Here is a 72,089-nt window from a genome sequence, read left to right as displayed (position 1 = left end):
CTGCTAGATAATGTTGGAGTTCTGGCTTGTGCCTTCTGCCCACTCACTGTGACAAAGTTGTGATGCCATGAGTCTGTGAAGAGCTCAAAAAACACTGAAGATATTTCTCTTTGAAAATTCACTGAACAATTGTAAGAAACCTACAAAATATCCACATCTTTTTAAAGAATTAATCATTGCGGACATTTCATGCTTTTTAAATTCCTTTGTATGGGTTTGTTCAAAATCAATGACAATCTTTAAGTGCTAATGGTTTGTTAGCTTCACAGTAATATTTTCCATGATCAATTAGAGAAGCTGTGTCAGTTACTGGTATGATATGATATAATTCCACAGTAATAGTGTCCCACTATATAGAATTATAACAGAAAATTTCAACAAAAGAAGTTTTAATTATAAAAAGAAATGGTCATTGAAGTCATTTTTATAGTTTCTTTCAGTAGTGAAGTATGTTTTATAATCCCTCTGATGTTTTGATACATGTATAATAAATACTTAGAGCTTCTGGTTACAAGGGTGTAGCACTCTTAAGTCAAAACACTGGGAGCAAACTGTGAACCCATAGTCTCATTTTAAAAAGTTGGCATCAGACTTTTGAAAGTTTTCAGAATGATTTTGCTAGAAGCAATGTGTAAGCTGGGAGTTTCAGTCAAAGAACACTGCTTTAAACACTTAGTGAAAATCCATGTTTTGGGGACTATATTTTTGAGATAGTTACTCAGCTTTGAAACACCATTGCAATGAGAATATCCTTTTGAGTCCATATACTAGACATGCATTCCACTGAGAACCAAATTAAAAAAAAAGTACCACAATATACTCTATGATATCTGGGAGCAATATATAAGCAAGCATAGTATTTAGGGTGTTTTAGCTCAGAAAATTATAATGAGGATAAAGAGAAGATCAAAAATGTCAAGACAGTTTCAAAACTCCACTCATTTAGTAGGTATAAGTAGCCTTAGTTCCACATATAAGAACTCTATGAATATCAGAAAAGCAGAAAACTCTGATCTGGCTCTGTCAACCTTTTTGGCTCAAGTTATTAATTCCCCCTATACCAATGGACAAATTTTTGTTATTATTTATTTATTTATTTATTTATTTTTACCAAAGCTGAACAACTCTGTTTCTCTCCTTTGGTTACTTAACATACATCTCCTCCTATCTTATGACCAGTTTCACTGTGATGGAAACAGATACCTAGAAGGATTGAAAGTCTGAGAAATGTCTCAGTCAGGGAGCACTAAGTCCTTTCAGATATCTTTGCAGTTAAATCTATTCCGTGTCTATTAGAGGCCTGGCCCCCACCTATGTGGGGATCCAATGATTCCTTGACTAGAGCCCCAGATGATGGTATGGCCTGGTAGTGACCAAAAAGGCCATCATTTAAGTGAGCCAGTCTCTTGCCCTTACCCAGATTTTTCTAATCCTTTCTTTATCTTATGAGCTTAGACTTCCTCCCAGTATTTAAGTGTCATTTGTTGTATCCAAACCGGTGTTAAATTGATGGGATCTGGACTCAGGTAAGGGAGGGAATAGACCAAAGATTTAAGTGTGATCTAAGTTAACCTTAAGTTTTATGGCATTTTACTTGTTTGGTGGTTATAATAGAGGTTGTCATAGGGGACAATAATCATACTGTAGTTAATATACATACTTTTGTCAGTAAATCCCTTGGCCAATTGTATATAGTGTTACTTCTAAAGATTATCAAGGGGTGAGGTTAATGCTGTTGCTGTCAGAAGAGATTAGGGGCTATCTCTTTCTTTTGAGTAGTTAACTGAGTAGATGAAGTGACTGACAGAAGTGAGGTAGGAGGTAGAAGAGGAAGGTGTCTATGCCTAAGTAGTGAATTTTGATTAGACAGTTTATGGTGTCTTTTTAAAGTCTTCTACTTGCTAGCTGAGCTTACTAAGTCTAAGTCAAATCACAGTAGAGTACTTATTGAGCACTTTTACTTTGAGGTATATAATTATCCCTAACTTATATACACATGTGTACATGTACCTTGTCCCTTTGGGCCCTGGTTTATATATAATGCTTTTAACTTTGCTAGGAAGCATCCCTTCTTGTGGGACTCTCCAGGACCTTGCCCTCACTGCAGAGCAGCAATGGTAGGGACTGCCCCACTCTCTGAAGGGAAGCTATGTTAGCCTATTCTGCCACTCAAAGAAGACTGGTCCTGAAATGTGTACGTCCTAGAATATTCCTAAGTGTGACTATGGACTGAGAGCTCGGACGGACAGGGATGCAGAAGCTACACAGGATCCTGTGCTAAATATCAATAGACATGGGCCCTAGGTCAGATCAGTAGGATAAATAGTTAATGGTATTTATATACTTTTCATATGTTTAGGAGTTACTCTCTACACTAATCTGGCTTTCTAGCCCTATTATCAATTCTAACATTATCTTCCCAGACAGTATTTTTAGCATGTTAGCTATCAGGCTCAAACAAAAATTACTAAGGTCATGGTCCCCATTAAATATACCTGAAATAGAATCCCTAGCTTATTTTCTACCTGAAGAGCCCTACGTTTTTAATATTTAATTTTTAATATTTTAAATATTTTCATTATCTATATTTATTGGATAGAGACAGCCAGAAATCAAGAGGGAAGGGTGATAGAGAGGGAGAGAGACAGAGAAACACCTGCAGGACTACTTCACCACTTGTAAAAATTTCCTCCTGCAGATGGGGGCCAGGGGCTTGAACCAGGTTCCTTGCGCATTGTAATACGTGTGCTCCACTAGGTGCGCCACCACCCAGCTCCAGATCCCTACTTTTATCTTTTCTATTCCTACCTTTTTTATTTTTCAAATTCATTTTATTTATTTATTTATTTATTTATTTATTTAAGAAAGGCAACATTAACAAAACCGTAGGATAGAAGGGGTAAAACTCCACACAATTCCTACCACCCTATCTCCATATCCCATCCCCTCCCCTGATAGCTTTCCCATTCTCTATCCCTCTGGGAGCATGGATCCAGGGTTGTGGGTTGCAGAAGGTGGAAGGTCTGGCTTCTATAATTGCTTCCCCGATGAACATGGACGTTGACTGGTCGGTCCATACTCCCAGTCTGCCTCTCTCTTTCCCTAGTAGGGTGGGTCTCTGGGGAAGCAGAGCTCCAGGACACATTGGTGGGGTCGTCAGTCCAGGGAAGTCTGGTCAGCATCATGCTGGCATCTGGAACCTGGTGGCTGAAAAGAGAGTTAACATACAGAGCCAAACAAATTATTGAAGAGTCATGGACCTAAAGGCTGGAGCAGTACCGATGAAGTGTTGGGGGGGTACTCTCTACAGACTCTTGTGTACTTCTGCTTTCAGGTATACATTTTTCCCTGGTTTATGGACATATGTGAACATATGCTCTATCTCAGGGGACCTGGTCTATATCTGGAGATGTTATTGGAGAGTGGACCACCTGGAATGGAATTAGAGAATACTATGAAAGGAAAGGTCTCACCCTAGTGATGAAGCTGAAGGGTTGTCATTCCACACCTGAAGTCTCTGGACACAGTCTGAAGTGAAGCACGCTGGGGTGGCACTCATTACCTTGATTAGGTTGCGATCGGTGGATGCAATATTCTTTGATATGAATTGAGGGAAGCATGCAGAAAAGGGGGCCCCAACCTAAGGTTCCAGGACTGGGGGAAATATAGGCTCTATAGTGGAAATGTGAGGTTCCTGCTGTCTTGGGGTTCAAGAAGACAATGGATACTTAATGTTATCATCACATTATATGGCTCTGGGAAGAATATTCATTTTGATGATATTTATTCTTCCAATCCATGAGCATGGGATATCTTTCCATTTCTTGGTATCAGTTTCTATATCCTTGAATAATGACTCATAGTTTTCAGCATAGAAGTCTTTCATCTCCTTGATTAGCTTTACTCCTAGGTATTTTATTGATTTTGCTGCAACAGTGAATGGGAGTCATTTCTGGATATCTTCTTCAGATTTAGTGTTTGCATAGAGAAATGCCACTGATTTTTATACATTGATTTTGTAGCCTGACACCTTGCTATATTGCCTAATAACTTCGAGTAGTTTTCTGCTGGATTCTTTAGGTTTTCCTATGTATACTATCATATCATCTGATAATAGCGAGAGCTTGACTTCTTCCCTTTCAATCTGTATTCCTTTGATTTCTTTCTCTTGCCTGATTGCTATGGCAAGAACTTCCAGTAATATGTTGAAGAGTAATGATGATAGTGGACAGCCCTTTCTAGTCCCTGATCTGAGGGGGAATGCTTTCAGCTTCTGTCCATTGAGTATGATGTTGGCTGTTGGTTTGCTATATATGGATTCCACTATCTTGAGGAATTTCTCATCTATTCCTTTTTTTTGTAGAGTTTTGATCATGAATGTGTGTTGGATTTTGTCAAAGGCTTTCTCTGTATCTATTGAGATAATCATGTGGTTTTTGGCTTTGCTTTTATTGATGTGGTGAATGACATTGATTGACTTACATATGTTGAACCAGCCTTGCATTCCTGGGATAAATCCCACTTGGTCATGATGAACAATATTTTTGATATACTGCTGTATCAGGTTAGCCAAGATCTTGTTTAATATTTTGGCATCTATGTTCATCAAGATATTGGTCTGTAGTTTTTCTTTTTTGTTGTGTCTCTATCTGGTTTTGGTATCAGGTGATGTTGGCTTCATAGAAGGTGGTAGAGAGTGTTCCTGTTTCTTCAATCTTACGGAAAAGCTTTAGAAGTATGGGTATTAACTGTTTCCTGAAGGTTCTGTAGAATTCGTTTGTGAAGCCATCTGGTCCAGGACTTTTGTTGTTGGGGAGATTCTTAATAACAGTTTCTATTTCTTCTTCTGTGATTGGTGCATTTAGGTTTTGGAGTTCTTCTTGGTTCAGTTTTGGAAGGGCATATGTTTCTAGGAATTGTTCCATTTCTTCCAGATTTTCTGGTTTGTTGGTGTATAGTTCTTCCTAGAAGTTTCGCATGTTATTCTGGATTTCTGTGGTGTCAGTTGTGATATCTCCTCTACCATTTACAATTATATTCATTTGTGTCTTCTCTCTTTATTGTTTAGTGAGTCTGCCTAGGGGTTTGTCAATCTTGTTTAATTTTTCAAAGAACCAACATTTGGCTTCATTGACCTTTTGTATGGTTCTCTTATTTTCAATGTTGTTTATTTCTGTTCTAATTTTAGTGATTTCTGTCCTTCTGGTTGCTTCGGGGTTACTTTGTTCCTTTTCCTCTAAGTCCTTAAGGTGTGCAGCAAGGTCATTCATTTGAGCTTCTTCTTGGTGTTTAATATGTGACTGTATGGCTCTGAGTTTCCCTCTCAATACTGCTTTAGCTGTGTCCCAAATATTTTGATAGCTTGTGTCTTCATATTCATTTGTGTCCAGGAACATTTGAATGTCCTGCTTGAGTGTCTCTCTAACCCAGTGGTTGTTAAGGAGTACGTTGTTTAGTTTCCAAATTCTGTGTCTTTTAGTAATTTTTTTGTTGTTAAATGTTAGCTTTAGTTCACTGTGGTTTGAGAAGATACTTGGGATGATTTCAGTGCTCTTGAATTTGTTGATGCTGTCTTTGTGGCCTAACATGTGGTCTGTCCTTGAGTATGTGTTGTGTGGATTTGAAAAGAATGTGTATTCCAATTTTGGGGGGTGAAGAACTCTGAATATGTCCAAGAAGTCTATTCTGTCCATCTCTTCATTTAATTCTCTTGTTTCTTTGTTGATTCTGTACTTTGTTGATCTGTCTAAATGTGAGAGTGGGGTGTTAAAGTCTCCCACTATTATTGTATTACTATTGAGGTATTTTGAAGTTCTTTGAGTAGGTGCTTGATGTATTTAGATGGTCCCTCACTGGGTGCATAGATATTAATAATTGTTAAGTCTTCTTGGCTGATTGTGAGTTATTTCAGGGAATAAATCTGACTCAGAGAGGAATCTCTTTGTGTGTCTCTGCTATACTTACCTTTCTCCTCTTGCTACCCCTAGAATTTACAGTGGACAGTAGATTTGCATAATTGTCTATTCCTGCTATAGCTTTTTTCCTTTCTCTTTCTTTGTCATCTGTATTTGGTTGCTATTTTTTCTTGAACTGGTGACATTGTTGGGCTAACTGGTATTGGCTAATCTGCTTCAATCCTTGCTTCAGTTACTATTGTAATTCAGAAAGCAGGGGAAGGAGGAAGGAAGAAAGGAAGACAGAGGGAAAAAGAGAGAAAAGAAAAAATAAAAGAAAAAACAGTAAAAAAAAAGCAGTGAAAGGAGAGTTTTTCATTTCTATTATTAATAAGTTTATTATTGCTTATATACTTCCCTTATCTATGGTTGCTTCTGGCTGATTTGTAGTTTCTTCTGGGCTCTTGTCTTCATTCATTGCAGTAGCAGTTTTATTTGCTCTTGATCTAACCATTTTTTATTAAAATGTTTTTTATTTTTATGTTTTGTTGTTCCTCAGTTGTTGTGTTTTGAGTACAAGCCACACTATACTAAATACCTTTATGACAATTGAATTATGACAAATGCAATCACCACCCTCAGAAGTTACAATAGGGTATAAAGAATTTTGGTCCATATTCCCAGAGGAATAAAACAGAGGGAACCTTTCAATGGGGGAGACAGAATACAGAGCTCTGGTGGTGGAAATGTAAGGAATCGTATTCCTCTTAACTTATGATCTTGTAAATCACTAATAAAAAAAGAGTTTTCCTACTTGCTGTAGTATTTCATAATGTTTTCTAACAAGCATTATGCAAAATAAGCTCTTTCATTTGGTAATTTGTTGATAGTATCTGTTAGGAATTATGTCCTGGCTTTGTCAATCACATTCTAACTGCAAGAATTCTCTTATCATCGTATCCCACCATTTGCTTAGCTGCAAAATCTATAATCTCTGGAGATTTTGAATTTGGTCAAGTGTGCTAGTTAATTTTGAATCAGTCTCCTCCTCACTTTCTGATACCTGGCTGGCCCTTGAATCGTGAATGCATGGTGTCTTCACTCAGGGATAAAGATTGATTCTGTGAGTTACCTAACTTACAAACCAGCTAGCAAGTGCTAAAACCCTTTTGCATATGGATACATATTCAGATCAACTGAAATATGCCTTGATAGACATTTAGGAGATCCATCCTTAAGTCTGTCTTATTAAAATGTAATTGATTTATTTGAGAAATTCAGTTGGGGAGAAAATGAGTACACTGGGGCCAGGTGATGGCATTCCTACTAAAGGGTACACATTACAGTGTGCAAGGACATGGCTCAGGTTCATGGTCCTGGTCCCCATCTGCAAGGGAAAGCTTTGTGAGTGGTGAAGCAGGGCTGTAGGTACCTCTCTGTCTCTCTCCCTCTTTAACTCCACTCCCCCTCTCAATTTCTCTCTGTCTCTATCCAATAATAAATAAATAAAATTTTAAAAATGAGAACACTAAAAGTGACAAGGAATTCCAAACTAATGTTGCCTACACAACCTTACAAAGTGGTCATCTTGTAGGTTTTGTATTGGTTCCACAAACACAGCTGTTCTTAATAATGCAATTGGAACAAAAAGAGTTGATAAGCCTGGAAATGCTGGATGACATACATTACTCTATTTCAATACCTACATGAGCCTAAAAACTTGACAGCAACTTGGGTTTTATTAAATGAATATCACTCTGACCTTCTTAGAAGGTAGTCTAGTTTGTTTCTTAGCAAGTTTGTGAAAGTACAGGAGCTTGGACTGCTTGCCAAATGGCCTCCTGTTATCAGGGCCCCTAATAACCAATTCATTTGTATATGGCCCCCTATGCACTAGAACAAATTGCTAAAAGTGCTATCAAAAGAGTTATTGTATGGTTATTGAAATTCTGATGTGTGATTGATGTCTTAATTAGGCCTGTTAATAGTCTTCATAGTGGTATGTTGTAATAGCTAGACAGTCAGGCTGGGATTTAGGGTCACTATATTAGTTTGTTGAGTGCCACTAAATGAAGTCTTCTCTTCAGAATCAAATTATAATTTTATAGCTAACTCATAAACTTAACTCAACTCAAATACTATTTAAAAGGCTCAGAGTGGTGCTTATTTACTAAGCTTTTAGCCACTAAGCTGTAAAACTTAAATTCCAATTATTAAAATTCCTAGTCTTTATAATAACTCTCTTCTAAATAATGCTCTGCATTTAATAAAAAGGAAATAGTAAATTGTACTAACTAAAGAGAAAGTTGTAGGACTGCATATATAGAATAAAATTACATTTGCCATCTCCCCACATAAAGAGAAAAGTGGATACATTTTTAATATTAGTTTCAATATTTGTTTTCCCGTTGTTTAAGTCTAATTTCATTCAATACTTATAGGTGTCTGTAATATGTTTGATTTTCTTTTTTTCAATTATACAATGTTCATTTATTAAAACTTTTCTTAAACAAAATTCAGTGCTCATTATTGATATTATTTTTTTCTATTTTGAATACATTATTAGCATTTAAAAAATTGTTCATAAAAAGGAAACACTGACAAAGTCATAGGATAAGTGGGATACAACTCCACACAATTCCCACCACCAAAACTCCATATCCCATCCCCTCCCCTGATAGCTTTCCTATTCTTTAACCCTTGGGAGTATAGACCCAGAGTCATTATGGGGTGCAGAAGATGGGCACTGGCAGTTCAATCCATACTCCCAGCATGCCTCTCTCTTCCTAGTTGGGCAGAGTTCTGGGGAAGCGGAGCTTTAGGACATATTGGTCATCTGCCCTGGGAGGTCCAGTTGGTATCATGCTAGCATCTGGAACCTGGTGACTGAAAAAAGAGTTAACATATAAAGCCAAACAAATTGTTGAGTAATCATGAACCCAAAGGCTAGAATATTGCAGATGAAGATTTGACGCCTCCGTTTTGAAGATAGGAATAGGCCTATTTTAGTTATATTCCAAAGGGCCCATGACTATACTAGTTTTTTTCCTGAGCCTGTCATCTGATATGCAGTCGGATCCAAATTATTGTCTGGGGAGATGATGTCATGGCTGGAAAAAGGGCTAGAAAGCTGGATCAGGGAAGATTATGGGAAAAGTGTATAAATATTGTTGACTATAGACCCCGTCAAATTGATCTGGGGCCCATATTCAGCTTAGGAACTTATGTAACCTCTGCATCCCTGTAGGTCTTAGGACACATTCTCTGATCATGAGTAGGAACGTTTCAAGCTGCCCCAATTCCAGGATCCATCTTCCTCCGGTGGAACATAGAGTATGTTGTCCAGCCTCCCTTCAGAGGATGGAACATTCTCTAATGTTGTTGATCCACCTTGAGGCAATGTCCTATGGTGGTCCACAAATGGCTCTATTGTGTTGTTCCTGATGGAGATGACCAGTGATAATGGAGAGAGGGATCTATTCTAGGTCTAGTTCCATCATGGGAATCTCAGGACTCTCCAACTAGGGCCCCAGATGATGGATGGGGTGGCCTGATAGTGACTAAAGAGTCATCATTAAAGTATTCCAGTCTCTTGACCTTATTCAACTTTTGTAGTTCTTACTTTGATAAGGTTAGCTTTGGAGTTACTAAGAAAAGTGTAATAGGAAGTAGGTGAGGAGGGTATCTAGTTCTAAGTAGAAATGATAGTATCTTTATTGTGTCTTTTTAGATGTTTCTACTTCCTTGCTTCATTTATTGATCACTGCAGACTATTGTGTACTTTTGCTTTCAGGTATATATTTTGCCTTAATCTGTAGATACGTGTGTGCATATGCCCTATCTCTTGAGACCTGGTCTATATCTAGGTTTTGAGGCTTTGTTAGGAATTGAACCACCTGAAATGGAATTAGAGAATCCTATGAGAAAGGAAAGGTCTCACCCGAGTAATGAGGCTGAAGGGTTGACATGCTATGACTGACGTTTCTGGACACAGTCTGAAGTGAAGCATGCTGAGGTGGTACTTCTTGCATTGATTAGGATGGGATCAGCAGATGCAGTATCATTTGGTATGAATTGAGAGAAGTATGCAGGAAAGTGAGCTCCACCCTAGAGGTTACAGGACGGGGAAATATGGGCTTTATAGAGGAAGTGGAAGGTTCCTACTGTCTTAGTGTTTAAGAAGACAATAGATAGTTATTGCTGTAATCACATTATTTGGCAGTTGGGTTAAGTTTGAAAATCCCATTGTTAGGATTCACTGTGTCATACATGACCTCACTATAATTTATGTTCTTTGACATTATTAATATATAGCTGTGTTTTTTGTTTTAATTTCTTTATTGGGGATTAATGTTTTACATTCAACAGTAAATATAATAGTTTGTGCATGCATAACATTTCCCAGTTTTCCATATAACAATAGAACCCCCACTAGGTCTTCTTGTCATCCTTTTTGGACCTGTATTCTCCCCTACACACCCAACCCAGAGTCTTTTACTTTGGTGCAATTCAAGTTCAGGTTCTACTTCTGATCTTGTTTTTCAACTTCTTTCTGAGACTGTGATCATCCCATATTCATCCTTCTGTTTCTGACTTATTTCACTTAACATGAATTTTCAAGGTCCATCCAAGATCTGCTGAAAATGATGAAGTTACCATTTTTAATAGCTGAGTAGTATTCCATTGTGTTTATATACAAAGACTTGTTCAACCACTCATCTGTTGTTGGACACCTGGGTTGCTTCCAGGTTTTGGCTATTTCAAATTGTGCTGCCAAGAACATATGTGTACACAGATCTTTTGGGATGGGTGTGTTGGGTTCCTTAGGATATATCTCCAGGAGAGGACTTGCAGGATCATAAGCTAGGTCCATTTCTAGTCTTCTGAGAGTTCTCCAGACTGTTCTTCTCAGGTGTTGGACCAATTTACATTCTCACCAGCAGTGCAGGAGGGTTCCTTTGACCCCACAACCTCTCCAGCACTTATAGCTGTGTCTTATAAAGTAACCCCACCAGTTGCTTCTGTTCTTCCTGGTCTAAGCTTTTAGGAGAGTCAATATTTCAAAGAAAAAATCATTATTAGAAATTTATTTATTTATTTTGAAGAATTTATTTATTAATGAGAAAGATAGGAGGAGAGAGAGAAAGAACCAGATATCACTCTGGTACATATTGCTGCCAGGGATTGAACTCGGGGTGTCATGCTTGAGAATCCAATGCTTTATCTACTGCACCACCTCCTGGACCACTATTAGAAATTTATTAACACATGGATTGAAGCACAACAGCTGGAGAAAGGATTCTGGCTTGAGCTCCCAGCTCCCCACCTGTAGGGAGGTTGCTTCACAGGCGGTGAAGCAGGTCTGCAAGTGTCTATTTCTCTCTTACTCTCTGTCTTCCCCCTCTCCATTTCTCTCTGTTCTATCCAACAACAATGACAATGATAATAACTACAACAATAAAACAACAAGGGCAAGAAAAGAGAATAAATAAATAAATAAAATATTAAAAAAACAAGAAATTTATTAACAACGTGGAACCACTTTTAAAATTAATTCTGATTATACTTTGAAGTCTTTAATGCTTACTTTGAAGGAACATATACTCAACATATGGTCTATGCATTAAAAAGCTTGAGACATTAAATCAATTTTTCCCTCTCATATTAATTAGTGATTTATATGACTGAAAATTAGTAGGAGTGTACATAAACACAATTACCACCATCAAAAGACTGTCCCATCCCATCCCCCCCCCCCTTCCTCCGCACCCCATTGGAGCCAAACTTCTGCCCTCACCTTCAACCTAGAGATTTTCACTTTGGTGCCCTACTTCAAATTCAGTCAAATCCTGCTTTGAGTTTACCTTTCTGTTCTTCTTTCTCAATTTTTGTTTGTGAGTGAGATCATCTCATACTCATCTTTATCTTTCTGACTTAGCTCACTTAACATATTTCCTTCTATCTCTATCCAAGATGGGTCAGAGAAGGTAGGTTTATTGTTCTTAATAGCTGCATAGTATTCCATTATGTAAACATACCACAGCTTTCTCAGCCATTCATCTATTGTTGGGTACCTAGTTTGCTTCCAGGTTTTAACAAATTGTGCTGCTATATGTGAACATAAGTGTACACATATCTTTTTGTTTAGGTTTTATGGAGTCCTTGGGGTATATCCTTAGGAGAGGAATTACTGAGTCACATGGAAGGTCCATGTGTAATCCTGTGAGGGTCCTCCAGACTGTTCTCCACAAAGATTGGACCAATTTACATACCCACCAGCAGTGCAGAAGTGTTCCTCTCTCCCTACAACCTCTCTAGCATTTGTTGCTGCTGTCCCTTTTGATGTATGCCATTCTCACAGGGGTGAGGTGGTATCTCATGTTGTCTTTATTTGCATTTCTATGACAATCAGTAACCTTGAGCAATTTTTCACATGTTTGTTAGCCTTTTGGATCTCTTCTGTAGTGAATGTTCTGTTCATATCCTCTGCCCATATTGGGATGGGGTAATCTGCTTTTTTTGTTGCTAAGCTTGCTGAGCTCTTTGTATATATGGTTATTAGTCTCTTGTTTGATCTATAGCATGTGAAGATCTTCTCCCATTCTATGATGCGTCTCTTTGTGTGATGGTTTCTTTGGCTGTGCAGAAGCTTTTTGATTTGATGTAGTTCCATTGATTTGTTTTTGTTTTAGTCTTCCTTGAAATTGGGTTTGTATCATCGAAGATGTCCTTGAGGTTTAGGTGGGAAAGTGTTCCACCAATGTTTTCTTCTAAGTATTTGATAGTTTCTGGTCTAATAGTCAGGTCCTTGTACCATTTGGAGTTGACTTTTGTTTCTGGTGAGATAAAGTGGTTCAGTTTTATTCTTCTGCATGTTTCAACCCAGTTTTCCCAGCACCATTTATTGAAGAGAGCCTTCTTACTCCATTTAATACTCTGGGCCCCCTTATCAAAGATTAGATGTCCATAGGTGTGGGGGTCTAGTTCTGGGCTTTCAATTCTGTTCCACTGCTCTGTGTCTGTATTTTTGCTCTAGTACTAGGCTGTTATGATTATGATGGCTTTATATTTTAAACCTCTATAAGATCTGTAAGTCTGATTTTAAACCTTTATAAGAAAAAAAATCCTCACTAGTCAAAATTTAATTTAATACTAGAGAGTCTACTTTGATCTTATTTCCACTAACATTTATTTAATTCTTTATTTGACCTATAGACACTTCAACATTTATTATAATGAACAAAATAAGACTTTGCCATATAAAAGATGGGCCTGTTTTCATTCTGATCCATTGATAGCATACATGAATATTATGATTTTGGGGGGTCTATTTCTAAACAACACTTTCATTATGAACTTATACATTACCTGTTTGAACCAAATAGTGTTTACGTAGCAGTAGGTTAAAAAAAATCACTTCTTTCATTTTAAAGAGGCAGAAAAAGAAATTCATGCTGATGTGAGTCAGTTTGTAAATGAGAAACTTTTCAACCAATCCTGAGGTCTTGACACTATATGCTAATCCAATCTCTTCCCCTCCCTCCCTTGTGGCAAGGAATGGATTCAGTGTCTCTTGCATTTACAACACCACTCAGCAGCTTCACAGAAAATTTTCTCTATATTTTTTTTTCTTTGTGATATCTGGGAGAAAGAGAGAAAGGGGAGAAACCATAGCACTGTGCCACCATCTATGAAGATTAGCTGGTGCTCTCCATGATGGTTCCAGATGATGATGGGACTTGAACTCCAACATTTCATGCAGGGGAGCTGGGCAGTAGCACAGAAGGTTAAGCATACGTGGAGCAAAGCACAAGGACTGGCGTAAGGATCCCGATTGGAGCCCATGGCTCCCCACCTGTAGGAGGAGTCACTTCACAAGTGGTGAAGCAGGTCTGCAGGTGACTATCTTTCTCTCTCTCTCTCTGTCTTCCCCTCCTCTCTCGATTTCTCTCTGTCCTATCCAACAACAGCAGCAACAACAGCAATGACAACAATAACAATAAATACAACAAGAGCAACCAAAATGGGAAAAATGGCCTCCAGGAGCAGTAGATTTGTAGTGCAGGCAACAAGCCCCAACAATAACCCTGGAGCCAAAGATAAAAAAAAAAAAAGTAATGCACAGTAATATGTATGAAATTATCTTCCAGACCCCTAAACCTTTGTGAAACATTCTCTCATACTATATCAATTGAGCAAGTGACCTCAACAAGAAGTTGTGCGTAGGGGCCAAGTGGTGGCACACCACATATTATAATGCACAAGAACCTGAGTTCAAGACCCTGGTCCCCACCTGCAAGGGGAAAGCTTTGTGAGTGGTGAAGCAGGGCTGCAGTTCTCTCTCTCTCTTTCTCTCTCTCTCTCTTCTCCCTCTCTGTCTACTCTTTCCCTCTATATTTCTGGCTGTCTCTATCCATAAATAAATAAAGATAATAATAAAAAAGTTGTACTTACATGTTCTCTATATTGGATAAAAATGGAAATAAGATGAAACATGGGCTCCACTTGTGGAGTTTTAGTTCCTAAAACTAAGTTTTGATTGTTAGTGAAGTTCCTTGTACTTGTGGTAAACATCATGGCAGCTAAAGGACAAGTGTCTAATGGTGTGATACAGATGCTTTGAGGGCTTGAGGTGTAGATACTGAACATAAGCCAAAAAGATCCAATTCTGGAAAGAAGTATAACTATGGAGAAGAATAAAAGTAGATTAAAAATGAAATAAAACAAAATAGTGAAAATGAAAAGACAGAAGTCAGAGCAGTGAATGGTAGGCTAAATTACTAGACAAAATATATACCCTAATACTCAATATTACTTATATAAATCAATATACTTTTTACTAGAATTAATTTAGATGATAAGTGTTTGTTTAAGTGGCATGCACATGTTGAGTGCATATGTTACAGTGCACAAGGACCAGAGTTCAATCCTGCAGGGGGAAAGCTCCATGAGAGGTGAAGCAGGGTTGCAGGTGTATCTCTGACTCTCTCTCTTCTCTATGCTGACAATTCCTTTCTATCTCTATCCAGTAAAAAAGGGAATGTAATTCACAAGGAATGTAATTCACAGTAAAGCAATACATCTTTAAAATAAAGTAAAAAATCTTGTGAACAATCTTGATGATTGATTACTTGTCATTCATTTCATTTATGTAGTACAGAGACAAAGAGAAATTATAAAAGAATGGAGAGGGAGAGATAGAGAGAGACATGAAGCCCTGCTTCACTAGTGAAGCTTCTGCTTTACAAGTGGGAACTGGGAACTTGAACCCCAGGTCCTTGCATGTAGTAAAATATGCACTTCACCGGGTGTACTGTCATACAGCCTGAAGAGTTACTCATTTTCATAATATGATATACAAGACAGTAGTGATGTGGAGTGGCTTGTAGTTGAAAAATCAATACTTTGGATCCTACAGACAAATAATAGCTATGAGTCTGGATTCTGAATGTCTAAGATGCATGTTATGTGGAAGTGCTGTGGAGGGAAGGGCAGGCTGAGAAGGACAGAGAAATACTGAAAGAGATCAAAGAGGATGAGGAGAAGGTTGAGGTGGAGGAGAGGAAAATGAGGAGGAGGAGGAGGAGGAGAGTAGACTGGGAAAATTACTCAGCTGGTAGAATTCAGGACTTGCTGAATTTGAACATTGGCACCACATTTCTTATGAGACTGGTGCTTTGAATTTCTTTCATGTAACGTAGTCTGTTTTCAAATCTCATGAAATAGATAAAATAATTGTTTAAACATTCTAAAAGATGATGTAAAAAGTTAAAACAAAACATAATTAAAGGAAAAGAGAGCAAGAGAGGGGGACAGGAAGAACTGACTTGGATAAAGAGAGACAGAGGCAGATAAAGGGTTTTGAGAAGTTTTTTTTTGTTAGGATATTTTTTTTTCTATTTGTTGAATTAGGGAAGTGAAGATTATTGAACATGTGAGAGAAAGAAGAGAAATCCACTTTGCTGATAAAAAAAAATCCAGAATAAACAATGACAGGAGAAGAAGGACCCCTACCAAAAAAAAAAAAAGAAAGAAAGAAAGAAAGAAAGAGGGAAAGGAAGTTAGCAGGAGGATCAGATAAAGTAGGCTATTTGCAGTTAAGCACATACATACATACATAATAATGTAAGTCAGTATGTTTCTTTCCACTTTATAGCAATGTTTTGTATCCTAACAAAGCTAAAAGTATCATGTAGCAAATACTATGAACATAAGTTTAATTTCTACTAAATAATGAAAAGATTTAAGAATCCTAGTGAGGAAGCTCTGAAGATTTGCCTGTATCTGTTCAGACAGGAAAAAAAAAATCTGAGTGACTTTTAAAGCAAAAATAAAGATGAAGAAAGAAAAACAGGAACAAATCTATCTTATTAAGTGTATCTTTGTGTATAATTCACTGGAACAACTCCGATGCCATCAAGGGTACAGGTTGGGATGGTTACGAAGAAGTAGATGTTGGGATCAGGTGGGGGACACCTGGTTGAGTGTACATGTTACAATACACAAGGACCCTGGTTCAAGACCCTGATCCCCAGTTGCTCAGAGGAAGCTTTTTGAGTGGAAAAGCAGTGCTGCAGGTATCGCTCTTTCTCTCTCTCTCCCTCTCAACCTCTCAACCTCCCCCTTCTCCCTCAATTTCTGATTGTTTCTATTCAATAAGTAAATAAATAGATAAATATAATAAAAATTAAAATACATTAAAAAAGAAGTAGATGGAAAATAACAAATGCTAACCAATTAAAAGAAATTAGAAATGAATGCAGAGAGAGAATAAGAGAGTAGTCAGAGGGAGTTATCTGAACATGAATGAACTTTTTCTTTTCTTCTTTCTTTTTGTTGCTGTTATTATTTAATTTATATTATTTTATTGAGAGTTTAGTGGTTTATAATATGGTTGTGGACACATCATTTCACCTCCCTGTGATGGATGTTTACAGAACACTCTCACCCCTCATTTATGTCCTTTTCCAACACTGTGTGTCAGGAATGTGAATGGGTGTTTCTGTGTGTTTTGGATAGATTTCCTAAATTGTTTTTCACAATGGTGAATTAATCCATACTCCCCCTAATAGTCTAGAAGTATTGTTCTTTCCCCACACCTTTATCAACACTTTTTTCTATCAGATATCACATTCTAACAGGTGAAACGTAGCATTTTTATCTTTATTTGCATTTCTCTGATGATCATGAACTTTGAGCAATTTTTCATATATCCACTGGTCATTTGAATATCTTTAGTGGGATATCTTCTTTAGTGAAAAGGCTATCTATAATCTCTCTTCATTTTTAATGGGGTTGTTTGGGTTTTTGTTACTATTGCATGAGTAAACTTTTTCATAGGAAAAGCGTTGGATATATTCAGCTAGTTAAAGAAATTAGCAAATACCTGACAGAGGACCTAGTGGGGGTTGTATTATAATATGGAAAACTGGGAAATGTCATGCATGTACAAACTATTGTATTTACTGTCAAATGTAAAACATTAATTTCCCAATGAAGAAATTTTAAAAAAGAAATTAACAAATACCAAGGACTATTAATGAAAAAAAAAGTCAATCATGTTCTGTTGAAGAAATGATTTTAGTAATCTGTTTACTCAACCTTCTCTTTGGTTGTGTTGATTTTAAATGCTATCACAAAATGAGTGGCACTGAAATCAAGGTATTTATTTTATAAGACTTTGTGGAAAGTCTACATGTTCACCCTTGGCAAATCCATCTTTGAACATCCTAAAAGGATATTATACTAATCCCTGGGAACATTGCCAATAACAGTGTTGCAATAGATGTTTTGAAAACTGGGAAACACGATTCTGTAGTCACAATGAGGGCAGCATGTTGTCAAGAGGATAAAAGCAAATGATATACAGGTGGCTTTAGCATTAAGATCCATGTGCCTCCATCTGGGAAGTATTCCAAAGGACAGGTCCTGAAAAGACACATAACATTGGCAATGGTCTGGGCAGATAATCAGGCAAAGCTCTGTAATTCTATAACACTTATAATTTAGAGCAACACAAGGGGAGAAAGAAAAAAAAAACTCCAAGGAAACTGTTGCAGTAATTGAGCCATAATTATTAGCATTTTAAAAAGAACATTAAAATTAAGCTCAGTGTACTGTATATATTCTCTTTAAAAAAAAAAAAAAAAAGGACACCCTGTGGGGAGAAACCACTCTGAGTAAAAATTTATTTCCCTTTTAGTGAAAACAAAGTAATGCTGAAAATATGAAGGTCAAGTTAGGCATGGTAAGGATACCGTCAATATTTTTGTATTTTAGAAGACATGGTAGCTTTCTTAGAAATTCACTCATAGTAGATAGAAAGAATGAGTCATTCAAATTTCCTGGCCTGTATTCTGTATTTATCTGTGATGGTCCTGTTAGAATAGGCTACATGGGGCACCTTCCATGACAGACACTTCACACAATTCTGGGCATAATTTCCAGGTACCAGCCAATTTGATTCCTGGTAAAAATTTCCTACTAGATTTGAAGACACTTTCATCTCAATGGCGGGGGGGGGGGGGAGAAGAGGGAGAGGGGTGAAGAGACTTTGTAGATTATTTATTTAGTGAGCGAGATCAATCAAGTAGTGTTACCTTCCATGCTGGCATATACTGTGTGAGGGAATTGAACTCAAGATCTCATACAAGTCCACCACATCACCCACTCTCTATATTTTTTCTTTAAAAAAAAATTAAATATAGTTTTTATTAGCTATTTAATAGTGGTTTACAAGATTACAAGATTTAAAAGATAAAGGTCTACACAGTACTTGTCATCAAGTTTCTGTATCTCTCCCCACCCTAATAATCACCATACTTCTCACAAAAATCATAGAGATAGTTTGGGTAATTTTTTTTTTTTACCACATAAATTCACATGGCTCAGCTCTTTGTATTTCACATATAAGCAAAACAATCTGATGATAGTCTTTAACTTCCTTATTTACTTCATTAAGAATATTCTTTAGTGTTATCCATTTGGTTTAGAAAGATACAGTATCATCTTAAAAAAAAAACCTGCATAGTAGTATTTCATTGAGTCTATGTCACATAATTTCTTTATCCATCACCCCTTGATGGGTAGCTTAAATTGCTTCCACTCAATGGCTATTGTGAATACTGCGGCTATGAACACATTCAAATTAGTGTGAGAAAGAGATTCTTCTCTTTTCCTGTTTCTATAAGATTATTAATAGCATTGTATTGGAACTGCACCCCCACAATCAATATTCATAATATTGAATATGATTGTGGGGGTGCAGTTCCAATACAATGCTATTTTATTGAGATTCTTCTCTTTTCCTGTTTCTATAAGATTATTAATAGCATTGTATTGGAACTGCACCCCCACAATCATATTCAATATTATGAATATTGATTGTGGGGGTGCAGTTCCAATACAATGCTATTAATAATCTTATAGAAACAGGAAAAGAGAAGAATCTCAATATTAATTACCTACTAAAAGATCTCTCTCTACATATAGTCACTTTGAATATTAACCAGTATATGATGTGTGTAGTATGGGTCTCAGCTTTACTACTAAAATTTATGCCCATTTTAACAACCCTGGTCAGGTGATTTTTCTTGAATTGCTAAATATATTCTCTGGGGACCACTTTACACAGTACTTTTTCTGGTTGTTCACATGCTACTGTGTCGGGTTGCATTGCGGGGGAGAGAACTCGGCCGGAGCCACCTAGGCTGCTGCTTACTCAGTGACACTGGAGAGGAACCAGGATCTCTCGTGGCTGAGCAGGAACACAATGCAATGCTGCCTTTATAGATCAGAAAAGAACTGCCTTTATACATTCCAGAGTGGAAGTGCTAGGCCGGAAAAGGAAATGGGTAGGATAGGGGGTGGAGAGGAAAAAAAGAGTGCGAAAGTAGCAAGCTTCCATCTAACCAGTGGGGATTAAACCAATGCCCTGTAGGCAGGGAGGGTCTCCAAATGTTGGGAAGGTTCTAACAAGTGGGGATTAAACCAGTGCCCTGCAGGCAGGGCAGGTCTCAGACAAAACAATTATTATGTAAATAGAACACAGCGTTAAACAATGGAGCAGGGGGGAGCTGGCATAATGTCCAACACTGCTGTGATTTGTGCAAACTCTTTAATTATATCTCTGGTCAAAGTAATCAGTATGTCATAGGATTACTCCACATCTCCAGTTTTGGGTATGCTTTCCCACAAACATTATGTGGTACAATTTTCAAGTATTTTCACAAAGAGAGCTTCAACACCACTAGTCTCATCTCAGGATATACAAAATTCATTATAGTAATCTCTATCAGGAACAACAAAATAGACCCCTGTGTGAGGACCCCCTGTAGGACCTTGCCCTCAACTTGGATCAACAACGGTAGAGAATGTTCCATCTTCCGAAGGGAGGATGGACAACATACTCTATGCTATAGCTGAGGAAGATGGGTCGATATTGGGGCAGCTTGGAATGTTCCTACTCATGACCACAAAATGTGAGGTCATATCTACAGGGATACTGAAGTCCCATAGGCTACTAAGCTGAATATGGAACCCAGATCACATCAGATCAATGGGGTTCACAGTCAATAGTATCTATACCCCTTTTCCTTATTTGGGAGATACTTTCTTCCCTAATCCAGCTTTCTGGCCCTTTTTCCAGCCATGACATCATCCCCCCAGACAATAACTTGGATCCACCTGCATATCAGATTTCAGGCTCAGGGGAAAGGAAAAAAAAAACTAGCATAGCCACAGGTCCTTTGGAATATATCTAAGATATGCCTACTAGCTATCTACAAAATAGAGAACGTTCCCCCCCTCGCCACTCTTTATCTGCACTATTCCAACCTTTACATTCATGAAAATCAACAATTTGTTTGGCTTTATATGTTTGGCTTTATATGTTAGCTCTCTTTTTAGCCCCCAGGTTCCAGATACTAGCATAATGCCAACCAGACTTCCCTGGACAGACAACCCCACCAATATGTCCTGGAACTCTGCTTCCCTGTAGCCCCACCCCAGTAGGGAAAGACAGAGACAGGCTGGGAAGATGGATCGACCTGTCAATGTCTATGTTCAGCAGGGTAGCAATTACAGAAGCCAGACCTTCTGCATCCTACAATGACCTTGGGTGCCTATTTTTATAGGAAATTTGTCAGGGGAGGGGATGGGATATGGAGTTCTGATGGTAGGAATTGTGTGGAGTTGTACTCCTCTTATCCTATGTTTTTTTATTTTTCCATGTTTCCCTTTTAGAAATAAAATTAAAAAGAAAAAAGTCATTATAGTAAGCAACTAAAAATAAAATAAATAAATAATCAATAACAAAAATTTACTGTCGCTACATACTAAACCAGCAACTTTAAAATCCCAAGTTTACCTCACCTTGCATGGAACCTGATAGAAAAGTCTTGGTTCAATGAGTCAGGAAGAGATGTAGGAATGTTGTTTGACTACACATAGGTGAAATGGTCAGAAAGGAAGAACACAAATTGAAACTTGGAACTCTGAGGGGACTTGGAAGGGATGTGAGTACATTGCAGACACCCATGATGTGGAGTGGGAAAATGGAGCCCATGTGAAGACAATTGTGCTGTAAACCATTAACCTCCAAATAAAACGGATATATAATAATTATATATAATTATTTATATAACCTCTATAAATAGTAATTATAGACATATATTTATTTCTACAGGAAAAATGATTCCCCAGTTTTAGACCAAACCAAGAAAATCTTTTCTGTAATCATCCCTCATGAATACAAGAAGAGATAATGTATACTAGCCAGCTGCCATTTCTTTTTTTTTAATTTTTTTTAAATATTTATTTATTTTCCCTTTTTTTGCCCTTGTTTTATTGTTGTAGTTATTGTTGTTCTTGATGTCATTGTTGTTGGATAGGACAGAGAGAAATAGAGAGAGGAGGGGATGACAGAGAGGGTGAGAGAAAGATAGACACCTGCAGACCTGCTTCACCGCTTGTGAAGCGACTCTCCTGCAGGTGGGGAGTCTGGGGCTCGAACCAAGATCTTTATTCTAGTCCTTGCGCTTGGCGCCACGTGCGCTTAACCTGCTGTGCTACTGCCCGACTCCCTGCCAGCTGCCAATTCTACTTTTAGCTTCAGAACAAATATTCACTCCAGTGGCTGGAAATGTCAGTTACTTACTTATTTAGTTTAACTATGAAATCATCATTGCAAAAGGAAGTCATTTGAGTTCTACAGATCCTTGAGAGAAAAGCCCATATGCATCGCTTTTGTTTACTGTGAGCAACTCTCTAGACAGAATGAGATAAAACTGAAATAAATTAGTTTGACAACGGGAAAATGCACAGTGGAAAAGATAATTATTTTTTCCTTTTTTCTTTTTAATATCCCATTGTTTAGGATTGTTATCTTTTGGATTAAATTTGAGATTTTTTTAATCAGGAAACTACTATACATAAAACAGGAAAAAAGTTTAATATTTTCAATATCTAGCTTTCACTGTTTTAATATTTTATAATCTATTTGAAGTGTTTGTTTATTTTTGTTTGTTATATTTATTTATTTTTCCTTTTGTGGCCCTTGTTTTTCATTGTTGTAGTTATTATTGTTGTTTTTATTGATGTCATCGGTTGTCCTTGTTAGGATAGAAAGAAATGGAGAGAGGAGGGGAAGACAGAGAGGGGTGGAGAATGACAGACACTTGCAGACCTGCTTCACCTCTTGTGAAGCGACCCCGCTGCAGGTGGGGAGCCAGGGGCTTGAACCTGGATCCTTATGCCAGTCCTTGTGCTTTGCGCCATGTGCGTTTAACCTGCTGCACTACTGCCATACTCCCTTGAAATGTTTTAAATGATTGCTTGATACTTGAAAATAAAAACATAATTATACATGTTCTATATTTATTGAAATATAAAGCAATATGATTTCTTTACACTTAGTATGTAAAGTATATTTCTTTATTCTTAGTATGTAAAGTATATCTTAGTATATTTCTATATACTTAGTATGTTATTTTTTTAATATTGTTGATTTATATTTAGGCTATTCATGGGAATAAAATATGGAAATATTCTATTAAGGGAGCAAACATATCAGATAATCAGGTCAAAAGGAAATGGAGGAGAGTGAGAGGCATACACAAAGATATACATATGAAGAGTGGTAAAAAGTGACATACACAAACAATGGGCAAATTAAATACTGAAATCAAGGATTTCAAAAAGTAAAGACAATGAGAGGTGTAAGGAAACAGAAAGGGTAGGGTTAATAAAGGTAAAAATTGAAAACAAATTTGAAACAGTGTATTAATAATATGTTTAAAAACAGTAAAATCTACCCCAATCATAAAAAGATGAGTATGGAAGCATAGACACAAAAGATTAGAGAGGAAATGGAAAAGAACCAAAGACAATGAAAATTAAATGAATTAAACTATTCATTATTTTCTTCAAATCACTTTGAAAGCTGTATATAACAGATGAGTTCTGGGAAAATGCAAATGACTACAATAGGCAGATGAAGTGACAAGAAGCAAAATGACAAGATTGCATGAGATAAACCAAACACCTTCAAAAACAAAACAGTTTCCTTACAACTGCAATTCTTATATCCTGCAAAAGGCCCAAGAAGCAGACGTTATTGCAGGTGAATTTTAATCAATATTTCAAGGAAGTGATCATACTATGACATTTAAAATTTTCCAGAGCACCAGAAACAAAGGAAAAGTTCAAAACTATTTTTAAAAATCAAACATATCATTGATATCAACACAGACAAATCAGTACAAAGAGAAAAGTCTCAGTTCAAAAATATAGATAGAAAATCTCTAATAGGCCACAGCATAGAATAACAACAACAACAAATGCCATAGAAAATAATGTATTATTTCCAAAATAAAGGATGGCTTAATATTTAACTATATATAAATGGCCTTGTATAATATATACAACTGTAAAATACAGAGTAAGAGACTAGTGGTAGTTTACTCAGTAGAACATGTGTTATCCTATGCAAGGACCTGGGTTCAGAATTCTGGGCCCTATCTGAGGGAGATAACCTCAACACTGTGTAACAGTAATTCTGAGAAAAAAAAAATAACAAGAGGCATCACACTTCCTGACCTCAAACTATACTGCACATTATGATAATCAAAACTGCCTGGTACTAGAACCAAATAGATACGTAGATAGTGGAGTAGAATTGAAAGCCCAAAAGTAAGGCTTCACATCTTTGGACAACTGATTTTTAACAAGGAGGCTTAAAGCATTAAATAGAGGTATTAGGGTCTTTCCAACAAGTTGTGTTGAGATAACTGGATTAAAACATGCAAAGGAATGAAATTAGACCACCACATGTCACTGTTCACAAAAATCAATTTCAAGTGTATCAAAATATGAACTTTAGACCAGAAACTATCAAATACATAGAATAAAATATTTTAAAAATAATTCACAACCTATACTTCAAAAGTGTCACCCAAGATTCAAATTCAAAAGTAAAACAATAAATGAATAAACTAAAATTAACCAATGGGACTACATCAAACTTAAAAGCTTCTGCACAGCAAAGGTTATCATCATCCTAACAGAAAGACACTATAGTGTAGGACAGAATCTTTATACAACACACATCAGATAAAGAACTAATAACCAAAATATATGAAGAGCTCAGTAAACATTAAAAAACAATCAATCCCATTAGAAAATGGGGTGAGGATTGAACAGAAACTTCACCAGAGAGCCAGAGAGCCAGTAAACATATGAAAAGCTTATCAAAATTACTGATCATTAGAGAAATGGAAATACATACAACTATGAGATACCATTTTACATCTGTCAGAATGTCCTACATGAGTAAAGACCGTAACAACAAATGGAGAAGTGTGGAAAAATAAACACTTCTGAACTGCTGTTGGGCCATGTACACGTTGGTCCAGCTTTTGTGGAAAACGGTCTGGAAATTTCTCAGTTCACTAGAAATAGACCTATTCTTACAACTCAGCAATTTCTCTATTAGGGATTTACTCAAAGGAAACAAAAACCCATGTTCATAGCTGCACAATTTGTAATATCCAAAACCTGGGAGCAACCCACATGTCCAATGACAGATGAGTGGCTAAAAAATTGATCTATATGAGCCAAGATGGCTGCATGAACACTTAGGCTGATGTTCTTCAAGAAATCTCTTCAGATCCTGGCATCTCTGAATGGAAGTAGGATTTCCATGCCAGTAGGAGAGAAATTACAGTGGAAGATGTTGAGTGAGAGAACACATCACCCAGAAATGTGAGTGTTGCAGGTGTCGGTGGGGCCTTTGGCTTTTAAAGGGTGAACCTGGGGCTGGACAGTAGCAGCAGGTAAGTGCACATGGCATGAAGCAGAACAACTGGTCTAAGGTTCCCAGTTCGGGCCCTGACTTCCCACCTATAGGGGAGTCACTTTACAGGTGGTAAAGCAGGTCTGCAGGTGTCTCTCTTTCTCTCCTCTTCTCTTTCTTCCCCTCCTCTCTCTGTCCTATCCAACAATGATGACAACAACAACAATAATAACTACAACAACAATAAAAAACAAGGGAAAATAAACAGCAATAAAAAAAGGAGTGAACCTTTGGGGCTCACTCTCTCTTTTGTGGGACTACCATGTGATTATCAAATATGTAAGTCCTCTTTCTTTTCTCTATCTCTTTCCCTAACATGTTTTGTTTTCAATAAAAGATTAATTTACCCAAATAATCATGCTCTTCTTTCCAATTCATTGTTGAGATATGCGTGACAACTTTGGGAATGAGGGGAAGCAAGTGTCAGCCTTCCTGTCCCCTTCTTCCCCTATACGTTATTAAAAACAAATACATGTTAGGGCATGACAGAAAGAGAGAGAGAACCTCAAAGGTTCACCCCTTTAAAGCCAAATTTGATTAATTAAAATTAATCGCAAGTGCACTGCTAAATTAATCTCAGATGTAATCTCAAATTAATCTCAAATTAATATGTAGCTTTGCTACATATTCAAGCCAGGTACAACCTGGGCACCCACCACAATAAAGAAAACTCTAATGCTGATACCTTTCTCTCTCTCTCTCTCTCTCTCTCTCTCTCCTTCACTCACTGCCTGTCAACATCTAAATAAAATTAAAATTGAAAGATAAAAACGACAACAGTGAATAACAGAACTATGTTTATGTAAGTAGAAGAGGTGAGGTTAGGAATTAGAGTTTGGTTAAGTGCAAGTGGTGTGAAGCGCAAGGACTGGCATAAGGATCCTGGCTCAGCACCAACACCTCACCTGTAGGGGAGTGGCTTCACGGGCAGTGAAGCAGGTGTGCAGGTGTCTTTCTCTCCCCCTCTTCTCTCCATTTCTCTCTGAGCTATCCAACAACAATGACATTAATAACAACAACAATAATAACTACAACAATAAAACAAGGGAATAAATATTTTTCTAAAAAAAGAAGCAGAAAGGAATTAGAATTTGAGAAGTAAGAAATGGTGATGAGTTTAATTTGTTCAAAGAGAGAGAGAAGAGGGGCCAGGTGGTGGTGTACCTGGTTCAGTACACATATTATAATGAGCCCCTGGTCCCAACCGGCAGGGGAAGAGCTTTGCAAGTAGTGAAGCAGGGCTGCAGGTGTCTCTCTGTCTCTCTCCCATTCTATTTCCCTCTTCCCTCTCAATTTGGCTGCCTCTATCCAGTAAATAAATAAAGATAATTTAATAGTTATTAAAAAATATAAAGAGAAAATGGGGGTTGGGTAATGGTGCACCAGTAGAGCACATGCATTGCCAAGTACAAGGAAGGAGTCAAGTCCCACTCCCCACCAGCACAGGGAAAGCTTTACAAGTGATAAATGAAGTACTGTGGATGCCTCTCTTTTTTGAATCTTCTCTATCTCCCCTTGCTCTCAAATTTTCTTATTGCTATTAAAGAGAAAAAGAAAAAAGAAAAAAAAATGCCCACCATTAACAGTGTATTAGACATGCAGGCATTGAACCCCAGAAAAAACCCAGCTGACAATTAAAAAGAAACAGGGAACATAAATAAAAGTATTTTTATCACTTTATTGGAGGATTAGTGGTTTATAGTTGACAGTAAAATACATTAGTTGGTCCATGCATAACATTTCCCACATAACAATTCATAATTCCCACATAAGTTTCCCACATAACAATTCATAATTCCCACATAAGTTTTCCACATAACAATTCAACCCCTACTAGGCCCTCCCCTGCCATCATGATCCAGGACTCAACCCCCCACCCCCACCCCAGAGTCTTTTACTTTGGTGCAATACTCCAAGTCTTTTCCAAGATCTGCTTTGTGCTTTCCGTTATGATCTTATGAAAAAAATACCGTTGTTTAATATCAAAAGTATGAAAACATAGGCAAATGAAAACCATGAACTGGTAAAAAGTGGTAGTTGAAAATCTGACAAATCAGGGAAAAATAAAACAATGTTTGCCACAGTTCTCCAAATAAAACTGAAATACAGTATCAGAAGTCAAAAACTAAAGGCAAATTTAGAAACATGTAAAAAACAGCCTAGTATCAATAAGGTGCCACAACACTGGAGAGGTTGCTGGAGAGGTTGTGGAGTCAAAGAACTGTCTTACACTATTGTTGGGGATGTAAATTGTTCCAACCTTTGTGGAGAGCAGTCTGGAGAATTTTCTGAAGGCTAGAAATGGATCTACCCTATGATCCTGCAAGACTTCTCCTGGGATGTATCTTAAGGAACCCAACACACCCATCCAAAAATATTTGTGTATACCTATGTTCATAGCAGCACAATTTGTAGTAGCCAAAACCTGGAAGCAACCCAGGTGACCAACAACAGATGAGAGGCTGAGGAAGTTGTGGTCTATATACACAATGCAATACTACTCAGCCATTAAAAATTGTGATTTCACTGTTTTCAGACCATCTTGGATGGAGCTTGAAGAAATCATGTTAAATGAAATAAGTCAGGAAGAGAAGGATGAATATGGGATGATGTCTCTCTCAGGCAGATGTTGAAAAACAAAATCAGAAGAGAAAACACAAGTAGAACCTGAACTGGCATTGGGGTATTGCACCAAAGTAAAAGACACCGGGGTGGGAGTGGGGGTGGTGGGAGAGTGCAGGTCATTGGAAAGGATGACTAGGATCTATTGGGGGCTATATTGTTATGCGGAAAACTGAGAAATGTTATGCATGCACAAAATATTGTATTCACTGTCAAATGTAAAACATTACTCCCCCAATAAAGGAAAAAAATGTAAGAATTAGAGATTGTTGGGAGTCAGGTGGTAGCACAGCAGGTTAAGCGTAGGTGGCATAAAGGGCATGGATGGGCGTAAGGATCCTGGTTTGAGTCCCAGGTTTCCCACCTGCAGGGGAGTGGCTTCACAGGCAGTGAAGCAGGTTTGCAGGTGTCTATCTTTCTCTCCCCCTCTCTGTCTTCCTCTCCTCTCTCCATTTCTCTCTGTCCTATCTAACAAGGATGACATCAATAACAACAACAATAATAAATACAACAACAATGAAAAACAACAAGGGCAACAAATGGAAAAATAAATATTTAAAAAAAGAATTTGAGATTGTTAAAGACAAGTGAATTTGAGCTATAACAAGTTTTATATCAGAAAACATGTTTGAATGATACTCTTGTCACTAGCAATTGATCATTGATTTAAAAAGCCTTTGCTGCTAAATAAATATATAATATCCATAAGAAAATAGTTATTAAATAAAATAGTTATTAAATAGTTATTATATATAAAACAGTTATTAAAAACAAAGGATTTTTTAACAATATAAGTCATTACTAAAGCAGAAAAGGCTTTAATACTTCTAACATTTTCTAAATTTCTTTGCCATATACACACCCAAAAACAGCAGAAGCAAGGTTGAGTTGTGAAACAAACACATCTTCAACCTTTATCTCCATAATTTTAATCTCATATATTATTTTTTATTTCTATTATACTGTATTGACAAACCATCTAGAGGACTCAGTATAATCATGCTGATGTTTTTTTGTCTGATTGTTTTATCATTTTGATTTTATCTGGAAAGAATCTGTATACTACAGGGAATTTGATGAGTAACTTCTATAGTTCTGTAGTTTGTTGATGCAGAGCTTTGCTTTGCTGGCTTGGAGGGGAAAGCACTCTGTCAGATCCTCACTCTCCCATGGTTTTGTGATTGTCAAAAGTAGCATCCCAAGGACCCTGGTTGAGATCAGGGCCTCCTGTGTATTATTCAGTTGCTCCTCCCTGGTGACTGCAGATATTGCTGATCCAGTGAGAGTCAGCAAACATGTCTGTTTTCTGCTGCTTCTGGAGAAAGCAGATGTATATGAGCCATGTTACCAGGAAGTAGTTGTCAGAAACATTTTTTAGCTTTTTACTTTTTCAAGCAAAGATCCTTTGTCATATCTTGCGTTTAATGCAGTGATCTTGTCTCCAAGTCTACATTATTTGTGGGGAACATTTTTTTTCTTTATAACCCCACAAGAGCTAATGCCTCAGTTATTTCAGCTTATTTTTGTATCCAGAGCATGGATCCTTGTGACTTCAACCCTTTTCTGGTGTGTGTGTGTGTGTGTGTGTGTGTGTATTTCCCCAGAGATACTTAATTTAATAGCATTATTTTATCTTTTTAAATAGTTTTTATTGATTATTATTGTATCTTGAGAGTGGAGTAAAAGCCTGGGAATGTTACTTTTAATCTCAACCAGAATGTGTGATGTTAATTTTATAGTTTGAATATTAAAGGTATTACAATCTGAAAAGTGAACAAAACATCACAGAAAGGGGTTTATTTGCACCAGATGATGTAAACTCATTTGTTGTTCCCTAAAGTGATGCATGCCCAGTTTCAATGATATGGATACTGAGTCAATCCTTTGTCCCTTTTTAACTATTTTTTTCCTTTATAGCATTTCCTCATCTGTTGTCCCCGAGGGAAGGCAATGCATTTGGTCTTTATCATGACTTTAAATTGGCCATTTTTGAGTTAAATTTCCCCACCTATTTGGCTGTGAGTAAATCAGTTCAATCTTTTACAACTTGATTAAAGTTTTAAAACCTGATTACAACTACTAAAATGTGGGGCAAGGACATGAATAGGAACTTCACCAAGGAAGAAGTCCAGAGGGTCAACAAACACATGAGAAGGAGCTCCCAAGTTTCAGATGCCATTTGGATTCCATCCTGACTTCCCTGGGCAGATGACCTCACCAATGTGTCCCTGAACTTTACCTCACCAGAGCTCTACCCTACTAGGGAAAGATAGAAACAGGCTGAAGGGGTATGGTCAACTTGCTAATGTCCATGTCGAACGGAGAAGCAACTATAGGAGCCAGAACTCCTACCTTCTGAAACCCAAAAAGAATTTGGTCCATACTCCCAGAGGGAGAGAAATGTTAGGCAAAGAGGAGCAGAAGGCTCTGAACTGCAATTTTATCAGGAGCCAGAAAGAGAAAAGGAAAAAAGGAAATATATTTGAAAGTAGTAAGAGGTGTAGGTGTGACTTAGAAAGGAAGAGAAAGTAGGACTATAGGAAAAATGGGCAAAAGATGTATATGAATATAGACAGGTAGGTATAGATATGATAGTCCACCCACATCTGTAACATTGGGATAACTATTGCAGCTACTAATAGAGGGAAATGGGATAAAGAACTGCTGGTGGGTACAGTTCAGAATTATACTTGTTATAGTTTTTTAAATCAATATTAAGTCACTAATAAAAGTATTTTTTTAAAAAAATAGGTGCTCAAATTCACTAATTGTCAGAGAAATGCAAATAAAGAAACAGACAACTATGAAATGCAGCTTTATACCTGTGAGAATGTCATACATTAGAAAGGATAGTAACAACAAATGTTAGAGAGAATGTGAAGAAAAAGGAACACGTCTGACATGCTAGTGGGAGTATAAATTGGTTCAGCCATTGTGAAAAACAGTTTTAAGACTTATCAGAACAATAGAAAATGTACCTACCCTATGATCTAGCAATTTATCTCCTGGGGATTTAACCAAAGGAAACAAAAACACCTATCAGAATACATCTATGTATGATTATGTTGATAGCAGCACAACAGTAACATCCTAAACCTGGAGGCAACTCAGATGCCCAAGAATAAATGAGTGGGGAAAAAAAGTGGTATATATGCAGGATGGAAAACTATTCCACGGTTAAAAATGATTAAGTCATCTCCTTTGCATCCTCTTGGATAGAACTAGAATACATCATGTTAGTGATATAAAACAAAAGGAGAAGGACAAATACCCATTGGACCCCTTTATAAGCAGGAGGGAAACATGGGTTGAAAAAGAACTTTGGGTTCTATTGTATAATGTTATAATACCCAGGTGTCAATGGCTCCACTGTTAGCCATTAAAATCCTCAATAAAAAGGGAAGAAAAGATTCTTTGCTGATAGAAATTGATATGCAGTCTGTTTTCAGGGAAAGTAGAATTAAACAGGTTCATTTCCAACCAAATAACTGAATTTGAACTTTAATAAGTAGACATAGGAACTTGTATATGTTTGACTGACTGGTAAATTACTTTGGTTGCAGACCAAGGTAGAACCAATATGTTCCTCTCCCAAGAACTCTATAAACATTTTTACATTTCATAGAATAGATCCTTTGTGAGTACCCTATCTTGGGAAGCCCATATTTATCAAGATTACTAAGAGGATTCAATTGTCTTCTAGTAGGAAGTTCCCTGAGACTGTGTCATTAGCATTATTATAGGCAGTTAGTTATGAAATAGCCAAGTCTTTAAGTAGATTTTGCAACATAAGAGCTATGAGTAGAGATTTAAAAGATATGAGTCAACTTTAATTTTGTAGCATAGTAATGAGAACACAAAACTGAAGTCTATAATTCAAATCAGTCCCCCACTACCCCCATATCACATAGACTGCTACCATTTTATCAAAGTATTCACAATAATGGCTCTGTTGGTTTCGTCTGTGTAGAGATTTGAAGTACTTAAACCCCATATGGCAACTTTCTGTTAGTAGCAAGATCAGGAGGCCCTACAGAGGATAGACAGAAATCATGAGTCATCATGAAACAAGGGATCTACCTCTCTCATCTTCTTTTCAAGGATATCTAGGTTATTGGGTATCTGGATAACACATACCAGTGAGTTCTGATTTAAAGAAAGGATTACTGAGAACATTTAAAAGCTAGGGTCGAAGGGTTGAATAATAGAAAATGTACAATTTAGAGAGTTGGTTGGTTGATTTTGCTTGTTTGTTTCAGATTCTCTATTCAAGAAACTTTAGGACCATGAGGTTATAACAATGAAGGGCACCTTAAGGTTATAGTAATGGAAATCTCAATCAAATCTTAATGTTTTTAAAAGGATGAAAAGAAATAAGAACAAAATAAAATTCAGGGTGATATTAAATGTTGATCTATAAAGGGTAGGGTAATATTCCTAAAGATGGTAGAATTTGAAACTAAGATGAGTCTGAGGGCTAGCTTAATCACTTACATGCTCAGTGACCTTTGGCAAATTATTCCATTTGTTTATGCTCAGAATTCTTATTTGGGAATAATCACTCTAAAATAGTCCTGCTGTTTAATCTATTAACACAGATTTTGCACTGCATCTGTACTTCATTGTTTGCAGCTTCCTTGTACACAAAAAGCCCATGTATTTCCTGCTTTTGTGTTCAACTCTCTGTCTTCCCAAATTAGTGTCATGTGATCTCACAGATACAGGAGGGCACCACATATACTTTTCTTTATAGTCCTAGAATTTGTGTAGTCATACTCAAGAGCAATTGCCAATCAAGTGTTTTAATGCATAAATGGGGGGGGGGATGAAAGACATGTGTAGCATTGATGTATTCATATATCATGACCGGTTCAACTCAGCCATAACTACGGTCAAACATATGTCAACTTGAAGGTCAAATCATACCTGAATAAGATGGAGAGTGATGACTTGGAGTCGTGACAAGACAATGATAAAGTTGGAATGTTCTTCATTAACTCAGACTTCCAAATCCGTGAGTTACTATACTTGTAGCCAAGGGAGAGGTTGAACAAAGAGAAAGATGTAGGAAGGCAGGGGTAGAGAAGTAAATAAACATATTTGTGAAAGAAATAGGAATCTAGGAAAGATTATGAATTTTAGCTGTGGCCTCCAAAGAAAATAGTATCTTTGACTTTTTTTTTTATATATGTGTAGTGATAAGGTAAAAAAGATTAGTAAACTAAAAACTATTAATATAAATCAGGCACTGGGATGTCAATGCTTTAATTTTGCTTTGTTTTTTTTTTCCAATATAGCCACAAGTTTTATTATTAGAACTCTGACTTCAGTATATGGGTTATTCATGACCACAGAATGTGAGCTCAGATCTACAGGGATGCAGAGGTCACATAGGCTCCTAAGCTGAATATGGTCCAGATCACTTCAAACCGATGGGAATTACAGTCAATAATATTTATACACCTTTCCCATATTTGGGAGATACTTTCTTCCCTGATCCAGCTTTCTGGTCCTTCTTCCAGCGATGACATCCTCTCCCCAGACAATAACTTGGATCCACCTGCATATCAGATATTAGGTTCAACAAAACAAAACAAAACATGTCATGCTGCGATGCGGAGGAGAGAGAGAGAGAGAGGAGATCTGGAGTGGAGAGGGAAGACAATTCTTTATTGGCGCGGGCACCTCTGAGTTGGGTGAGAGCACAGTGGTTCGGGCCATGTGGAGCTAGCCAAAATGGCCGCCTCATGCAGCACCCTTTTCTGTGTCTAACCACTGAGGTGAAAACCGGGCAAGAGAAGGAGGGGCGGAAGAAGAAGGGCTTTATAGGGCAAAAACCGGGAGTGACGAGCCAGGACAGGATTGGTTGGGAAGGGCACTTCGAGAATATCGTATTAACTCTCAGCTGGAACTGGCACTAGCCTGAGGGGACATCTGCACTGCAAAAACAAAACAAAACAAAACAAAAAACAAAACAAAACTAGTATAGTCATGGCCTTATCATGGAATATACCTAAAATAGGCCTACTATCTACAAAATGTCAATATGTTTTGACCCTGGATTAAATAACTCCAAAACTGAGCCTTAGTAAATTTTTCTAGGTCAAGGATATAGCTGAGTGCATACCTACCATGCATTAGACCCTGGGTTTTGTTCTGGGTACCACATGGAAACATCAAGGACAGCACCAAGGAAACTCCATAGGTTGTAGTGTTGTTTCTGTCTCTCTCTTTCTCCCCCCTCTCAATTCTACCCTTCCCTGTCCCTCCCTCCCTCTCTAGCCTTCTGCTTATTCTCTAAGATAATGTACAATGTTTTGAGAAAGATGTGCTTGACTCCTATTTTAATGCTGTTTTATGTTAATTTTTCAATAGTCCACTGGAAAAGGGAAAAAAATTATAGTGTTCAGAAAATATGTTTCTAGTTTTAAAATGTGTTTCTAGTTTTTTTCATCAACTCAGCTCACCTATCTCATTTTTGCTATTCAAAATTAGGGTGTGGAACAAGGCTATCCTTTCCATTAATACAATTATATACATTGAAATAAACTATTGTATTAGTAACTTATATGTTTAGGTGTCGTTTTTGACGGGTTAGGTTGTTTTCGACAGGTTATGTTGTTTTCGCCGGGCTGGCTTCACGGGCAGGTAACAGACGACCAGGGACTCATAGTTGAGCTGTACGCAGTATCTCTTTATTCATGCAGGATGCAGCACAATCTAAGACGAGCTAAGCTAAACTCAAGGTACAGTACTCTAAAACTCACAATGCTGTCTTTATATATACTTGCCAAGTAGGGTGGAAACAGGGCGTGACATAGAGAGGGTGGAGAGAAAAGTGACTGGTGAAAATCAGAGTGTGACAAAGAGGGGATCAGGGTGTGACAAGGAGGGGGGGTGGAGCAAAAACATATCATGAAACAGTGGGGATTGAACCAATGCCCTGGAGGGAGGTGCTTGTTAACAGCGGTTATATAAATAGAATAGTGTTAAGCAGGGGGGATTTAAACCAAATGAAACAGAAGGGGTCTCATGCATACCAACAATTCCCCCTTTCTTTTTAACTAATGGCCATTGTGGGGTGAACAGAAACGTATATCGTACAGGCGTTTTCAAAAGAACTGGCATAAGACATGGAAAACAAAATAGGCGAGCAGCAATAACCAGTGTGATGCCAAGTGGAGCTTTTCTTGCCTCAAAGGGCAAGGCCTAGCAGGCGAAAGGGCATTTCTTGCCTCTGGGAATGCTTCATGCCTCTGGGGGCATCTCTTGCCTCAAAGGGCATTTCTTGCCTCTGGGAATGCTTCATGCCTCTGGGGGCATCTCTTGCCTCAAAGGGCATTTCCTGCCTCTGTGGGCATCTCTTGCCTCTTGGGGCGCTTCATGCCTCTGTGGGCATAACCTAATAAGGAGGGGGAGCTTTCTGCCTCTGGGACAGAGCCTGCAGGCGAGGGGACATGGTCTATAAAGTCTCAAGGCAATTGGCTGAAGTTAGTCTTTGAGAAACACAGCAGCGTGTACCAGTAAGTCCGATGGAGGTGTCAGTCCAAAGTAGCTGACCACAGAAGAAAATGTCAGAGGATGAAATGCTGTACGTCTGTCTCAATGGGGAATGTTGGCCACCTGAATTCTGCTTTTCTGTAGAGAGTGATCTTTGGAGTCTGTGAATCTGTTTCTTCAGGTCGTGCCAGGTCTCATCATTGGTTTCCGGGGGCGATGTCAGAGAACAGGATCCAAATGGATTTCCAGGAATTCTATTTGAGTAGATGCTTTTTCATGTGAAGACTTTGACAGCTGAAATTCACTTACTTGTCAAACAAAACTTGTAGCAGATTAGAAGTTTACTATAATTGATAACTCCATTATAATTGGAAGTCCTTTCTAGTATGATTTTAAGGTTGTTTAAACAGTTTAAACTCAATAATATGTGGAAAGGTAAACAGAAGAACCACGGTTAAAAGCCTCAGGCATGAGAATAATTAACATAATCATTGCACTATCTGCCCCACCCGTAACTCATACAGTTTTCAGGATTAAACGTTTCAGATTCATGTCAAGACGTAAAAGAGAAATCAAAGGAGAAAAAAACAACTTTTCGCATTGTTTCTGGATGTCTCTAGAAATCATGGCTGCGTCCAGCATTTTTTTTTTTTAAGTCAATGTCAAACAAAAATTCAGTCATTCAAATCATTCTCTTATGAAACGCAACTTGAACCAGATTATCAAGATCTCACCATGTAGGATTAAGAATCCCCGGAGGGCGACCTAGTCCAAAAAGGTCCTCGAAATTCCATTTAGGGTGCTTCTGACTGTTCCTGCTGGATTGCTTCAGGCACCCATTTTTAAAAGCGTCTTCCCATGGAAGAAAGAATCCAATCAGGAGAGTAGAACTAACCACATGTCTCCATACTTGGGAACTGCCAGGGTACTGGAGAACGCTCCTCAAACTAGAGTAGTCCTTCTCCATGGGGAACATTCGAGAAGAAGTCCAGAAAGTCCCAGTGGAAATCCCCATGCATATCCCAAGGTCTATGATTACGGTCATAAAGAACCAAATTGTGGTCCGGAGCAAAATGTAGTCCTTTTCCTCAGGAAACATGGGAGAGGGAATCCAGAAAGTCCAAGGAGAAATCTCCATGCATCTCCCAAGCTCTATGATCCCGGTCATAAGAAACCAAAGTTCCCGGTCAGGGAAACAGAGTTTGGCCCAGAGCAAAATGTTCCAGAGACAGAGTAACGGTCTCATGATGAAACAGTAGAGGCTTTGGCAAACCTCTTCGTAAGTAAAAGAGAAGACCATAGTGCATAGGTAGGCAAAGTCTTCACTTATCTGGGAGTTGCGCAGGTCTGGTCCCACGTTGTTGCGCCATATGTCGTTTTCGACGGGTTAGGTTGTTTTCGCTGGGCTGGCTTCAGGGGCAGGTAACAGACGACCAGGGACTCATAGTTGAGCTGTAGGCAGTATCTCTTTATTCATGCAGGACGCAGCACAATCTAAGACGAGCTAAGCTAAACTCAAGGTAAAGTACTCTAAAACTCACAATGCTGTCTTTATATATACTTGACAAGTAGGGTGGAAACAGGGTGTGACATAGAGAGGGTGGAGAGAAAAGTGACTGGTGACAATCAGAGTGTGACAAGGAGGGGGGGTGGAGCAAAAACATATCATGAAACAGTGGGGATTGAACCAATGCCCTGGAGGGAGGTGCTTGTTAACAGCGGTTATATAAATAGAATAGTGTTAAGTAGGGGGGATTTAAACCAAATGAAACAGAAGGGGTCTCATGCATACCAACATTTAGGTATTAAGTATAGTTTCCTGTATCAGAGATATATGAGAGAATATCAACAAAAACATGTGTTGATGAGAATGAGTGTATGTAGTTTGATGCACAAAGAAGTTGTGTTATTCACTCAGAGTATTAATTAGTTATTGATGTGATGTAAGGGAGAAAGGATCTATAATATGGAAAAAAAATGTTGTGAAATCTATTCCTTAAATAAAAAAGTTTGACAGGATTCCCATATGTGTGTGCTATTTTTCTTTTTTTATTTAACAACATTTGAGCTAAATATTTCATTGTCATGGCCCCAGACTACTCAGTTGGCTCAAATAAATATTGCATTCCTCAGATATAAAAAGATTTCTCACTCTTCAAAGGGAGTTTGGAAGGTTTCAGTAACCTGTTTCTTAGGCAAAGAAAATGTCTTTTTTTTCTGCATATAATTTTGAGTTGAGAGGAAGTAAATTGAAATGACATTTTAAAATTTAAAATTAGTTTTAGCATAGCCAATATTGACAGAATAGTACTTGGAGGTACCTAACACTTGAAAGTTCAGATATTGGTTCTTCTGAGAAATTTTGCTTTTTTTCCTCTGTCAGTAAGGATACTTGTTTATACCTTTATATACTTTGAGTGTGAAATTGAGCATCAAAAATAGTTATGTAACAAAACAATATATTTTTTCTTTTGCAAATTACTTCCATATTACTAAATCTAAATGTCAATATTTTCATAAACATTTAAAGTGAAATAGGATATAAAATGAACTGTATTTGTATTTGTGTGATTTTTGACATATCTAAACATCTATAATCATTCAGATAAAAGTAAAAATATGAACACGGTAGAAGTTTTCCTGGTGTCTTCCCACACTTACTTCTCATCCCTTAGATGTAACTCCTATTATGGCTTTTAATAACATGCATTATTCTTGTTTTTGAGCTTCACAATTCAAAACTGATAATTATACTGTATGCAATATTTTTCATCTGGCTTCTAGAACAAAACATTAGGAATAGGGATAAACCTATCATATTTTTATCATTACTTTTCCATCTGATTGATTGAGAGATAGCTTTATATGTACATTATTAATTTTTGACTTTTCATAGGAATTCCTATTTCCATGATCCTAATGTAGAATTTGGTGAAAATTTTCTTTTTTAAAAAACTCCTGCTTTCTCATTCTCAGTATGAAAAATGAATTAAATTCTACTAAAAGTAACTTTTACTCCTGTAGACAAAGGAAAAATGATTTAGTGCTTTCTCTGAAGCATATGAGTATTCAAAGATTATCATTTCATGGGTTTGCTAATTTTCCAAAAGTGAATGATTCAGATAATTTCTACTATTTCTTTTCTTCAGTGTTATCACTTGCAGTATGCTATTATTCTGTCACAGTATTAAAGGTTAAAAAGTCCCTAGTAATTTCCTGAAATGAGTCTTCTTACCTTGTGTAAGAATTTAGAAAAAAAAAAAAAAAAACTGGATGTAATAAAAAATGCATTTTGTTCAGAATTGAAAATACTTGAAAAAGGGTGTAGGTGGGGAAGAGAAAGAGATTCAATTGTGCCTAAGTCTTTACCAGTAAATGCTCAATTTGGATTGAGTAAATATAGTTAGCTTGTAAGCAACAGATGTACAAATGAGTTTTTACTTCAGTGCCAACTATTTTAAATCTGTTATATAAATTTTGATAGTTGTCTTTCCAGATTTTCTCTTGTTTTTGTGCTTAGAAAAATATTACTGTTTGGAAATTCTATAGCTCTTGTGGGTTTGTATCTGTGTGGCTTTGTACTTAAAATAACAGATTAGTCATTCAGAGTACATATTCAAGTTTGGAAATTTTGAAGATGTAGATTATTTCATATGCTTAACATGAAATTTCCCAATGTGCATTGAGATGAACATAAGACAATACTTCCTTTTACATAAAAACAGTGCATCTAACACAATATCCATTGTATTAATATGATGACATCATTGCTCTTAAATACTCAGCTTTTATGTTAAATGCAGAGCTGGAGGTGAACTGAGGGTCTCATGCCCATGCTTTACCTCTGAGTTGTCTTCCTGGCTCAAATGGTTAGCATTATGGAAGAAAAAAGAATAGTAGCAATTAAAGAAATGTTAGCATATTGTCACATTCAAGTGTGAATTAAGATTGCTTTTGTCCTTGGACAGACCTGGTCGGCTAACCCACTCTGTTGTGCACCAGAGGTGGGGGCCGAAGAGGTCCAGACCAAGGGCAGCAGGGGTGAGTGCGGTGAAATCTCTCTCTGGAGACTGTGGCAAGAGATGGAATCAGAGATCACTCAGGATGCCATTGAGGGGAATAGTACATTTATTGTGCAGCAGAGCATAGTTTTTAAAGGGTGATAGGGGGGAGCAAGGCAAGGAAAGGTCTATTAAGTTATACCTTATATGGTCAAGACAGCAGGGGGTAGAGAAATGGTGACAGTCTTTCAATAACCAGTGGGTAAATTGTCTAGCTAGTTTGGGGAATGAGGAAGTGAAACCACCAGCTAGCACAGAGGGGATGTTGGTTCCTGCACTAGGGAGGCTGACAGGGTGACTGGGACCTGGTAGGCAGGTTCCTTCTTGCTCAACCCATAGAGGCGAAAAGCCTGGGAAAGACTGACAGAAGGCCTGTGCCTCCCAGGCATCCAGGGGTCCCACTCTGGATGGTCCGTGCCACACTCGACCTCGGCTTATGAAAGGTCCTACATGCTTTGAAAATATATTGCATGGGCTGAGGATTGCACACCTGGTGGTGTGCATGTTAACATACAGGGGCCCAGGTTCAAGCCCCTGGTCCCCACCTGCAGGGGAAGAGGCTTCACAAGAGGTGAAACAGAGTTGCAGGTGTATGTTGGTCTCTCTGTCTCTCTCTCTCTGCTCTCCCCTACCCATTTTGGTTCCTCTATCTCTATGCAATAAATTAAAAAAATAAATAATTTTAAAAAGAAAATTATTGCTATTTTGTATCATTTTGGAATTCTCCTTGCTATGTATAGTTCTGAAGTCTGAGATTCATGAATCCACCAAGTTTATCTTAATTCAAATAATGTTGCCAAATTATGGTCTTGTAGACTGTCCAATTGCACAAAGGTAGGAATTAGAGTGTTCCTTTATAGTTGTATTTCCTTACAAATGCAATAAGTCACACACTTACTTTTTCTTTATCAACTTTGTTTTTTGCTTTACTTTCTTTTCCCCTAGAAATTATTTCTAAAATGTTATTATGAAAGCAGAACATCCAAAGATGTTCCAACATAAACAAGGCTCAGACTTTTAAAAAAGAAAAAACTCTGATGATAGCAGGGGGATGAACCCTGAATTAAATATATAATGCTGTGAAGTTATCTGTTCTGGAGTGGTTTATACCAGGTTATGTAATTTCCAAGGAAAATAAGAGAGGACTACATAAAACAAAACAATATGCTTATCAGGCCTTAGAACTTCAATCTAAGTAAATGTGTTTATTTAAAATGAAGAAGCTATAAAATATCTTCTAGGTAGGGATACAGAAATGGCAACATCAGAGAAATATGAAGGAATAGTGTTTTCAAGAAAAGTCTTGGCAGACTCACATGTTTCATGGTCATTCATTCTTATCAAAATGGGAGCATTTGCACAGTAAAGGGAGATGCATATTTACTAATGTAATTATCCCCTGAAATGAGCTAGCTGATAATTGTTGTCCCTATAGATTTTTCTAGGAATGTAAAAAATAAATAATAAATAAATAAATAAAAATAATATATGAGGAATACCAAACAATTTTGAACATGAGGAAGACATGAGTGCAAAACATACTTTCAGCAGAAATGTCATTCTCTATGTTAATGTCTTTTACATTGGTTAAAGCCTTTAGCATTAAAACTTAGCATATAGGATGGGATGGCATAATGGTTATGCAGAGACTTTCATGCCTGAGTTTTCTTTTTTTTTTTTTCCCTTCAAGGGTTATTGCTGGGCTCGGTGCCTGCACCATGAATCCACCACTCCTGGAGGCCATTTTTTCCCCCTTTTCGTTGCCCTTGTTGTTGTAGCCTCGTTGTGGTTATTATTATTGCCATTGTTGATGTTGTTCATTGTTGGATAGGACAGAGAGAAATTGAGAGAGGAGGGGAAGACAGAGAAGGGGAGAGAAAGATAGACACCTGCAGACCTGCTTCACCGCCTGTGAAGTGACTCCCCTGCAGGTGGGGAGCTGGGGGCTCGAACCGGGATCCTTACACCGGTCCCTGCGCTTTGCGCCACATGCGCTTAACCCACTGCTCCACCGCCCGACCCCCATGCCTGAGTTTTCAGTGTCCGAGAGTCAGTTTCTGGCACCACCATAACCAGAGCTGGGCACTGTTCCGGTAATATAAAATAAAATAATAAAATAAAATAAACAAAAAGTTAGCAGATTTATGTGACCCTCTAACTGAGGATGCATGTTGCCAGAACCTGTGGCTTCATGTATGCAATGAAGGTTTTCGACTCGCTGAACCTCCTATATGGCTGTTAATATCTTGAAATACAATGCTTTGGTTTTGACGCAATTTGTATTTTTGTTTATATCATGTGCTTATTCTCATACATAAAAGTTTTTATGTAAGTCAACGATATTTTTCTCCTTGAATTATTGCAATGCTGTTAAAATTGACCCTACTCTATATAAATAAATGTCTGTTTATAAACTCACTCTACTGAATTAGTCTGTGGGTGATTTTATGAAGCTACAGATAGTTATATGGTAAGATATGGGGCTAGAGTTCATTGAAATCCATTTTTTCATTCTGAACAATAGCTACTACACTTTGTGTTTCCACATAAAATTTTATTTTAAAATATGCTTAATGATTTACAAGATTTTTAAGATAACAGGTGTATAGTTCCATAGCACACCCACCAGCAAAGTTTTGTGTGAGGTGAACGTGATAACCACTACACTATGGAAACCAGATGACCAGCAAAGTTTTGTGTCTCCACTTCTTCTCTCCATAAAGTTTAACAGTGACTTGTTAATTTATACAATTTTTTTCATGAAAAATAAGTAACTGTTTGCAATCTTGTTAAGTCTTTTCATGTTTTGAAGCTCACATCCCTTTGGGAAAAGTTAGAAGGATGTTATCTGACCTTCACCCCCACCTCCCAGATAGGATTTAAAACCAGCCATGAGGTAGTGGGGATTGAAAAATAAAAGACATTGGGTAAAGGTAGATAGCATGATGGTTATGCAATGAGCCCCTCATGTATGGGGCTTTGAAATCCCAGGTTCAATCCCTGCACCACCATAGACAGAGTTTAGCACTGCTCTGGAAAACATAAAAACCTCTTTACTCTTTCCCATGCGGTACCACAAATGTAAATAAAATTTTTTTTTCCCTTTGGGGGGGTGGGGGTTGGCGGTGGGGGTGGGTGGGAAGGGGGGGCACAGAGAGAGGACCCTTTTTGTCACCAAGTTTAGGCAGAATCTTGACATCTGCTATTTTGATTAGTCTCAGAAATGGTTACATTTAAGTAGTATCTGAAAATGATGGTTTAGGGCTGGGCAGACAGCATAATAGTTATGCAAAAAAAAACAAACAAAGCATTTATGCCTAAGGTTCTGAGGTCCCAGGTTCAATTGCCAGCACTCCCATAAGCCAGAGTTGATCAGTACTCTGCTCTCTGTCTCTCTGTTTGTATCTCTCCTTCATTAAAATAAACATTTTAAAAAAGAAATAGTGGTTTAGTGGTAGATACAGTTACAGGAAAACAGTTATGAAACTGTCATATAATTAACAATATTCATGAGTATGCCAATAGAAATAGCTTTCTTATTTTTTAGCAGTTCACTTACCTTTTGTTAAAGGTACAATTCTGAAAACTTACATCATCAGCCAGATGTTTGTGGTTTTAAGAAACACAATGAAAATAGTAACTTTCAAGTATAGAGTAGAAATCCTACACCTTACTTGGGGTTTCTTCTCTGCCATTATTCGTCCTGTATTCTAGGCAAAGTGGTCCATCTACCTCCTGAAACTCACTCCTTCCGTCTGTGAAATGAAGGCATTCACAGCCTAGAATTTTAGGGATTACTAATGATTGTATAGATATACCAGATGGTTGCTAATGGTTAGCAGTTTTCTGAAGTAGACTCATTTTCTGGCAATTTTCTTATTTCTTCTATAAATGGATTCAGATGAGGGAGGGAGGTTTAAAGTTTAGAATCTAGCCATTATTATTATTGAAGATGACTGTGTATAGCCCTTTTGTGTATAGCAATACTGCATACTTTCATGATGTAGATTTTTCCCAACAGCAGAGTAAAATGAACAAATAATAACCTTCAAAGAATGTTATCCTATTGACTGGTAAGTAAATTTAAAAACAAGAGAATTCAGTTAAGTAGCTGCTTTCTTGTAAGAACTGTGCTGAAAAACCCACAATTCTAAAGACTAATTCCAATTGAGATGCAAATGTTTCGGCTTAAACAGGAAGAGAAAAGTTCCCCTCATTTACTCTAAAAATGAATGTAATCCACTCTTAACAGAACTCCCTGAGATAGGCATTTCTCAAAATGATTAACATCTCTGAGAGACCACTCTGTGGATAAAGACACTAAGAGCTTTTCAAAAATAATGAAAGTCTGTTCAGTGTGATACATTTTTTTCACAAAAAATAAGTGACTGTTTGCAATCTTGTTAAGTCTTTTCATGTTTTAAGGCAAAGTTTTATATTTTAAGTTTATCCAGGTCTTATGGAAAAAAACAAAAGACCCATATGTCAAACTTATAAAATGTGAGTGAATGAATAGAGAAGATAGCATATTGTCGCACAGAAAGACTTTCATGCATAAGACTCCAAAGCCCCAGGTTCAATCTCTTGTACCGTTTTAAGTCAGAATTTAGCAGTACTCTTGATAATAATAATAATAATAATAATAATAATAATAATAATAATAATATTATATAGGTGCAAAGACCACTGGTAATAAAAAATAGTAGGAAAAAATTTACTGTGTGGTATAAAATTTCAATAGTATTTTTATATACTAAAAGAAATATGAGATAAGTATTGTATGGGTAAAATTAATTAATAGTCATCACTATTCATACTAATGTAATTACAAATAATGCCATAAGTTCATATTACAGACCACTATAGTTGTTTATGCTACTTGATAATTATAACAATCAATGGGAATAAAATATATTAAAACATATACATGTACAGATAGGGGTGGAAAAAGATTATTGTCCAGTTTCCACTTCCTGTTTTTTTTTCTCATTTGTTTGTTTATTATTTTTTCACCACTCCTGTCACCAAAGGTCTGTGTCCCTATCTCTGCCCTCATAGATAACTATTATAGCTCCCCCACAGTCTTGAAAACAGGTTGACATTTTGTTTTTTCCACATAGGTATATTCAACTGTCTATATTCCGCATATGAGTGAAATCATTTTGTACTTGCCCTTCACCTCCTTACTTGCTTCACTAAGCATAATCTTAAATTAAAAGAATGAATTTCAGATATTTTAATTCTTCATTACAAGCTTTGAAGGTTACAAATGGGATTCAAATCTAATTCTTCTATTTACAACAACTTCAGTCCATATTTCCCTGTTCATTTCTTGGAAAATCTCTTCTTAGCAAGAGAGCTGGGTAGAGTTTCTGGTAAGTAAGATAGAGTTGCATTTTGATGTTAGATAGAAAATTACAGATGGCAAACTGCATCTTTACAAGTAATTGCAAGTAAGAACAAGAATATATCCATCAAACCCAGAAGCCAAAATTCTCCATGATTATCATACAGCAGTAGCATGATTAAATACAAAACATTTGCTGGTGACTTTTCTTAAGGCTTCTGTGAGAGTCTGGTAGGTTGAGAGTTATCTGAATAGCAAACCCAAACCCAAACCCTACAAAAGTGATTCAGTGTCTGAGATCACAATGATATATATATTGCCAAAGATTATTACCATCCTCCAAGTAAATTGTCTCAAGTGTTGCTAAGATAACCCATTCAGAACTCCTTTACCTTATAAATGACCTAGGTCCTATACTGCTGGAGGAAGTTCCCCTGTTGTGATAATGTCTTTCCCTCTCCTTCTGTCTTTCTACCTAAAGCAAAACCTGGCTCACAGTAGTAAAACCTAATATGAAAAAAATCAAATGAATAAGTATGTAAATTAATAAATGTTTTCAGGTGTTATGTTTGTGGATAAGCATAACTCTACAAACAACAGACAAAAAAATTACAAAGATTGGAACAGATCTGAAAAAGTACTATAGCTATTTTTTTTTCCTATGTCGTCTGGCATCTAGAATATTTGCAGTCTCCTCCTATTGATACTTAACTTCCTTTATCTTTATTCTTCCTTTCTCTTCATTATTATTTCATTTTTGTATCTAAACTTTCAAAGATAAGTTACCATTCTTTTTTATTAGTAGTAGTTATTTAATAATGATTGGCAAGACCATAGGATAAGAGGGGAACAATTCAACATAATTTCCACCACCAGAGTTCTGTATTTCATCCCCTCCATTGAAAGATTTCCTATTCTTTATCCCTCTGGAAGTATGGACCCAGGATAATTCTGGAGAGCAGAAAGTGGAAGGTCTGACTTCTGTAATTACTTCTCCAATGGACATGGTCATTAACAGGTGTATCCATATTTCCAGTCTATTTCTATCTTTACCTAGTGAGACAGGGCTCTGGGGAGGTGGGGATATATTGGTGACAGCATTGGCCCAGGGAAATCAGGTTGGCATCATGGTAGCATTTGCAGCATCTTAGGGCAGCTCTGTTTCTGCTTTGTCCTTTTCAGAAACCCACTGCCAGTCCACAAATAGGTTATAACTCTACCGTGGCTCCACTTTGACCCCTGCTGTATTCTTTCTCAGCTACTGTCCTGGAAATCCTGCCCTTACCCAGAATTCCCAGATTTAAAGCAATCTTTTTGCATAGAGAATGTCCAAGTTGCCATACTTATGTTAATGCATTTATTTATGCCTGCTAATTCTAGAGTAGAGTAGAGTAGAGTAGAGTAGAGTATATTAAAAACAACCTATTCATCCTGGCATCCCTGCTTTGTACTATCTTTTCTTTCTGTTTGTGCCTGGCTTGTATGGAATTCTTTCTAGAATATCACCCCAGTTACTGCTTATATGACTTCCCTAGCTAACCACTGCTGAACTCCATGATGAGCTCAGTCAAGTAAATTAATCTTGCTTGTACATTTTTTAGTATGATTCTTTATTTGATTCTAGTAGGTTTCCTAAAAAGCTTAAAATAATTTTATTAATATAACTTTGTGATGTATGATAGAGACAATATTTGGAAGGTGCCCAATTGCTTTTGCAATTATTTAAATGTAAATAGGACAAGTCATATCAGATTTTCCTCTAAAGCTTTCTAGTGAGTTCCCATCTTCCTTTAAAAGACTCATAATTTTATCAGTATATTGAAAGTTTTACATAAACCCCCTCAGCTTTTTGAATTTAACACTTCTATTTTCCCCCTTTGATCACTTAGTTTTAAGGCACATCACTTTTCACACAATTCCTGAGAGGCCTTTTTTAAGGTCTTTGATCTTACCTGTGATTAAAATATTTTGTCCAATGCAGCTACATGTGCTGAAACCCTCTGCCTCCATGGGTCTTTGCTTATGTGCTATTTGCCTAGGAAGAACTTTCGTTAAAGCCCTATTAGAACTACAACACACAGTATTCTTTCACATTGCTTTGCTTTATCTCCTTGTGTTCTATCTTACATAATGTGCCATAGAGTTCATTCTACTTTCTTTTAACATATCACTGATTAGCTCTGACTATAGATGCTACCAGGGATCAACCAGGGACTTGCATTGTCTTCCTGGCACTAAGTCATTTCTCTTTTTGTAAATTTCCTTTCATTTAAATATAGTTTCTGGAGACTATATCTATATGTAGCTATATCTACAGATGTATTACTATCTATAAAGCTGTGATTACCATCTAGTTATCCTTTACTTATCTTCTGTCTAATATATCTAGTGATACTACTATGCACTTTTTGTTGCTCTTCATCACTGAATTCCTGGGGGTTGGATCAAGTGTCTGCCACATTGCAGGGCAAGCTCTGGATGGCCTGTCTTGACCACAAGCCCACCAGTCTGTTGGCCACCAGAGAGGCGTCATAGGGGAGGAGGAGAACAGGCTGCAGTGGGAGTAAGCACGCAGAGTGACCACTCTGGACACTACAGCAGGGGATAGTATATTGTATTGGGTTACAGGAAGGTATTTTTATATTTGAACAAGCAGGCAGAAAAAAGGAAGTATGGTCGGACCAATCATTGTAAAGTTCAATATCGTGAAGCAAGAACAAGCTGGGGACAGGGGAGTTGCCGTCTTATCAGGAACAGGCTGGGGCAAAGGCTGATGCATCTCAATGGTTAAGTATTTGTGGAATTTCCACACCATTCTGTCTGTGGGAAATGGAAACTTAACTATAATCTGTGGAGCAGTTTTTGGTAAATAGCTCCTGCTCTCAGGCCAGGTGCAGAATGCTGGCAATCAAGGCTGGCTGAGGAGAAAGAAGATGGGCCGGGAGATTTTTTGGGGTGAATTCCTACCAGTCTCAGAGAGATGATCAGGGTGTCAGCCCTGCTTGACCTGCCATATCCCCACACCACATGATCATCTCAATTATATTTGTTGTATAAACATGTGAAGGAAGTTCCCTATGTATACTGACACAACCATTTTTTTTTTAAGTGAAGTATAAAGATCAAGAAACATGGGGTGGGGGAGACAACATAATGGTTTTGCAAAGAGACTTTCATGCCTGAGGCTCCAAAGTCTGAGGTTCAGTCCCCCATACCAGCATAAACCAGAGCTGAGCAGTTCTCTGATCTTTCTCTCTGTGTTTCTCTCTCTCTCTCTCCCCTGCATTTCTCTGCATTTGGAATTGTTATATACTAATGGTTCATGGATTTTAATTATTGGGGCCTTGCTTTTATCACTCATCATATTTTGTTTAGATGAACACTTCTACTCTAACAATTCAAAATACTCTTAAACACTGATAACAAGAGAATTTATATCTCAAGCTATACTCTCCACCAAGTCTGCTATTCTACCTCACTGTATTATAGGTAGATACCTATGAATGTCCTACAGCTGTTTTATAATGTCTAAAAAAAATTGTGAAAGAGTTCCCATACAATTGTTCCAATTTTATATATAAGTCCAAAGTGCCACCACTAATCAGTTTGCATATTAACATCACCTTTGACCACTCTCTTCTTTACTTTGGCAACTAAATCAATAATATTTTGTATTAGTTGACATACACTCAAGAAACAGCAACCACACAATAATTTTAAGTAAGAAGGCTCAATAGAATGAATTACTAACTAATCTTGAGAACAAAAGATAAGGATAACTCTAAAAATTACCTAGAATTTAACGAGAATATTCAAGGGAATAAAGATAAAACACGTTTCTCTCAAGTGTTTATGGACAGCCTACTATTGTTTGAACTGTGATGAACATAAGTAGATGAGTCAAAAGCAGTCTGAGAAGCAATGTTACTCCCAAACATATTTTACTTATAACAGGTTAGAGAGAGCACCCTGTCCATATAACAAGGACAAAAGTTCAAGAAACAAATTACACTTTGCAAACTTCTATTTTAAGTCCCATGTCTATTATCTTGACCTAAATCTTCCCTGCACCACCATAAGCCAGATAGTAGTGCTCTGTTAATAAGAAAAAATAATTCTGGAGTAGGGGGGTTGGTGGGCAGTGGTGCACCTAGTTAAGTGTAGATAGTGCTAGTTGTAAGGATCCCAGTTTGAGCCCCCGGCTCTCCACCTGCAGGAAGGACACATCACCAGTGGTGAAGCAGGTCTGCAGGTGTCTATCTTTCTCTCTGTCTCTCTGTTCCCCCTCTGCTATCAATTTCTCTGTCTATCCAAAAAATGGAAAAAAAAATGGACCCCAAGAGCAGTGTTTTCATAGTACAGGCAGCGAGTCCTAGTGATAAACCTGAATAATATATATATATATATATATATAGTATTAAAATCTAAGCAATACAAAACTTAAACCTCCTACAAATGTACCAGAGAGGGAAAAATGTGATTGAAAAGCCTAATCTATATACTACCTCTTGCATTATTCCCTATCACCAGTCTGTTGAAATGTTAATCCCACCAGTGCCAAGTCAAGATGAGCTATGACATCATGTTCTAATTTCAAAGGAAGCAAAAATATTGTATTTTTACTTAATCCATAGAAGTTTTTCATAGTTGAAAATTGAATTTTTTATGGTTTTTGTTGGGTTAGAAGTCATTTAGAGTATCTTCGATAATTCCAGGTTACCTACTAATTTCAGTTCAAGAACTTCTCCTCTATTACTTCCTGGTGTTTTGTTGTGACTTAAAGAAAATATATTTTAGAAATCTTTTTTTTTCTCCTTTCCACATTCATCACATAAACCACAGCAGTTATTTCTCTTTCTTTTTCCACCCTGTGTGTCTTCTTCACGTGAGGCTTTAGAGAAATGCTCAGAATCAGCTGTTCACAGTCCTGTCATTTTTCCTTCTCCATTTGTCCTGTTAGTAATAAGCTCATGTTTTTCATATTCCAATTTTTCTCTTGTGTTCTTGAATGCTTGTACATGTATGTTTTAGGAAGATTAGGTTGCTAAAATACTTGCTGCAAAATACTTCTATTGTATGCTACTTTTTGCTTATGACTCCTAAAAACTGATTCTTAAAAAAAAGATCTAACAGGACCTGAAATGTTAGATTAATTATTAAATGAGCATTATATACAAAATGCAGCTTATTAAGAAAAAATAAAGAAGAGCAAAGGAAAATAAAGAGTACATTATTGTGATATTTAGCACCAGACTTTGACAAAAGAGTTTAGAAATATTCTTCTGAATTTAAAGTGAAAAGATAAACGTTAACAAGAGTCCTCTGTGGTGACAGAAATCTGTATTATTTTGTCTTTCAGCCAGCTATGGTCTGTCCAAAGGAGTTTTCTCTCGATATTCCCTTTCATCTATGCCTTCTCTGATGAAGGATTACCCAATTCTGTTTTGGTCTTATTCCAAGAAAACTACTACAGTGTTAAATGGTGGCTTTTGAGAAATGGAAAGGAGACTCAGGTAAATTGTTGTTGCTAGGGTCACAGCAGACATTAAATAAATAGGAATAATAAAAGTGATTTATAGTTTTACTAGTCCATTGTTGTTAGAGCACAACATTAATGTTTCTAAGGTATAATCTGAAACTGACTCCCAAATGCAGAGCTCAGGAAGAGACCTAAGATAGGCAACACCAAATATTAGGTGCAGACTTTTATGAACAAGGGCTCCTAAGTATGAAGCTTTACCTTGAGTGATCACAAGACAAGCTGCTTCCTGCCACAAGGATTCAAATTCATGCCCTTGGTCCCTACCTGCAGGGGGAAAACTTCACAAGTGGTAAAGCAGTGCTGCAGGAGTCTCTCTTTCTCTATCCCTCTCTACCTCTCCTTTTCCTCAGTTTATCCCTGTCTCTAACCAAACAATGAATTATAAAAAAGAAAAAAAATTATGACAAGGCTTAACTACATTCAGTCATGAATGAGGTCCATTGTCGGGAGCCATAATGACACTGCACATCACGCCCCTAAGATGGCGCCAGCCACGTGGTGGCTAAACCAGTAAAGTGGTAAACAACTTTGCGGTCCAACTTCACAGACTGCGTGCTGTACACGTGAACTGTTTTATGATTGGTAGAAGGCTGCATAATCTATGAATGCTGTATGCTTGCTTAATGCCCATTGGCTGACTATGTAACAGTGAAAGGTACTTAAGGTGGCCATAAGAAGGGAATTGAGGAAGAAGACTCTGGTGTCCATGTCGTTGTTGCCGGCCGACAGTGACAGTCCATAAAGTCACAACACCATACTAATTACACATTCAAGAATATGCCCTTAGAAGAGCTTCTGAAGGGGGCCGGGTGGTGGTGCACCTGGTTGAGTGCACATGTTACAATGCACAAGGACCCAGGTTCCAGTCCCTCGTCCCCACCTTCAGGGGAAAACTTCACAAGCGGTGAAAACAGTATTGCAGGTATCTCTCTGTCTCTCTGTCTCTCTTTATCTCTATCCCCCCATCCCTGTTGATTTCTGGTTGTCTCTATCCAATAAATAAATAAAGATAATTTAAAAAAAATTAAGAAGAAAGAACAGCTTCTGAAAATGCACATACCCAGGGGAAGGAGATGAAGAACTTCTAAGTGTCACTATCAAGCTATTGAGTCAATGGGGGTGATATTATTTTGACAATAGTATTTTTTAGCATCTACTCTCGGGAGTTAATAATTTTATGTGTCTTGGCCTTTATTTCTGGCATAACCAAAAGGCGGATATACTAGGGCTAGTGGAATAGTTAATTTGGGCACTTTGCTACTTTGGCATGTATGTGGCCCACAGTCGAGCCCAGCTGGACACCATCACATTGTAGGAAGCTTTGGTCTCTCTGTGTCTATTTAAAGTAATAAAATAAAAATAAAAGATAAATTATTTTTTGCTTCCTTTCTCTTTCTTTCTTCCTTTCTCTCTCGTTTTCTTCTCTTCTTTCCTTCTTTACTTCCTTCTATCCATCCTTCCTTCTTTCCTTCCTTCCTTCCTTCCTTCCTTCCTTCCTTCCTTCCTTCCTTCCTTCCTTCCTTCCCTCCTTCCTTCCTTTTTTTTTTTTCCCTCTTTCCCCTTACTGCTTTCTACCATAGCACTGTGAACTTTGATTATGGTGGTTTCAGAGACTGAGCTTCTTACCTCAGAACATCAGGCACACATAATAGCCACTATGCTTTCTCTCTCCAGTGAGAAAAGCTTTGTTTCTTAGTTGGTCCTACTCCAACTTCTGCAGTTGACAATTTGAGACATTTCTCAGCTTATATTCATCTACTAATAAAGGGTCTACTCATTTAAGAAAAGTAATTGGGAGTCAGGGAATAGCGCAGAAGGTTAAGAGCAGATGGCACAAAGGTCAAGGACAGGCTTAAGGATCCCAGTTCCAGCCACTGGTTCCCCACCAGCAGGAAAGTCGCTTCACAAGTGGTGAAGCAGGTTTGCAGGTGTCTATCTTTCTTTCCCCCTCTCTGTCTTCCCCTCCTCTCTCCATTTCTCTCTGTCCTATCAAACAATGACAACATCAATAACAACAACAACAACAACAATAATAACTACAACAATGAAAATAAGAGCAACAAAAGAGAATAAATATTTTAAAAAATTTTAAAAAAAGAAAAGTAATTGGTTCTATTTCTACTGTGTGAACCAAACAAAATCTTGAATTGAAAAACAGGGTTCTTAATCCAAACTACAGAATACTCGGATTTTCATTTTGTTTCTTGATTATATATATATATATATGTATATATATATATATATATATATATATATATATATATATATATATACATATATATATATGTGTGTGTGTATATGTTATTCATTTTAATTTTGAGAGAAATAATATAAATATATATTATTAAAATAATTTAAAAAGAGGGAAAGGTAGAGATAGAGGAACACTACTGCAGGATTACTTCACTCATGAAACTTCCCCACTGCAGGTGGCAACCAAGGGCTTGGACCTGTGTCCTTGCATAATGTAACATATATACTGCACAAAGTGTGCTACCTCCTGGCTCCTACCACAGCTTTTTTAAGACACTCATCTTTCCTTGAGCATCTGAGTTCCTTCCAGGTTAGGGCTACTACAAACTGTGCTGCTGTGAACATAGGTGTACAGAGATCTCTTTGGATAGGTATGTTTGCTCCATTTGAGTATATCCCCCAAGAGATAAATTGATAGGGTGAGATCATTTTTAATATTTTGAGAAACTTTCAAACTGTTTTCCACAAGGTGGACCAATTTACATTCCCACCAGCAGTGTAGAGTGTCAGTTATACCCCACATTCTTCTCAATGTTTGTTTTTTCTGCCCTTTCAATACATGGCATTCTCACCAAAAAAAAAAAAAAAAAAAAAAGTGGTATCACCCTGTTGTCTCATTTGCATTTCTCTAATAATCAGTGACTTTGAGCACTTTCTGATATGTCTGTTGGCTATCTGGATCTCTCTTTGGTAAAGTTTCTGTCCATGTCCTTGTCTCACTTTTCAATGTTTTTGTTGTTGTTGCTAAATTTAATGAGTTATTTATGTATTAGCTTTCCATCTGTTGTACATTGTATAAGGATCTTCTTCCATGCTGTAGGGCAGCTTGTCTAAGCATGGTAATATGTGGCAATTGCTCCACTTTTATTCTTCTGCACTTTTCACTACCAGTTTCCCCAATATCAAGAGTTTCTCTCTTCTCTATGTAGTAATTGTCAAAAATTAGTTGCCAGTCAGCATGGAGGTTTATTCCCAGGCTTTCAGTTCTATACTGCTGCTCTGTGTGTTTAGTTTGGTTCCAGTATCAGGTAGTTTTGGTTATAATAGCCCTGTGTTATCATTTGAAGTCAGGAAGTATGATGCCTCTAGTCCTGTTTTGTTTTCTTCTTTGGATAGGACAGACAGAAATTGAGAGAGGAGGGGAAGATAGAGAGGGGGAGAGAAGACACTTGCAAATTTGCTTCACCACTTGTGAAGCAACTCCTCTTCAGGTGAGGAGCCTGGGGGGCTTGAACCAGGATTCTTGTGCTGACCCTTATACTTTGTCCTACATGCTCTTAGCCCCATGCACTACCACCTGCCCCCCCCTTTTTAATCAAGATTGTTTTGATGATCTTCCACATTTTCTCATTTCAGATAAACTTTTGTAGCTTTTGTTCTCTTACCTTAAGGACATTTGGTTGGCCCTGATAGAAATCTCATTAAACATTGATGTTCTTTCTTTAAGAAACTGAAGTAGAGTGAATAATTTAAGTTTAAAAGAACAGATGCATTTTCCTCTCACTTTTGCACAATGACAGTGCCAATAATTTAGATTAAAAACCTTGATTCATTAAAAGAAAACATGTAGATTGCACTGATTATCTTTAAATATTTTACCTGTTATAATTATTCAGGAGTGATATATAGGAACAAATTCTGCCAAGTAATACGGAAATTTATTTTGACAAAATGAATGAAAATAATATTAAAGTAGTTATGAATTTAGCTAATGAAATAAAATGAAATCTAAACTATTTGAAAGAAAAACACATTAAGTTTTCCTTTGATATTAGTTGTATATTATCTTATGTAAAACATTGTACAGAATCAGAAATCATTTTCCATGTTACTGTTTCAAATTTTTGAGAGCCTATTATATATTTGTAATTTTACATGCATTAAATTATTGTATATATTATATCTTTTCATTTTAGAAGATGTTATTAATTTTACTTTAATGAAAGAGAAAGCAGAGATCTGGCTTATGGTGTTGCTGAGCACTGAACCTGGCATTTCAGAGTCTCAGCTATAAAAGTAATTTGCATAACCATTATTTAGTCTCCCCTACAAATATTGGATTTTTTTAGTATCTTCTCTAATTTAAAGAGGTATATGTTATTATTTTTTTTGTGTGTGTGTGAAACAAAAAGTTAAGCAATATTCCCAAACTTACATAAACTGACTGTGTTGATAAAATTATGTCCAACTCATTTTGATTTCTTTTCTGCTGTATGTTTTATGTTTGTGTCCTAGCATTTGTTCCCCAATATTATGTCATAAGAAGGTTTACATGAAATATATATATTCGCTAAGTAAAGATCTCTATTTAAAACTTGATTTTTTGGAATTGTGTGTGTGTATTTTTGTCTCAATGAAGTTATAATAAGATTGGTTTTTCTTAATGAAATTGCTACATAAAACCAGATCAATAAACACTATTACTTGGACAATTTATATTTCTGTCTGCAATATTGAACAAAGTGGTGGTTACAAAGCTTTCCAATGGACCATATTTTTCCAAAGTAGTAATTTATACAAATGAAAAGTGATCTTCAGCTAAATATTGTAGGGACATGTTGTTTTACTCTGACTAAGAAATCATTTCCCAAATTCCTAATGAAATGATTCTATTTTTTCTATGTTTTCTGTGTATGAGTGATTTCCCTACTAAAGGTAGTTGCTTGAGAATATTCATTGTTTCTAGAACTATGCAAAATTTTTGTACTGAGCCTTTCCATAAGATTTGATAGAAGTCATCAAGTAGGAAAGTATATTGATTATTCATTTTTTACTTAACCATGTGGTATGAAGACCCCAAAATTACACGTAGAAATTTACCTTTTTTTCTTGCTACAGCTTACTTGTTGGACTGTAAATTCTGCTTCAAAACATGAGAGCATTTTTGTGTGTGTTTGTACTTTTATTTATTTACTTGTTATATTTATTATTATTTCTTAGTTTTTCTACAAAACACTATAACCCTCTGCCTCAGTCCCCATCCCCATCATGCACCAGGACTTGAAATCCCCACCCCCAGACTCTTATTTTGGTGCAGTACACCAAACTCAGTCCAAGTTCTACTTTGTGTTTCACCTTCAGTTTTTATTTCTCAACATCTCTCTATGAGTGAGATCATCCCATATTCATTCTCCTCTTTCTGACTTATCACACTTAATATGAGTCTGTTAAGCTCCATCCGAGATGAAATGGAGAAGGTGAATTCATCATCAATAGCTGAGTAGTATTCCACTGTGTATATAGAGCACAGCTTACTCAGCCAGTCAGTCATCTGTTGTTGAATACCTGGGTTGCTTCCAGGTTTGGGCTATTACAAATTGTACTGCTATGAACATAGGTCTACACAGATATTTTTGGATGAGTGTTCTTGGTTCCTTAGGATATATCCCCAGGAGAGGAATTGCAAGGATATAAGGTACCTTCATTTCTAGCCATGTGATAGTTCTCCAGACTGCTCTACAAAGGAGTTGGATCAATTTTCATTCTCACCAGCAGTGCAGGAGGGTTCCTTTGCCCCCACAACCTCTTCAGCATTTATTGTTGGTATCATTTCTGATGTATGACATTCTCACAGGGGTGAAGTGGTTATCTCTTTGTGTCTTTATTTGCATTGACAATCAATGACTTGGAGTATTTTTTCATATGTCTATTGGCCTTTAGGATCTCTTCTATGGTGAATATTCTGTTAATATTCTCTCCCCACTTTTGGGTGAGGTCATTTGTTTTTCTGTTGCTAATTTTGGTGACCTCTATATATTTTGGTTATTACCCTTTTGTCTTATATATGGCATATATATATACATATATATGTATATATACATATATACATACACACACACACACACACACACACACATAATATATATGAGAGAGAGAGAGAAATTTTTCTCCCATCCTGTAAGGAGTCTCTTTGATTGGGTTGTGGTTTCTTTTGTTGTGCAGAAAGTTTTTAATTTGATGTAGTCCCATTGGTTTATTTTTGTTTTAGTTTCCCTTGCAATTGGATTTGTATTATTAAAGATGTCTATAAAATTTACATGGAAAATAGTTCTGCTAATATTTTCCTCTAAGTATTTGGTTGTTTCTGTTCTAACATTCAAGTCCTTGATCCACTTGGAGTTTACTGTGTGTGGTTGAAATGTAGTGTTTCAGTTTCATTCTTCTGCATGTTCTGACCCAATTCTTCCAACACCATTTGCTGAAGAGACTCTCCTTTCTCCATTTAAAAGTCTAGGACCCCTTGTCAAAATTACATGTTTGTAGTTGTAGGGTCTTATTTCTGGAGTCTCTATTTCTATTCTGCTGGTCAGTATGTTTATTTTTGTTCTAGTACCAAGTAATTTTGATTAGTAATGCCCTATAATATAGTTTGAGATCTGTGAGTGTGATGCTTCCAGTTCTGTTCTTTTTTCATAAAGTTGTTTTGTCAGTTCTAAGTATTTTCTGTCTCCAGATAAACTTTTGTAGCTTTTGTTCTATTTTCTTAAAACAATTGGTGTGACCTTGACTGGGATTACATTAAATTTGCATATGGCTCTAGGTAGAATTTTGATGATATTAATTTTTTCAATCCATGTACCTTGAATATCTTTCCACTTCTTTACATCTTTTTCCATTTCATGGAATAGCAATTTCAACATAGAAGACTTTCACTTTTTTGTTTGTTTGTTTTATTCCTTGTTATTTTATTGTTTTCATTGCTGATAGAACTACCCTTGCTGGTATCTCTGTTATCTTACTTTCTTAAATTCATTCTGTTATTGAACTGCCAAAATGACCTGTTTATTATTTAATTCTATGATATATAGTAGTATTACATGTACACTAAGCTTAAGTTCATTCCATGATGCAATATATTAAAAAAAAGTAACCCTTAAAAAGAGTGAAATGTGGATAAATTACAGTGTGTATATTTGTAATATGTTGCTCTCAAATCATAATTGCCTAGCAAGCTCTGAGAAGGTGGAATACCATATTATAAAAAAATCAATTAACTTTTTAATAAACATTTTTATTATTAGACAGAATCAGAAAGGAATTGAGAGAGGAGAAGGAAAGATACAGAGATACCTGCCTCCCTGTTTCACCACTTGTGAAGCTTTCCCCCTGCATGTGGCAACCAGAGGTTTGTGCACAGTAAGGGGTGCACTTAACCAGGTAAGCCACCTCCTGGCCCCTCGACTCACCTCTTCACTCTACAATATACATTCACACATATTTTTTTTTTTTTAAAGTTATTGTGCACACTGAGTTTATTTATTTATTTATTTAATATTCATTCCTTTTTGTTGCCCTTGTTTTATTGTTGTAGTCATTGTTGGAAATGACAGAGAGAAATGGAGAGAGGAGGGGAAGACAGAGGGGGAGAGAAAGATAGACACCTGCTTCACCGCCTATGAAGCGACTCCCCTGTAGTGGGGAGCTCGAACAAGGATCCTTAGGCGGGTCCTTGTGCTTTGTGCCACCTGCACTTAACCTGCTGCGCTACCACCCGACAACCTAAAATATTTTTCTATTTATGTTAGTATGTTTTTCATTCCCATTTCTTTATAGTCTCCTCCACAAAATCATTCTTTTCCCAAATCATCTATTTAAATGTACGAATATTTTGTGATTCAGCATTTTTAATTTTATCAGTGCAACATAGGTATGCAACTGCTATTTTAATAAAATATGAGATGAAATGAAGCTTGCCATTTTGACTCGTTTTACTATTAATGTAATGTGCACACAGCTTTAACTTTTTCCTTATATAGAGCAAATCATTTTTAATATTTTTAACTTTTATTTTATCTCAATGCAGAAAAATGTAATCTAAAATTTCTTTGGAAACCATTTGATCAGACATAAAAATGTGAAGGGATGCAATATTGGACTAAATTTAGAAGCTTTATGTAAAGAATGGAATGTTTGATCTCAACTTAGTACCAACCCGTTAATTCAAGCAATTCAGCTAATAGGTCACAAATAAAGCAGAAATAAGTAAACAACGATTTTAAAGGTAATAGAAATGAATAAGCCTCCTGGATATTGTTGCTTATTTGTGGATACTTGATCTTTGCTACTAAAATTATGATTAAAGAGTAATGATTTATTTTTAGAATTGTAATTATTTTATTGAGGCTATGTTACTTAAAGGCTGTCTGTTTTAGGAGTTCCAGTTCACTTCTCTCCAAATTCTGGTTGTTGGGAGTCAAGTGATAGGCAGCAGGTTAAGCGCACGTGGGGCGAAGTGCAAGGACCAGCATAAGGATTCTGGTTTGAGCCCCCAACTCCCCATTTGCGGAGGAGTTACTTCACAAGTGGTGAAACAGGCTTGAAGGTGTCCCTCTGTCTCTCCCCCTCTCTGTCTTCCCCTCCTCTCTCCATTTCTCGCTGTCCTATCCAACAACAACGACATCAATAACAACAAAAATAATAACTACAACAACAATAAAAATATGAGGGCAACAAAAGGGATAATAAATAAATATAAAAAATAAAAAAATCCTGGTTATCATATCACAGCCACCAGAAAAATGCTGGTAACCTTCCAGGACAATCGTTTTGAAACCCCTATACATATCCTTTGTTTCTGTTGCTCCCCAACCTCACAATTATAGGAACTAAGTGATATTCAAAACATCAGTTTTACCATTACTTCCCTTTTGCAAAAAAAAAAAAAAAAGAAGAAGAAGAAGAAGAAGAAGAAGAAGAAGAAGGAGAAGAAGGAGAAGAAGGAGAAGAAGAAGAAGAAGAAATCACAAGTAAAGATAATTAAGAACTTGATGGGGAGTCAGGTAGTAGTGCAGAGGGTTAAATGCACATGGCACAAAGTGCAAGGACCAGTATAAGGATCCCGGTTCCAACCCCCAGCTCCCCACCTGCAGGGGAGTCGCTTCACAAGCAGTGAAGCAGGTCTTCAGGTGTCTAGCCTTCTCTCCCCTTCTCTGTCTTCCCCTCCTCTCTCCATTTCTCTCTGTCCTATCCAACAACATCAATAACAACAACAATAAAACAACAAGGGCAACAAAAGGAAATAAAGAAAGAACTTGGTGTTTGAAATTAGTCAGATGTTTTATTCCTGTATTGAGCTTGGACTTTCAAAAATGACTTATGTGTTATATAGATTGTTATTGTTGTTGTTAATGAAACTGTATCCTGATGTGCAATTGAATTTAACGGGATATGTCTAAAAAGATGTAATCAAATAATCTATAGGAGGCTTTAATTTTTATTTACACTGGTTTTACACACATTCTCTATGATTTATGCAATAATATAGTTGTGTAAGTATGATATTATCAGCTAACAGATAAGAAAACTGAGACACAGAAAAGTTAATAAGACATTGACAGGTTGATTTTTCTGTGCTAGAACTTACACAGTTCTCTGGCTCCAAAGCCCTGTCTTCTACATTCTTATTTTAGTATTATTATTATTGTTGTTGATATAGTCACTATTATTGGAAGATTAATGGTTTATAATACAATTATTGGCACATAGATACAATTTCCCATCTTGTCTTAAGCGGAGTCTGCAAAACACTCTCACTTCCAGCTTATATCCTTTTCCATCACCGTGTACCAGGACCTGAAAATCCCTCTTACAATCACCCGTCTGCTTCGGGGAAATACACCAAGCCAGTCCAAATTATCCTTCATGTTTCCTCTTTATGTTCTTATTTCTTAAGTTATGTCCATGAGTGAGACAATATTATTTTATTTGGATTGTGAGAGGCATGCGGGAAAGTGGGCCCTACACTAGGGTCCCAGGACTGGGGGAAGTTTAGGCTCTATAGTGGAAATGTGAGGTTCCTGCTGTCTTAGGGTTCAAGAAGACAATGTATAGTTACTGTTATCATCGCATTATTTGGTAATTGGGATAGCTTTGAAAAGTCCCTTTGTTAGACATACAATTTTCCCCCCTCATATGAATTAAATAGTGATTTATATTACTACAATTTAATAGGTGTGTACATAAACACCATTCCCATCACCAAAAGATTGTGTCCCATCCCACCCACCAGGCCCCCCCCACCCCAAGCACCCCCCCCCCCGCCAGCCCAGGAAGCCACATGTCCACCCTCCCCCTCACCACAGGGTTTTTACTTTGATGCCCTACTTTCAATTTAGTCGGATCCTGTATTTAGTTTCCATTTCAGATCTTTCTCAACTTCTGTAAGTGGGATCATCCCATACTCATCTTTATCTTTGTGACTTAGCTCACTTAACATAATTCCTTCTAGCTCTGTCCAAGATGGGTCAGAGGAGTTGAGTTCATTGTTCTTAGTAGCTGCATAATATTCCATTGTGTATATATACCACAGCTTTCTCAGCCACTCATCTGTTGTTGGGCACCTGGGTTGCTTCTAGGTTTTAGCTATTATAAATTGTGCTGCTATGAACATAGGAGTACACATATCTTTTTGATTGCGCATTATGGAGTCCTTGGGGTAGATCCCCAGGAGAGGAATTACTGGGTCATGTGGAAGGTCCATGTCTAGCCTTGTTAGAGTTCTCCAGACTGCTCTCCACAGAGGCTGGACCAATTTACATTCCCACCAGCAGTGGAAAAGGGTTCCTCTGTCCCCACAGCCTCTCCAGCATTTGTTGCTGCTGTCCTTTTTGATGTATGCCATTCTCACAGGAGTAAGGTGGTATCTCAATGTTGTCTTTATTTGCATTTCTCTGACAATCAGCAACCTAGAGCACTTTTTCATATGTTTGTTAGCTTTTTGGATCTCCTCGGGAGTGAATGTTCTGTTCATATCCTCTGCCCATTTATGGATGGGTTAATTTGCTTTTTTGGTGCTAAGTTTACGAGCTCTTTGTATATTTTGGTGATTAGTCTCTTGTCTGATGTATGACATGTAAAGATCTTCTCCCATTCTGTGAGGGGTCTCTTTGTGCGATAGTTTCTTTGGCTGTGCAGAAGCTTTTCAATTTGATATAGTCCCATTTGTTTGTTTCTGCTTTAGTCTTCCTTGCAATTGGGTTTGTTTCATCAAAGATGTCCTTGAGGTGTATGTGGGAAAGTGTTTTACCAATGTTTTCCTCTAAGTACTTGATTGTTTCTGGTCTAACATCCAGGTCTTTAATCTATTTGGAGTTGATTTTTCTTTCTGGTGAGATAAAGTGGTTCAGTTTCATTCTTCTGCATGTTACAACCCAGTTTTCCCAGCACCATTCATTGAAGAGAGCCTTCTTCTTCCATTTAATACTTTGGGGCCCCTTATCAATGATTAGATGTCCATATGTGTGGGGGTTTAGTTCTGGGCTTTCAATTATGTTCCACTGGCCTCTGCCTAATTTTGTTCCAGTACCATGCTCTTTTGATTATGATGGCTTTATAATAAAGTTTGAGATCTGGGAGTGTGATTCCTACATTTCTGTTTCTTTTCCTCAAGGTGGTTTTGGCAATTCTAGGTTTTTTCTGGTTCCAGATAAATGATTGTAGTTTTTGTTCTATTCTTTTAAAGAAGTTTGGTGGAACTTTGATGGGTATCGCATTAAATTTGTATATGGCTCTGGGGAGAATATTCATTTTGATGATATTTATTCTTCCAATCCATGAGCATGGGATGTCTTTCCATTTCTTGGTATCAGTTTCTATTTCCTTGAATAGTGACTCGTAGTTTTCAGTATACAAGTCTTTTACTTCTTTGGTCAGCTTTACTCCTAGGTATTTTATTGATTTTGCTGCAACAGTGAATAGGAGTGATTTCTGGATATCTTCTTCTTCAGATTTAGTGCTTGCATAAAGAAATGCCACTGATTTTTGTACATTCATTTTGTAGCCTAACACCTTGCTATATTGCCTAATAACTTCCAGTTGGTTTCTTCTGGATTCTTTAGGTTTTTCTATGTATACTATCATATCATCTGCAAATAGTGAGAGCTTGACTTCTTCCCTTTCAATCTGTATTTCTTTGATTCCTTTCTCTTGCCTGATTGCTATGGCAAGAACTTCCAATACTATGTTGAAGAGTAATGGTGACAGTGGAGAGCTCTGTCTAATCTCTGATCAGAGGGGGAATGCTTTCAGTTCGGTCCATTGAATATGATGTTGGTTGTAGGTATGCTATGTATAGATTCCACTATCTTGAGGAGTTTCCCATCTATTCCCATTTTTTGTAGAGTTTTTAGCATGAATGGGTGTTGGATTTTGTCTAAGGCTTTCTCTGCATCTATTGAGATAATCATGTAGTTTTTGGCTTTGCTTTTATTGATGTGGTGAATGACATTGATTGACTTACATATGTTGAACCAGCCTTGCATTCCTGGGATAAATCCCACTTGGTCATGATGAACAATGTTTTTGATATGCTGCTGTGTCAGGTTGGCCAAGATCTTGTTTAATATTTTGGCATCTATGTTCATCAGAGATATTGGTCTGTATTTTTCCTTTTTTGTTGTGTCCCTATCTGCTTTTGGTATCAGGGTGATTTTGGCTTCATAGAAGGTGGAAGAGAGTGTTCCTATCTCTTCGATCTTTTGGAAAAGCTTTAGAAGCTTTCCTGAAGGTTTCGTAGAATTCATTTGTGAAGCCATCTGGTCCAGGATTTTTATTGTTGGGGAGACTCTTAATAACAGTTTCAATTTCTTTGTCTGTGATTAGTGCATTTAGGTTTTTTAGTTCTTCTTGGTTCAGTTTTGGAAGGGCATATGCTTCTAGGAATTCTTCCATTTCTTCCAGATTTTCTAGCTTGGTAGCGTAAAGTTCTTCATAGAAGTTTAGCATGATTTTCTGGATTTCTGTGGTGTCAGTTGTGGTATTTCCTCTATCTTGTACAATTCTTTGAATTTGATTCTTCTCCCTTTTTTGTTTAGTGAGTCTGGCTAGGGGTTTGTCAATTTTGTTTAATCTTTCAAAGAACCAACATTTGGCTTCATTGATCTTCTGTATGGTTCTCTTATTTTCAATGTTGTTTATTTCTGCTCTAATTTTAGTGATTTCTGTCCTTCTGGTTGCTTTAGGGTTCTTTTGTTACTCTTCTTCTAAGTCCTTGAGGTGTGCAGTAAGGTCGTTTATTTGAGCTTTTTCTTGTTGTTTAATATGTGATTGCATGGCTATGAGTTTCACTCTCAATACTGCTTTAGCTGTGTCCCAAATATTTTGATAGCTTGTGTCTTCATTTGTTTCCAAGAATATTTGAATTTCTTGCTTGAGTGACTCTCTGACCCAGTGGTTGTTAAGGATTATGTTGTTTAGTTTCCAAATTCTGTGTCTTTTAATAATTTTCTGTTTGTTGTTAAATGTTAGTTTTACTCCACTGTGGTCTGAGAAGATACTTGGGATGATTTCAGTGCTCTTGAATTTATTGATGCTATCTTTGTTGCCTAACATGTGGTCTATCCTTCAGTATGTGTTGTCTGGATTTGAGAAGAATGTGTATTCCAGTTTTTTAGGGTGAAGGGCTCTGAAGATGTCCAAGAAGTCTATTCTGACCATCTCTTCATTTAATTCTCTTGTATCTTTGTTGATTCTCTATTTTGTTGATCTGTCTAAGTGTGAGAGTGGGGGTGTTAAAATATCCCACTATTATTGTATTACTATTGATGTATTTTTGAAGTTCTTTGAGTAGGTGCTTGATGTATTTAGATGGTCCCTCATTGGGTGCATAGATGTTAATAATTGTTAAGTCTTCTTGGCTGATTGATCCTCTAATCATTCTGTAATGTCCTTGCCTATCTTTTGTTACTCTATTTAATTTAAAGTATATCGTGTCTGAGATGAGAATGGCTGTTCTAGCTTTTTTGTGTGGTCCATTAGCCTGTATGATAGTTTTCCATCCTTTCACTTTAAGTCTGTGTTTATCTTGTTGTGTCAGATGGGATTCTTGCAAGCAGCATATGGTTGGATTATGTTTTCTGATCCTGTCCCCCCACTCTGTGCCTTTTGATGGGTGAGTTTAAGCCATTGACATTTATTGATTTTATGGATTTAATGTATTGTAGTGCCATTGTTCAACAAATTTTTATTTGCTCTGATATATGGCAAGCATTATAGTGATGTTCTTGTTTATAAGAGGTCTTTTAGAACCTCTTTCTGGGCCAGTTTGTTGATGGTTGCCTCCTTTAACTGTTGTTTGTCTAAGAAGATTTTGATCCCTCCATCTAGTTTGAATGAAAATTTAGCAGGATGTATTATCCTTGGTAGAAACCCTTTTTCATTCAGGGATCTCAATAGATAGCTTTCCATTCTCTTCTGGCTTTTAGAGTTTGAATGGAGAAGTCTTCAGATAATCTTATGGGTTTTCCCCTGTATGTGACATTTTGTTTCTCTCTTGTAGCCTTTAGGATCCTTTCTTTATCCTTATTTCTTCTCATTGTGACTATGACATATCTTGGTGTCTTCAGGTCTGGGTTGATTCTGTTTGGAACTCTCTGGGCCTCTTGAATCTTAATGTCCTTTCTGTTATTCAGGTCTGGGAAGTATTCTTCTATAATTACCTCTAGAATGTTTGCTTCCCCTTTCTCTCTTTCTTCCTCTGGCAGGCCAATTATATGAATTTACTTCTTTTGAGATCATCCCATATGTCTCTGTTGTTGTTTTCAGTGTCTCTCAATCTCTTTTTGAGCTCTTTCACCTCTTTCTTAGTTATCTCTAACTCATCCTCTGTCTGGCTATTTCAGTTTTCTGCTTCTGTTAGTCTGCTTTCCCTTCCTTAACTTCTCCAAACTATGTCTCCAGAACGTGAAAAAACAGCAACCAAGTCCAAGTGAAGAAGAAAGATAAAGGAAAAAAGGGATAGCAAGAATAGACAATTATGCAAATCTACTATCCATTGTATATTCTAGGGGTAGCAAGAGGAGAAAGGGAAGTAGACAGAGATACACACATAGTGAGTCCACTCTGAGTCAGATTTCTTCCCCAAAATGAGTATCAGTGAATTCAGAAAGCTGAAGAAGGAAAGAAGAAAGGAAGACAAGAAGAAAAATAAATAAGAAAAATAAGATAGAGAAAATAAAAAAAGATAAGAAAAAGAACTGTAATAAAGGAGCAGTGAAAGGAAAGTTTTTTAATTAATTAATTAATTTTTATTTTATTTTTTTTAATTAACTAGGAGGAGGGAGAAGGGAAGAGTTTGTAGAGGAGGTAGGAGTAGTAAAACAAGTTTCTCTTGAAGTGGATAAGATGCCAAGTCCCCTAGCAATGGAAAATACATTAAGAGTTAATTCTGGTCAATGTAAAGGAGGGGGGGAAGAGGTACACATTTATATAATATTAATAATAAAATTGAGCAGGGTAAAAAACCCTGTTACAGATTGCCTCAAGCCTCCTGAGCAGAGGCAGCTTATTGTTAAGAAAGTCAAACAAACAAACAAACAACAAACAAAAAAACCCATAAACCAAAAAAAGAAAAAAACAAACTCCTCATGGCAGTCTTTCCCTTTTGTAGATCTAATTGACCATTTAGAAAGAAAGAGGGCCTAGAGTTTCATAAAGGAAAAGACTTGGAATGGAACCCCTGTTGAGCTGGGAATCTTGGTAAAGAAAGAAGCTCAGCAGGGAAGCCTGCTAGGAGCAGCTTTCTGGCACCCAGGGTCTGGTTATGGGGGGCGGGGGAGGTCAGGGTGCACTTCGGGAATAATAAAAAAAAAAATTCCTTTATTTTTCCTCTATATTCTAACCCAAACTGTGACACCCGTTGGTGTCACAGCTAGGACCCCAAATTCACTGTCCTGCTGAAGGCAAAAAATCCTACCATTTCCAGCAGTTGTTGTCGTAACTCAGACCAGAAGCTACTTCTCAATTGGCCATCTTGGCTCTGCCCCACAGTCAATATTTTTGACTTTGTGGACCATCTGGTCTTTTATTACAGCTGCTCAAATTTATCCGAGCAAAAAATATTCTAGGCATGTGAACAAGCAAAGTTGCTTTTTCCTTCCCCTTCCTTCCTTCCTTCTTTCCTTCCTTCCTTCCTTCCCCTTCCTTCCTTCCTTCTTTCCTTCCTTCCTTCCTTCCTTCCTTCCTTCCTTCCTTTTTCTTTCTTTCTTTTTTAAAAAGTATTTTTAATTTTTTTATATTTATTTATTTTCCCTTTTGTTGCCCTTGATGTTTTTTATTGTTGTTGTAGTTATTATTGATGTCATTATTGTTGGATAGGACAGAGAGAAATGGAGAGAGGAGGGGAGGACAGAGAGGGGGAGAGAAAGATAGACACCTGTAGACCTGCTTCACTGCCTGTGAAGCGACTCCCCTACAGGTGGGGGGTGGGGGGCAGGGGGCTTAAACCAGGATCCTTATGCCAGTCCTTATGCTTCCTGTCACATGCGCTTAACTGGCTGTGCTACCTTTGGACTCCCCCTTTTCTTTCTGTCAACTTCTGTAGGACTTTATTGAACTTACTGAGGGGAATGCTGATTTATAGACTGTGAGGAGGGCACATTTTTACATTCCCCAAATATTGGTTGAATCAGTACATCTAACATTCATCCATCTTATTCCACCATAGAGATTTAAATATCCAATCCTATTAAATATTCTTCCCTCCCTCCGAGTCCCCAAAGGTTGCAGACTGAAGTTGACACAAGGGAGACAGAATAAATTTCAAGATTTAATGGCTAGAAGAGTAATTAAAGGTATATTATAATAATTAGTCTATCAATAGTCAAAGAAAGAAAACATATTTTGAGTTATACTTGATCAGAAAAGAATATTCAGGGGACCAAGCAGTGATGCACTAGGTTAAGCAAACATAGTAGGAAGCTCAAAGATCCAGGTTCAAGCACCTGGATCTCCACCTGCAAGGGGGTTGCTTCACAAGCAGTGGAGCAGGTTTGTAGGTGTCTGTCTTTCTCTTTACCTCCCTATCCTCCCCTTCACTCTCAATTTCCCTTAGTCCTATCTAAAAAATGGAAAAAAATGGCCACAGGAGCAGTAGATTTGCAGGCACCAAGCCCCAGTGATAACCCTGGAGGCAAAAAAAAAAATTTCAGAGTGTATTAGAATTCTAATTATTTAGCATCTATTATTTCCTGTGGTATCTACTACCTACCAATCTGTTTGTTTCTAGCTCATCTATTCATTTAGATATTTGAATAACTGATTCATGCAAATGCAGATCATAGGTCTGACAAATCTTAACTCTTCATTTGGCAGAATGAAGACCTAGAAAGACCCATGGTATGGCTCTAGTCCAAGTACAAGGGCCTGAGAATGAGATAATTCCATGTTATGATACCAGATCAAAAATCAGTGAGCTGGAGTTGAGCGGTAGTGCAGTGGGTTAAGTGCACTTGGCAAAGCACAAGGCCTGATGAGAGGATTCTGGTTCGAGCCCCCAGCTCCCCACCTATAGAGGAATCGCTTCACAAGTGGTGAAGCAGGTCTGCAGGTGTCTATCTTTCTCTCGCCCTCTCTGTCTTCCCCTTCTCTTTCCATTTCTCTCTGTCCTATCCAACAAGGATAATATCAATAACAGCAACAACAATAATTACAACAATAAAACAACAAGGGCAACAAAAGTGATTAAATAAATATTTAAAAAAAATTTTAGAAGTCAGTGAGTGAGTTTGAGACTCATGTTGTTTCAGTTTGAGTTTGGAAGGATATAAGAATATTCTAGGTCTTGAGTGGTCAGGCAGGTAAATTTCTTCTCAATTGTGGAAGGGTCAGTCTTTTTGTTTTATTGAAATAGCACTGTAACTGACAGGAAATGGCCCACTAATATGATGAAGGGGAATCTGTGTTAGTAGTTACCAAATTAAATGATGGAACACTTTTAACAGAAGCACTCAGAATATTTGACCAGATATATTGGCATCCAGTAGCCCAATCAAGCTGACATATATATATATATATAATTGTTGTAAAGAACGCTAGTGTTCTGAAGCAAATACATGTAACCCCACCATGAAAATTAAAATGTCTTTTCTAAAGTCCCACTTCAAAAACCAGGCAGTAGCTCTCCTGGTTTAGTGCATGCATTACTGCATACAAGGACCCAGGTTCAAGCTCCCAGACCCCACCTGCAGGGAGGGGGTCAGCTTCATGAGTGTTCAAACAGTGTTAATGTTTTCCCCTCTTTCTCTCTTTATTTCCCCTTACATTGTCAGTTTCTTCCCTATCAAATAAATAAATAAATAAAATAAAGCCCCATTTCCTCTTGATTCTTCAGAAATATTTATAAAGTTCTGTCCCAATCTCATTATTAAAAAATACATTATTGCAAATTCCATGTAATACCACAATATTAAAAACTTTTGATAGTTATAATTCATTTTTTCATATTTCATTATATTCCATTCTTTCCTATTCACACATATATTAAACCTGTAAGCAGCCTAATTTCAAGGTGAAAATTCCTGTGATGATATATCATACCATCTTTTTCTGAATATAAAGAGATCATTGTCTCATCTGCATTAAATTATATAGTGCATTTGACTTTGCCTTCACAATGTGGGAAGAGATGACATAGGTCATTTTAATTTGTGTTTTTTAGTGTTTTATTAACAGTGTGTTACTAGAAACTGCTCTCGAATAAAGGCAGGAAGATGGTACCTGCTTAAGTGTATATTCCTTATTTAAATTTAAAAAGTAACATGCCATCCTCATAATAATTTTATCTCCTTAGCATAGGGGAGAAAAAGTCATTTTATTTATACCATCTACTTACAAAACACATCAGCATTTCATTATTTAGATAAAGATTGATCTGATGGGCAAAGAATCATTATTTGGAATTATTGACCATCTTTCTGTCACAACGCTGTCCTTGGTAACAACCACCACCCAGTTACAGTAAGGAAGCAAACATTGTGAATTAGAATTAGGGAACCAATATGGAACTATCACTTTGATAAGGGATTCCTTTAAACTCTTGTTGGCACAAATCTCTGAAACTCAATTTCTCTTGACATAACTTTGAAATTCATTTAACTCTCAATGGTTTGGAAACCCTTTTGATTTTAGATTAATAGATTTGCACTTATAAAAGTGATTGGCATCTATCTTCTGCACAATTATTTTTCTGACAGTAAGATATAGTTGGGGGTTTAAGGAGACAGCACTCCATTATCGGGCTGTTGACAAAACAAGAACATTATGGATTGAAGCTGGTCGGAAGTCATCAACTTATAAATATATCAGATGGCATGCACCTAAGCAAATACCATCTTGTTTTCTTTTCCTCGTTAAAGACCCCTGAAACTGTTCTTATGGCAAAGTTAAATTTATAGGCAAAATATTGTTTTTAATTGAGAATTTTCTATTAAAGCCCAGTTTGTATTGGTTTTGTTCAGTGCTTTTATTTTTCCTGTGGAAGTAGTAGTAAATTAGTGTGCTGGTGACATTTCAGAAATAGTTCCTAGGACTAAATCTTACGCTCTCTATTACATTATAAATACCCCGATTCGCTTTCAGATCCCATGTGAGCTTTTCATGTAGAAACCATTTCTACAGTGGAATAATTATTCATTTTAATTTGCAACATTTATTATCCTTGCTGGATATGCATGTGTTAGTTATATTTACTGCAAATGATCTCTGAGATTTTGACACATGTGTTAAGTTCTTTTTTCATGCTGCAATTTCTATTTAATTTTTATTGTATTTTTAAATCATTTTTGTTATTTATAGTTTGTTATAAGAATGTAAGATTACAATGTATAAGTCCACACCACACCCACCACCAAAGTTCCGTATTCTCACCCTCCCACCTTCCAAGGATAACCACCATAATTCTTACAAAGTCTTACAAACAACTTGCTTCTGTTTTGTTTGGATTTTTCCCCTTTTGGCAAGTTCATGTAAATCAGATCTCTAGATCCCACATATGTAAAACCATCAGGCAGCTGTCTTTCATCTTTACATATTTCCCTACGCATAATAACCTCCTTCCACTTCTTCTTCTAGCATTTGCCCTTCTTCCGTAGCCAGTCAACAGCGTTAGGTTGAGCCTGATGTAAAGTTTCGAGACCTCCTTTGAATCTGGAGAAGTGGCAGTCATTGACTATGTGGGTCATAGTCTGTCTGTAGCCGCAGGGGCAGTTCGGGTCGTCTCTGGCTCCCCAGCGATGGAACATAGTGGCGCACCGGCCATGGCATGTTGGATAGCGATTGAGGAGGGCCCAATCATAACGTGCTAGGTCAAAGCTGGGTTGACGCTTGCAGGGGTCTGTGAAGAGGTGTTTGTTCTTTACCTCAGCTGACTGCCAACTCTGTTTCCAAGAGACTGGAACAGAGAAGTTCAGTGTAGGCATAGGGGACCAGATTGGGTGACGAGACGTCAAGCGTTGGACAGGGTGGGCGAAGATATCTGCGTATATTGGCAGGTCCGGTCGAGCGAGCGTAGACGTGGGAAATGAACTTAGATGATGCCGCATCCCGACGAATATCTGGTGGGGCGATGTTGCTAAGAACTGGCAGCCATGGAACCAGGGTGGAATGGATGGTTCCAGAAATTATCCTCATGGAGGAATATCATTTGGTATCGACCAAGTGGACATGGGGGCTACAGAAAAATACTGGGGCACAGTATTCTGCAGTGGAATAGCATAATGCCAGAGATGATGATCGTAGTGTGGAAGCGCTCGTGCCCCATGAGGAGCTGGCCAGACTTGCAATGATGTTATTCCTCGCGCCCACCTTTGCTGCAGTTTTTATGAGATGTTCGTGAAATGACAGAGTGCAATCGAGAGTAACGCCAAGATAGACTGGCTGGGCATCATGCCAGATTCTCATATCGCCAAGCTGCACATTAAGCTCACGCGAGGCCGAGGCATGGTGTAGATGGAAAACAGATGATACCGTTTTTGCAGTGCTAAGGATTAGTCGCCATTTTTTACAGTAATCAGATATCAGAGACATGTCTTTCGTGAGTGTTTCCTCGAGGATGTCGAATTTTGATGCCTGAGTTGCACAGCAGATGTCATCAGCGTAGATGAACTTCCTTGAAGAAGTTTCTGGGAGGTCATTGATGTAAATATTAAATAGCATAGGAGCCAGAACAGAGCCCTGGGGGAGGCCACTTGAGACAAGTCTTTATCTGCTAGACTTGTCACCCAGATGCACCCGGAATCTTCTGTTTTGGAGAAGAAACGATATAGTGTTGGCCACCCATGGAGGCAGGCATCTTGAGATCTTGACTAGGAGACCACTGTGCCAGACCATGTCATAGACTGCTGTGAGATCAACAAAGACAGCACCCGTCTTTAAATTCTTCTGGAATTCATTTTCAATGTAAGTTGAGAGGGCCAGGGCTTGTTCGCAGGTAGATCTTCCTGGGAGGAAACCAGCTTGGGCGGGTGATAGGAATTTCTCTGTAAGAGGAGAAATTCGTGACAGAAGCAGCCTCTCAAGGAGTTTGTAACACACAGAGAGGAGAGAAATTGGTCTATAGCTGGTGGCCAGTGTTGGGTCTTTCTTTGGTTTCAAAACTGCTATTATCTTCGCACGACACCACGACGCCAAATTTTGGGCATAGATTCAGATTCCAAGATGTGGGACAGGAATGAAGTGAGCCACTTCTTTGCCACGGGGCCCAAGTTAAGAATGAGTTCTGGGGTGATGTTATCATAGCCAGCAGCTG

This window comes from Erinaceus europaeus, chromosome 18, assembly GCF_950295315.1.
Source record: "Erinaceus europaeus chromosome 18, mEriEur2.1, whole genome shotgun sequence".
NCBI classification, from domain to species: domain Eukaryota; kingdom Metazoa; phylum Chordata; class Mammalia; order Eulipotyphla; family Erinaceidae; genus Erinaceus; species Erinaceus europaeus.
The sequence above is the reverse complement of the archived record's forward strand: the minus strand, read 5'-3'. Positions refer to the sequence as shown.